The sequence below is a fragment of the Anarhichas minor genome, unplaced genomic scaffold (assembly GCF_050575085.1).
Source record: "Anarhichas minor isolate MPS153535 unplaced genomic scaffold, ASM5057508v1 ptg000058l, whole genome shotgun sequence".
Lineage (NCBI taxonomy): Eukaryota > Metazoa > Chordata > Actinopteri > Perciformes > Anarhichadidae > Anarhichas > Anarhichas minor.
Window position 1 is genome coordinate 12,674,725 of NW_027466504.1, and position 71,628 is coordinate 12,746,352.

The following is a 71,628-nucleotide window of genomic DNA, read 5'->3' on the forward strand; positions in this document are numbered from 1 at the left end:
TGTCTGACATCGTGTATGACATTTAACTGTGATGCGTCTGCCAGAGTGCTGGTGTGTGGGGAATGCGTCTGTCAGCTTTCGTTTCAGCGGAGACAGTCGCTTGTTCGTATATTGGTTGTAAGTGACAGACAACAGAGATCTGAGGTTTTTATGGGTTTCGATTCACTTGGGGGGGCTTGGGAATACATTCCATCACAATGACACTTTTATTGTAACTGTTCAATCCATCACTTTTTAGCAAGTATTTGAACTATCCATTACTTTTAGATAAGTTCTCTTCCTGCTTGCTAAATGGTTTTCATAAACCCTCAATTGCAACATGTATTGTTCAGGTGTTAAAGCTGACTCAGTACGTGAAAAATATTTGCTAATGAAATATTCTATTTTGTCCAATAAGTGGAGCCGCTCTACAGTCTTTACAAGTTACCATCTGGGGAATCACTGTACTAGACTATAATGTAGTCAATACTGTTAGTTGAGACTGAGGTTGTGTTTTCTTTAAACATTTTCCATGTTTGATTTTTCTTGCATTCAGCCACAATGACTCAATGATGCTGCTCAGTCTGTTATCCATCCGACAGGATCAGGCACACGAGCAACAAAGTCATCCAGCTCACGGTCACCTACGTGCTCGTGTGTTTGTGTAGTGAAGTGTGAGATTATGAGATTATTGGCTCGGAGAACAGGCCCGCTCGAGCCAAGAGAAGTTATGGGATGAACGGGAAGGGAAACCAGAGACGTGGAGGGGGAAAAGGAAATGAAACAAAATCACATCAAGCTGCAGAAAAAGGTCGAGGTAATATCAACAGGGAGGGGAGATTAAATTGACGGAGTGAAGAAAGATTAAAAAGCGAGAAAAGAGTTGGAAAAAGAAGCAGAGGCCGCCGGGCAAAGCGTCTGCAGTCGAGTCAGACTGTTTACATGCAGCTCGTGTCGGGTGTGAGCACGTGCACGGACGTACACGCGCGCTCTTCCTGCCTCCCATGGGTCTCCAGTGTCCCTGCGCTCCAGGTGGGCTCTGCATTTTTAATCGATACTGTCTGTAGTGATTAACACCAGTCTTCACTCTGCAGCAGAAGGAAAAAAACAGACGGAAGGGGCGAGAGAGGGAGACAGAAAGAGAGATGGAAATCTGTCATACACGAGGCGGGGTGTATGAGTGAGCGTGTGTGTGTGTGTGTGTGTGTGTGTGTTTGTTTGGCAGTAATGACCCTCCGCCTCTGGGCTCCTACTGAGTATGTTTATCTCCCACGGCAGCACCGAGCAAAAATGGACGATGCATCACTGCCACACACACACACACACACACACACAGACAGACACACACACACACCTTGTGCATTTTCTCTCTTTCCTCTCCTTCGCTCTAATTGCCTCCCTCTTGCATTCTCCCTTTCATAAACACACTCACACACACACACACACACACACACACACAGTCCCTCGCTCCATTCCATATTACTTACTCAAGTCTCACGTTATGTAAAGGCCCTTTCTTCCTATTTCCCTCCTCTCTCATTTTCCCCTCCCACTTGTGTTGCAATATGCCTATTAATGATGCAGTTAGAGCACCACTGCCAACTTCCTGCCTCTGACAGAGAGAGAGAGAGAGAGAGAGAGAGCGAGAGAGAGAGAGAGAGAGAGCGAGAGAGAGAGAGAGAGAGGAGTATAGTTGTGGTGTGCATGCCCTGCTTTGTACCACTCCCTCTAATCTCTCCACCCCTCTGTCCGTGTTGTTTTCCTCAGAGTTAGCCCATGCGAGCAGCGTGTGGACTGAGTGCAGCTGTTTCGTTCAGAGCAGAGCCCAACATGTGAGAAGATGTCTGTTGGAGGTTGTGCTTGTCCCGGTGAGTGCCTATACTCTCTTTCTCTTTCTGCCTGTCTTGGTTCTCTTTCCTCCACTGTCTCTGTGCTCAGTGGTGCTGTCAGAAAGATGACTTGTGTAAAAGTGCTGCAAAGCAGCCTAAGGGCCCAGCGGCAAGCTGTGTGAGTGCGTGTGTCGGTGAAGCCGTGCTACACTCTCAACACATGTCCTAAAACAAGGTTGTAGACTGAGGCTACCACACTTTGGGATTGAGTTGCTCAGCAGACCCTCTCAGTCACGCTAGCTTGCTGCGCAGCAGATCAATGGCTCTTTGAGTTTTGTCACATACAGACACACTGAGATATCAATAAGTGCTCCGCTTGCTTTTCACTCCTCTTCTCGGCTTTATCTGGCCACTATAGGTCTGCTCCTCCATTATTTGGGTTCTTATATGTCTCGAGGAGTTGGTGGAAATCCCTGCTTACTGTCACAATAACTCTTATATTTGTCCCACGGGGCACAACTGAATGAGGCAAAGGTACTTTACTCACTGCAAAATGGTTTAAAGCTTGTCTCTCTTGATGAATTCAAACCATTAATGAGGGTACTTAAGTAGATTTAGTTAAGAGTTGAATTTGAGTTAAGCTGCTGTTGGGATATTAGGCAGCTCTTTGTCATTGTGACTTTGCATTCCTGCAAAATGCTGTTGTTATGCTTGGCTTGGCTTTTTTTAAATTAAACATTCTTGAGTTTTAAATAAAGGTAACGGATTACTGCTAATGTCATGGTGTCTGCGTACAGTGTCAGAGCAATAGGAAGGAAATTTAGTACTTTCTGCACACGTCAGTCTTTGGCAAGCAAAATGTAGTGGCAATATTTTTATCAAGTAGATCTTATAATCCATTCTCTCCCATAAACCGTTTGACTTTGGAGCAACTTCTCTTCCACGGTACCCCCGGTGAGAGCAGGCAGGCTGCAGAGACGTTGCCCTGTGCACAGTGCCAGGGGACGGGCTGTGTGCAGCACAAGGGAGAAAGTAACACATAGAAATTGAATCGTAGCATCTGCTCAAGGGGATCTCAGAGAGGGCAGATTGAATTAGGGTGTCAGTATCATTTTAATGGGGCTGCTCTGATTCATTGGTAGTCGCCTATCAGATGGAATAATATTAGAGGGGCCTTCTGCTTGATGTTCTCCTCTCAGATCTTTTCTCTACTAGCTCGCTTCCTTGCCCTCTCCTGCCGTTTTCCAGGATATCTGCTCCTTCGCTCCCTCTGTTGACAGACCTAACTCTGGAGCAGAAACTTTTAATGATATCCACATGTTTTTTCGAAGGATGTAAGGAGAAAGAGGCGGAACCAGAGAGATCTGCCATGTGCATGTTGCGCACCAACACTCACAGGTTTACACATGCAGGCGCGTGTGCACGTGTACAGCATGCACGTACACACTCGCGCACATACGTACACCTTCACGAGGAGCCTGCTAGGACAAGTTTAGACTGGCTGATCTGGCAGATAACCACGAGGCAACATTGATCAACACTGGTTTGCAGTTTCTCTCTCTCTCTCTTGCGCTGCCGTTGCGCAGCAAATCATTATATTTGAAGACTGGTTTGTTTACATTCTTGTACGATGGTGGACGGAAGATCCTCCCCATTCTTTGTGTGTGTGAATTTGCATCGTGAAAAACGAATCCTCTCTCATTCTACAGTGCTGTCTCTTTTCATCTGGGCCCGTTCATCTTTGTTTTGTTCTTGGGTCAGAGCATTATAGAAGAGAGGAATCTGAACGGAGCGTATGTGCCATGTGGCAGACTGTGAGCCCATAATAAAGAACAGACTTCTCATGTCTGTCTAGCTCATTGACAACCCTGTGACACCCTGCTGTTGTTGTGACTTTGCTGTGAATCAGCCTTTTTAAGGCTTTGTTCCCCGCATGAAGGAGATCCGTCCTAACACAGGGGAGCCAATCACATCCTTTGTGCAGACTAAATGGTAAAAATAGATACCCCCCCCTCCCTCCCCTCCATTCTCACATGCAATCAAGCATGCGCTCCCCTCTGCTCACTACTCTCACCATCTCTCACCCATCTCACTTTAACCCCTCCCTCCCGTTTCTGCCTTCCTCATCTCCCCCCCCCCCCCCTTCCTCCCCCTCTCACTCTCTGTCACTCCCTCGTCCCTTCTTCACTGCCTTTTGCAGTAACCGTGCTGTTACCTCATGCAGAAAGTCACATGGCTTCTGATTGGCGAAAAGTGACTTAAAGCAGAACCAAGATGGCAGCCAAACAGCCAGGGCTTTTTTGATTACCGTTACACAACAACACGGCTGCCTCAGCTTTATCTCACTCATTTTTTTCTCCTTCCTCAATTCTCCATTTCTTCTCTTCTCCTCGTCCCCTCCTCCCTCCACCCTAGTGAGTCTCTCAGATCTTGTTTGCTAGATCAAAATGGCTGTGTGTGCAGAGGCAGAGAGAAAGAAGGAATGCGTGGGAGACAGAACAGAGATGCTGGGGAGTCAGAGAGATGGGGGGGGGGGGGGGGGGGGACGTGCTGTAGTGATGTCACATCTGCTGCGGGGCCGACAGGATGGCAGAGGAAAGCTGGCATGTGCCACAGCCGGGAGGAGGGGGAGACGACAAAATGTGTGGGATGGAAAAAATGATTTTCTATCAAAGCACACCTTTATTTGTGGGAGATGTGCAAGCCGCAGAGTCTTTACAACATGAAAGCAGGCTCGCTACTGACTGAAGATAGACTGAAACAGAGCTGTGCTGAAAACAGAAGGTGTGAGGACAGCCGCAGTTATTTGAGAGCTTTGTGCTGTATTTCTGTGCCAATCGTGTGTGTGCAAGTGGGACTGTTAGTGTAAATTTAGCATGCAAACATGTTTCTGTTAATGAGTGTATCATGAATTTGCCAGCCTGTTTGAGCTGGTTGGTGTCGAAGATGGAGTGTTCAAACAGACTTGATTTGATAAACGTGTATGCAAATCGAGGCAAATGTTGACATATAGCTGCTGCCATTTAACAGAATCTATGTTGTGCTTTGGACTGTAAATTGTTTCCCTAAAGTTAAAAAAAAGCAGCGCTTCAAGACTTGAATTGATGATGTCAGAAAATGGAGGTGGGTTTGGTGGAGTTTGTCCATTTACTTGGAATTAGCGACTGACTAAGTGTCCAAATTCCAATAAAAGTAGGTGCTGTGTCACAGCTGTTTCATTATTCACTATATGTGGAGCGGCTCCAAGATTAGTTTCCAAATAACATCATCGCTGTCGCACCGTTGTTCAGTTTAAGAACATTAAAACTGAGCGCTATTATAAGAATACAAGTGATTTATATTTCATGGTGGATTTACATTTTTGTGTAACACATTACAGAAGTGCATAACAAGAGTAGCCATATAAATGACCAAACCTCCAGTTTAAACTGCACAATCCTCTATATATTGGCTAATTCTGCCTGGATTCAGATCAGTGACCTCTCTCATTGCGAGCGTCCACAGCACCGATCCTTCTTTATCTTGAACACACGCTGTTTAACTTCCTGCTGTCAGGCCACAGCCTGCATAGTTCTGTCTGCTGCCGTGTTGCTATCACTACCAGTCAGGTGTCGCAGAACGGTTTCCCTGACAGGTTTGTGCTCCCACTGTGGCGGCTAGAAAAGCAGCGACAGGAGTGTGAACATGCTGTTCACCAGCGCTCTCTACAGATTTCCTCGCGAATAAGTGACTCTCTCTGTCACACGTTTGTGTACAGACACAATACGTTGGAGGGCTTCGGAAAAAAGCTTTACGGCATGTTTACACGTGTATGGCCTGTGTGGAGTCGACTTGTTTACAGCTCGCCTCAGTTTATTTATCACGGTCAGTTTTTTTAAAGTGCAATAGCTGTCTGACTGGAAGGATGCTTGAGTAATGAACCAAATGATTAAAAATTCATTTGACATTTTTCTGTATTAGAGACCACATTATTATTTTCCATTACAATGCATGGAAAGCATTTCAGTGGTAATGTTATGTAGTCCGCCTCTGCATAAAATAGTACGTGTAAAGTGTTCTTCGGAGCTATAGGGATCTATAAATAAAAGAGGTCGTGTGTAGTACAAGAACAGTTTTTCAGTTACGAAATTAAAATGTAGTTCTTGTGTACTTCCATTTAATGTTATCACTAAATGTGACTCTTACTGAATACACATGAAATCCAATTCTCAGGACTGAAACACTCCCACAGTAATGTATGCAGTATTCCATAACGTTGCTGTGTGATCCACACTTCCTTACAAGCCATTTACATGTGTTTCTTTTGTTATTGTAATGATGATAATGCAGACTACCGAATTCAGATGCCATTAATATAAGCACTATTGTGCTTATTAAGGTTATTGGTTGATATCATCATGGAATAGGCAGATAAAGATCTTAAAGATAAAAATGAGAGATTTTATAGATTATGTTAGCTGTGAATAGTGTACAGTAAAGTTCATTGTATTGTGTTGTATTCTATTTATTGTATTCAATAATTGAAGTGTGAGGATGTTTGCAGCATATACCAGCAGAGGGAGATGCTGTTCTGTCACATCTGTTCTTTGTGTCCGTCCATCAACACTGACTGAGGAACCATTGTTTTCAACAAAAGCTTATACATCTAGTCCTACCTTACAACAAAAGGCTTTAGTCTTTCTTTTATGTTTTATTCCCCTATAGCTGTCCAATAATTTATTTTCTGTCATAACTACACAGCCAAACTCTCTAGATTGGACCATAGTTACTTTAACGAAATTCTGAGTTGCATTGTTTTCCAACATTTAACCGATGATGTAGCCCACAGATATTTTTGTGTCGTTCTCCTCCAATCTGAATAGTGAGCACGAGCTGCAGATGATGCTGTATATCTGCACTCTAAGCCTGATGGGGGCTTTATGCAGTAAGAGTGACTGGTCTGGGTCAGATGTGTTTACTCTCTCAATGAAATGCACTGCTTCACTTATATAATTCTACAAACTGACTGGCAGCTCAAGTGAAAGCCTCAACAAATTGAGCTTTAAATGCACTTTCAGACCACAAAAGGTTTTCCGGGCTTCAAATATATTGCTTGTAAACATTAGAGTGGTTATTGATTAAAAGTGAGGCTGCAGATTATACCCTTACATAATCTGAGGCTCAGGATGGAGGACATCAGCCAAGTCAATCATTTTTCATAAGCCTTTACGAAGTTGGCTTGAATTAAACAGCCTGTTTAGGTAAATAGTCTTTGTGGCAGATTTGCTGAACAGTGTGAATAAAATGTCTGAATCACACTCGTGTTCTTTTCATTTTGGGGTTGTTACAGTCAGGACAGACTGACCAGTGCTTCCAGCAGCCCTGGCAAAAATCATGTCTCTCTCCCTTCATTCCTCATGACTGCTTATTATGACTGAACTGAATGTTAATGCCCCCACCGTAGAAAGGTTTTATAAATGCACACGGTTCTCATACTGCAGAGCTTCACAGGAGTTTCTGTTATATGTGCTTGAATGCAGGAGTTTCCAAAATTCAAAAAGTGAAATATAATTTTTCATTGTACTGACATCTATTGTTTGTATTCAACGATCAACCTTTATACTGTATTATTCCTCATGAAATGTGCTGAGATATACTGAGGGTCTACCTGTAGGTCCCAGCCTTTCTGTTAAGTATATATTTAATACAATCTGGCAAAATCCTTAAAAGGGCTTCAGTCTTAATACCTCCAGCTTAATTATACGCTATGACTTTTTTAAAGACAATTTATCATTTGTCATAATTATGAGAGCACAGGGATAGTTTGTATCTAAGGGCATCATGTCTGTCTTGTAACAATGAAGAAATACTGTAAACTTAACCTCTTAAGTACCACTGATCCACACGTTTCTCACTCTTTATAAACCCATGCAGTGTAGCCAAATGTTTTCTACTAAATGTAAATTCTAGTTAACGCCCCGAAGTTTCCAAAAGTACCTAATATGTCAGGGTGGAAATGTATATACAATAATGCACATATCAAGAATGCATGAACCCTGTTGACACTTTGTAAACACCACAAAGCTTCCATGAGGAGTCAGAACAAGCTGATACAAAACGATCCTGTCAGACTATGGAATAAGATTATTCTGTCAATCTGTAATAGCATGTTTAAGATGCAAAATACTGCTTACGGCTTATAACCGTTCCTCCTAATGGGTGCCACTTGTACCACTATAGGGGCCACTGATGCACGCATGGGTCCCGGACAAGACAGATTGGGGTCCCTGGCTGTCATGGAGGCAGGCCTGTGTTTATCTCGGTGTGTTTGATGGGATGGGCGGGGGCGCGTGCAGGAGGCGGGGCCTTTTTTTCTTTTTTTTTTTTCTCCGTGTCTCGGCTGGCAGGAACAAAGGGTCCTCCTGTAGTAGTAACGTTAGTAGTAAATAGGTAGCATCGTCCACTAAACAAATGACATTTAAAAACAATTAGTTGGGGATTGCAAATTGTCAGGAACCAGTGCAACGAGCTGGAGTGTTTCACTTCCCGTCTCTCGTGTTGTTGTGGTGCAGGACTAACGTTACATTATCGACGGTCGGCGCTGGAGCTTTCGCCGTCCAGCCGCTCCGGCTAGCAGCGAAGCTAGCTGGCGAGAAACACACCGAGCGGAGGTGTTGAGCAACACCGTGTTTCGGTGGACCTTTCTCTGCAGGTAACTCAAACAAAGGTAACTCAAAGGTAGCCACGCTACCTTTGACAGCTCCGCTGGTTCACAGTAAACACGCACGGGGAATCATAAGTGGGTGGCGGTAGTTCAGCAACTAGCTTACGTTAACGTTAGCTACGTTAATAGCTTAGCAATGGCATCTGTCCTCTGTAGACGTTGAATGAACGCGGCCCTGTGCTCCAATTTACGCCTGGTCCAGTGTGTTAAAGTGAACACAGGCTTATTTTTTTAAATGTCGACTGTGCTATAGACTGAGCTAGCGTTATACCAGTCATCAGTGGAAGAATGTTGACAGTCTTGGCTCATTTGTTTCGGATGTTTTATTGGCTGTGGGCCAGCTTCTGGATGCTCTTCTATTGTTTGAGAGGACTGAACTGCACCTGAAAGTCTCATTATTTCAACGTCACCATTGTTGGAGTGCTTCTGCATCATGGTGACTCATCTTAATTGTGTCCTTTCAAAGGATGCTTACTTGCTGGAGTCATCCATCTCTAACGGTATTTGTCATGTGTACCTGAACATGTCTTTCATCAAAAATACTTATTCAAAAGATGGTCTGGCCTGTAAAATGACTCATACATAATGCATCTGATGTCTTGTGGATATGTTTCACGCTGTTGACGGTACATGGTTTTACAGGGTGTGTGTTGGTGATTATTCAAGGGCGAGAATAAACTGTGTGTCAGCATTTTGTGCAGAATGTGTGTTTCTGAACGTGGAGACATTACATAATGGAGAAAACAAGACTTCTACTCGGATTTCTTACAGGGATTTGTGTTTGGCACAATATGCATCACCATGAGATTGGATGAAGACTTCAGCATATGTGGGTTGAATGCTGTCTGGGGCTACTTGTGTTTGGGGGAGGGGGGGTCTATAGGTCAGACGTAATGCATATAGAGAAGTATTGTTGGGTGCCCCTGAGCAGGTTCACCCACATAGCAATCGGGAGGAGAAGATGACCTGCCAGGGTTGTACTGAAGCAAGGGAGTAAACGAAGGAGGAGTTGTGGTTGTTGGAGGAGCGGTGAATGGGGACGGACAGATCACAGTTCACACTGTCAATACTTGACCCCAAGGCCTGCCTTTCTCTCTCCATTTGTATATCTTGACTTTAACCATCACCATTTGTAGAGTAGTCTGTCTGGCCTTATCAAACATTCAGCCGTTATGTTTGATCCTGCATTAGTGTGGCTCAGTGTTCATTTGGCACAATCACCATGTTGTATGCCTAGCTGACGGTGGCCGATGGCTGTGCATCAATCGTAACGGTGTAAAAGAAACACATTAACATAATGCTGACTTCAGGTGCCTGTTGGGAATACCAGATTTACAAGCAGGACACGCTCAAACCACATTATAAAGGGACTCAACGTTTCCTTATCTGTTATCTGAAGCTGTAGGGTGGGTGTTATGGGCAAGCCCCGGTCAAATTTCATGGGGTTGTTTTTCTCAACATCCCAGCCCGCTACGGTTTGGCTGCTTGGGTATGCAGCCTTTTTTTAATCAGGCCTAATTAAATGCAACGTAAAGTCTCCCTGAGTAGAGATACCGCAAAGATTTGTTTCTAAGAGAACTGAACTGTTTGAGCCTGAACGCTTTATCTGGACAGACGAGGGTTAACAACAGCCGGGCAATGCATGGGGGGATGGGTAGAAGAGGCAACTAGGGGGGACACACACACACACACACACAGACACACACACACACACAGCAGAGGCGCATGGTTAGGATCACATGGGGCTGAATGCAGAGAAGAGGGCTCCCTATAATGGTACAAAACACAAAGAACATGTCAGACGATCTCCTCTGCGTGTAGTTCCCCAGTTCACTGATTGTTTTCTCAGATTTCTGTCGGCTAATAAATATTTCAGTTTTTTCTTTCCGTCATGATTTGTTTTCTTGTCCATTTACCAGATTGAAGATGGATTAGATAATGAAAGCAGCAGGAAATTGTTTTGGCAGTGTGCTTTTTTTTAAATCTCAGCAGAATCATTCAGCATTAGATTACTTGGATGATGCTGTGATTTGAATGAGCTAAATCTAAATCTCCTCTAAATCTCTGCACTTTTTCCCCCCCTCCGTCTCTGCTCGTGTGCAGGCTGTTCGTCAAAGTCATTCAAGCTGTACTCTCCTAAGGAGCCCCCCAACGGCGGCAGCTTCCCCCCCTTCCACCCAGGCGCTATGCTGGACAGAGATGTGGGGTAGGTTTCTCTATAGATAATGATGTGTATTGATGTTTTATGGCTTGTACTCGCCGTTCAAAAGTTTTTAGTCACCTGTTATATTAATGTTTCTTCTTTCTTGTGATAATGGGGGGGGTGTACTGTTGAAATCATTTCTCCCCCAAATACCCGTAGATTTTTAATTATTTCTCAGTCCAGATTGCAGTTGTGACCGCGGGATCACTATTGAACCGGTGCTTGCATTTTAGTTCTGAATATTTTTGGGCAGCTGTTTTTCTTTTGGCTCAGTGGTTCTGTTGAAGCTGTTTAAACTGTAATTTGTTAATAATTGTTAAAAATTGTATAGTATTACAGCTCGTTGTGGGCATTGTTATGCACTTGACACTGAACCCGGAACTTGTTTCCCTTTAAATCTGCACACGTTTGATGCTGAGCTTCCGGTTTACCAGTGACTGACTGGTGATTTCTTCTGTTCTTATTCAATGTGGCGGTCTTATAAAGTAAATAAGAGAAGCAGCAACAATCAGCTTAATTAAAAGTGACAAACAAAGATGGATGCCATACTGACGCGCAGTGCAGCCATAACATTTTAGAGTACGTATTAAATGTTATGTTGTTGAATATTTCAAACCCATATTTCTATATCTCCGTATTCTATTGTAATGTGGATTTTTATCGTTAGCCCTGAATCCAGTAATTGGCTCGAACAGTTCTGAGATCAAAGTGTAGAACTAAAGACGCACATCCTTTGTGTTGCTTATGTTTGTTAGAAAATTATTGCTGATGTTTGTTCTTTTTGTTGTTCCTAGGCCGACACCCATGTACCCCCCATCATACATGGAGCCTGGAATGGGGTGAGTACACTGCCGCTTGCATAGTGAACACACAGTTGTGGTTTGTCTCAGCTCAGAAGTCATTTATAAAGCCTTGTGCTCTGTTCATTTTAGAACACACTGTTATTAACTTAAGTGTGAAACTGCTCGTGGCTCATGGTATTTGTGTGGGAAAGCCACCGAGTGTTGAGTCCCCCTGTTTTCTGTTTCAGGAGACCCACACCGTACGGGAACCAAACAGATTACCGGATATACGAGCTGAACAAAAGGCTACAGAATTGGACAGAGGTGAGAGTCACTTCATCACTCACATAGAGAGTAATAAGACATCAACACCAAACTGTTGCTGTGCAAAAACACAGCATCTGAGTTTCATTTTCAAGTTGGTTGCGATTACAATCTCTAGTGCAACATCGTGCAGCTCCTGTGAACTACTTGCTGTTTTCAGATTTTCCCTCCCAGCTGCTGTCAACGCTCGGGGATTTTGTGTGAAATTAAGCCCCGAGAACGCACCGACTTCATTTACATTCAGGCTCTAATAAGATTATCTGATCAACCTGGCCAAAACATAATTAGAGTGCCGACTGTTTATATGCTCGAGAGCGCGACTGAGCACTTGTAACAAGCCACGCTTTATATGTGGCTGTCGGTCTGCACTCACTATTACAAATGTATCCACACTAACCCCTGTGCATTGTGGGGGATTTTAACCACAAAGCCAAGTTTTATGTCCAACACAACACCCGACGTCTGAATGGCAGCATGCCTCGTTCAGAAAGTCCACCGTCAGTGTTGTTTTGACTTCTTCACTGCACAACAAAACATTTAAGCGCTTCTGCAGTGATGATCGTGGCCACCATGAAGCATGCACATCTGTTTAAAACAAATCCATTGTCTTACATTGACCAGAGGAAGTAGTGTTGATTAGTTAAATAAACAGTACATTTGAGGAAACGAGAGTTTCTGCTTCTTGTGTTTGAGCGGTTTTGCAATAATCCATTGTTTTACATCGACCAGAGGAAGAAGAGTTGAATGTTTATCGAAATATTACTTTTTGAGGAAACAAGAACTTCTGCTTCTTGTTAAGAATCATTCTTTGTTTTCTCATATTATCTATTATATAACTTCATCTCTTCATAGCAAACAAACTGTATTGCACTTGAATGCTGTTTTATTTTATTGTGATTATATGATGGAGTGATTCGCCTCGTGTATAACTTTACCAAAGTTAGGTTTTTAGATTTGAAGCGGTTCTTTCTCTGCTTTCAGGACTGTGACAATCTCTGGTGGGATGCCTTCACCACAGAGTTCTTTGAGGATGACGCCATGCTCACCATCACCTTCTGTCTGGAGGATGGACCCAAACGATACAGTAAGAAGGATTAAATAAGAAAATGCCACTGTTTGTTTGTATTTTCAGGTTCTAATTATAAATGTAAAGGCCGTGTAACTGTTTATATTTTAGTAATGTCCAATAATGACTATCTTCAAAATGTCCAGATGTTTTATATCTTCTACCTGGTATATGTGGGTGATTCAAATTTCATTTAATTTTGATGTATTGATTACATTTATTGACAAACTTCTATTTTTGTGTGCAGCCATCGGCAGGACTTTGATCCCACGATACTTTCGAAGTATTTTTGAGGGCGGCGCCACCGAGCTGTTCTATGTTTTGAAGCACCCGAAGGAGTCCTTCCACAGTAACTTTGTGTCTCTGGACTGCGACCAATGCACCATGGTCACCCAAAACGGCAAACCCATGTTCACACAGGTACCGGATGCAACACGTGCAGCCGTCCCTCTCGTTCCTGTTGCTGCTGCCGTGACCTGTAACTTTTCTCTCTCGCGGTTCAGGTTTGCGTGGAGGGCCGCCTGTACCTGGAGTTCATGTTTGATGACATGATGAGGATCAAGACGTGGCACTTCAGCATCAGACAACACAGAGAGGTCCTACCAAGGAGCATTCTGGCTATGCATGTGAGTTCCAAACCCAAATAACCCCCCCCCCGCTCAAATGCACATACTGTACGTGCACTTTATTCATGTTATCCTTTCAACATAATCACACAGGATCCGCAAATGCTCGATCAGCTGGCTAAAAATATCACCAGATGTGGGCTGTCCAACTCCACACTCAACTACCTCCGTGTAAGCACGTTTCCCTGTGATCATGTTGTTCTCTTTTTGATCGGTCAGTAAATTAACCTCAACTGCAGCAACCTGTTAACGCTCTTTCTGTCTGTTTGGTTCCTCTCGTTATCCTCCGTAAAGCTATGCGTGATATTGGAGCCCATGCAAGAGTTGATGTCGAGGCATAAGACCTACAGCTTGAGCCCCAGAGACTGCCTGAAGACTTGCCTCTTCCAAAAGTGGCAAAGAATGGTAGCACCTCCAGGTAACGCACACACACCTTTTTGAAATTGCCTGTGGCGTTTATGGCGGTGTTGCCCGTACGTTCATTAAGCCGCGGAGCACAAACGAATCCGGTTGCAATTGAAAGAAAACAGATTGACATTCACTTGAATATGTGATTATGAAACATATCTTCCACCTGTTGTCTACGTAGCCGAGCCAGCCAGACAAGCTCCAAACAAGCGGCGGAAACGGAAGGTGTCCGGTGGAAGCACCGTGAGCACCGGCGCAGGCAGCAATAACAACAGTAACAGCAAAAAGAAGAGTCCAGCCAACAGCTTCTCTCTCTCCAACCAGGTACCTGTAAGCATTACATCTACTTAACCTCTCTCTGCACCGTGGAGGATAAGACATGGGGTGAAGGGGTTGGAAATACAGCCACGGGGGTTAGGAAGTTATTTGTGGGTGTAGGGGGGGGGGTAGGTGTAGCAGCAGGATAGAGATAGCAGAGGGATGCCTCTGGAAGGGGGGGATGAGTAGATTTAGTTAGTAGACTCCTGATGTGAACCAGTGATGGGCAGTCCCTTGTCCTCTGGGGCCACAGGTTTATGGGTTAAACTATTTCGGGGCCATGGGGGGGGGGGGGTAGGGTTGGGTTACCTTGCTCTGATTTCCAGTGGGGACAGTTAGGGTTTCTCTCTAAGTCTGCTGTATCATCTTGGTTTTAGAGTTAGTCTCTCAGAGCACACGATTCACACAGCCCTGCTGTCTTTGCTGACTTGGTTGCTTGGTTGAGTGAACGAGACCCGAGGTGGAATGAAACAGCCCCCCCCCCCCCTCCCCCTCCCTTCCTCCCTCCCTCCCTCCCTCCCCCTTGATGCAGCACTCAAGGTTCAGGGACGCCCACTGCTGGCCAGTAGGGAGGGCCCTTGACCCTGGTTCTTGGAACGGGGGAAGGGAGTCAGGGCCACAACGGACACAACTGTCAGGGTAGATGCCCTGACAACACCTTGTCCTGTTGGGATTGGTTCAGGAGTAAAAGGACACTAATACCTCAGGTTTTAATACTCTCTTTGTCCCTGAAACGCATCTTGAAGTATCAATTATCATGCATATCATAAAGAAAAGAAGCTGAAATTGAACCAAGTTAAATCGCTAGACCGTAGGCAAGAAAACACTCCACTTACAACTCGTCCGTGCAGCCAGTCATTCCGCGCAACCCCCTGTATTATGGGGATAATATGTACCGGCCCTTGCTGTCCCCTTTAGGACGTGATGATGGTGGGAGAGCCCACTCTGATGGGAGGGGAGTTTGGTGACGAGGACGAGCGTCTGATCACACGGCTGGAGAACACGCAGTTCGATGGGGCGAATGGCCTGGAGGATGAGGACAGTTTCAACAGCTCGCCTGCACTTGGGGCACACTCGCCCTGGAACAACAAGGCCCCCTCCAGTCAGGAGAGCAAGAATGACAACTCCCAGTCGTCCCAGTAGAGCGCTGAGGTCTCAGCCGGCCCCCCCTTTTTGTCAATGCTTAAACCCTACTGGGATCCACCTGAGCCAACACACTAGCGAGAGGAGTCAGTGAGGGTGGCCTCGAGCACTTGTGTTTGATTACTTTCTGTTTGTTTTGTTCCGTCATGTTCATTTTATGACGAAAGGAGAGCGGTTAGGAGAAGGGACGGTAGCTGATGGACTGATGAAGCTCTTAACTGTCACATGAAGGACAGAGTCAGCAGAGTCGCTCCCTCACATAGTTGCACATGACCAGTGGTGCTCAGCCTTGGCCCTTGTCTGCTCGGCTCCAGTCAGTCCTCTTAGAGGAGCGGTGAGACTGGCGGGGGTGTGTGTGTGTGCATGTGTCTTTACCCCCCTCCCCCCCCCCCCCCCATCAAAGCTCACCACAGGGTTTGAGCCAAAGTTGGCATGTCCTGTTGTCCAGTGGGTTCTTGTTCCAACCTCGGGTCTCTCAGGCATGCGTTCTCCTTGACGACGCACCACGTTGTTTCTGTTGTGCTCATGTCACAGGGAAGAAATGCTGAGCTTTTATTTAACTTATTTTTTTGCAGGCTGCAGAAAACTGTGTGCACTCTTTAGTATCAAAATTCAACGTTCGGTTTTTAAAAACTCAATTATTTGTTTTTGTAGGACCTGGTTGGAACAAAAACCTGTACAGTGCCGGAGCTTGAGGACCGGAGTTGAGAACCACTACGCTAAATCTTAAACACACACACACACACGCATACACACAAACACTGACGCATACATGCACACACACACACACACACTCACCTACACCTGCAGCATAAAACATTGAGGTACTGGAGAGAGGTGGTACGCAGCATATCTGGACCAGAGCACCAGATGCTACAGAAGTGTGTTTTCATTTTCTATGTTTTCGACTTGTTTTGAATTGTTTTTATTTTTGTAAACTATTTCTAAAAAATAAACAGACAAGCAAGCAAACAAAAACACCCCAGAATATTCTTTGCACTGTTTTCCACGATTAACTCCAATCTATTTTTCTTATGAATTGACGGTGTATTTTGTTTTTCCTATTATTGCTAATGTAAGAGCTGTAAAACATCTGAAACCTGCAGTATATTAATGTATACGTATCGCTGTTAGATCATTCTTCTTGTGACGGTAATAACTTCCATGTAAGTCTACGCTTAATATAATGTCGTCCATCCGTGTCAGCCGTCGGCAGGTCCATCCGCTTCAGTGCTAGAAAACCAGTTGGGGAGAACAGGGCTGGTGTGTTTTTAACGTCCTCCATCTTGTTTGATGCGAGTACAAAGCAGCACGCTGTAAACTCTTCTCCCCGCTAGTTCTCCATCCTGGATCTGTTGACTTGTCATTGCAGACCTGTTTTGCTTTGTCTTGAAATCTCTTATCTGGGGGACCTCTCTTCAGAGAACATAACAGAAAACGTCTCAAATTTGCTACTCAAAAATATTTTAAAAACAAGTTTTGACAGGATTGTAAAATAGGAAGAAAAAAAACAACTTTTGTATTAACTTAAGTTTCCCAGAAATGTTTGTAATCGCAATTAAGAAAGCTGCAGACCAAGGAGCTACATGTAAAGATTCTTCAGATATTGATTACACTGCGCTGTTTGTTTTTATGACCAATCATTTTGTTGGCTTTACTCATATTTGTGTCTGTGCTTGTATATTTTTAGGTAGTCATTTCTGTAAAAGGCATTCTATGTATTCCTCCCTAGAATTATGAGAAACTCAATCTAATGTAAAGAGATTAAAATCCTCTTCTTTTTTCTTTTTTTTTTACGTGATTTTTAATGGTACAATCACTGATAAAAAGAATTTTGCCCTCATTTTAGCAAACTGTATTTATTTTTCTATGTATTGACATTCTGTTTAGGTCCAACCCACCTGTACTATACTCATGATATATGTAGAAGTTTGTTGGGCTGCTGAGTCATTTAACGCTAATACCGGCCATTCCATCACACGTGTGTGTTTTTTTTGTGTGGCTCCCAGTTCTGGCCGGTTCAACTTGTCAGATGAACTGAAAATCAATAAATAACCACATTTAGAGAAAGTGTTGACCTCTAAGTTAGCCTTATTTTTCTGTTATGTCGCTCGATTTTAAGGTGAGTGGTCCTGATAAAGAGCTTGGAGTCCATAGATGCTGGGATTGTTCCACAGTGGAGCAGTCCTCACTGAAACTTGATCAGATTTACCTAAACCCTCTGATGTTTTGTTGGATTTTTTTTTTTTTTTCCAGATACATTTCAAATCTGTAACCAATGAGTGAAAAAAATGCAAAAGTAAATTTTTCTTTCATGAAAATATGTTGACCATTGACATGACACCTTATCCTGAGGAGGGGACCCTCTGAGCTTGACCTCTTCCTGTTTACTCATCACCCAGCTCTTGGATAGGAATTTCCAAACTCACCCAGCAGGGGTCTCCCAGAGCACCAGGACAGACGGAGCTGTCAGAAATCCTCCACCATTATATTTGACAGAAATGCTGTTTGTAAATCTACACTGAGCTGCAGGCTATTGTTTCTAAGCCCTTACTTATCGTCTCTTGCGGCCCTATAGTGTATCTACTCAGCAGGCCGACGCAGAATCAATCTGGGGGGAACTTTTCAACACCCTGTGTTTCCTAAGTTGACATCATTTAGGGAATAGGGGTTTGTGAAATGTGAGACAAAGCTGAAATGGCAATTCACCAATAGCTGGCTCCTGTAGCACCTCACCATAGGGGTGATTTTATATCTATATTTTTTGCCAGGTTTCTGTCATTGATAATTCATGTATGGTATCAATAAAGATGAATTTTCACTGAAAAACTTGGTTGTTATTGGACTTAGCTCTGCATCTGTGAATGTGATGTCAACGTGTTTTTATCATGCTGCACTGCTAACAGGATAATCGCACAAAAAGACTAAAAACACTGACATGTTCTTCGGTAATCACAGGAACCATTCACTCAAATACAGTGGTGCGCTGTGTATTTTATACCTGGGCCTTCAGTGCTGCCCTACTACAGTTCAACCACCTCCCAATAACCTCATGACGCCACAGCTATTATTGTTTTCATGTAAAAACCGCATATTCACATAACACTGCAACATTTGACAGGTGAAATAAAATGTTACATGCAGCTCGACACCTATACACTAACTGCAGAGTGTCAGGAAAGACAAGTCGGATAAAGAAAAGATAAGGGTTTATTGTGAACAAAGGATATGCGATGTTAAAGTCTTCAGAGTCTTTGGCGCTTGGACTCTACAAGGAGATTTGTAACGGAGGGGCGTCTGCCCGGAGCAGCAGCAAGATAAATCCTCCCGTGGAGTCCAGACATGAGTTGATGAAGATGATGAATCTGCAAAGATTGGGGCGGAGATGGGGAGGTGGAGGGTTGCGTAACAGCAGCATGAATGTAGTGACGGTAGAGAGACAATCCTATTTAAAAGAGACAGCAGCAAGACTTGGCTAACCAAGTGATTGTGTCGCTCTCATCATCTAGACAGCTGATATGATTGACAGCCCCGAACAATGACAGCAGGGAAACAATGAGCATGCATGAGGGGTGATTGGCAGATGTATGAGAAATAAACTACGGGCTTCGGCATGCAAGAGTATAGTCTTCCTGACTGAACTTACGCCAGAGCTTCATAAAGAATGCAGGTCTATCACTATGATGCAGCATGACGGGATGCTTCGTCATTAACGGACAATGCATAAAGTCAAAATCAATGTAATTAACACAATGACAAGAACAAACTCACAAGAACATATACTTATATCACAACAAAGCAGGTAGAATAACATAAAACCAAAATAACATGATTCAACAGGCCTCTGCACATTCCAGCAAAACTGCGGTGCTAAAACACACATTCCACCACACATTCAAGGGCACCATTCAAATGTTATTCACATCAGAGGGAACAATGTTAACCAGATCATGAAAACCACACAATGGAGAAATCGCTACTGCCGATGTAAAAAAATACAAAAGCAGTTCACTTACCAAAGCTGCTGTTTAAATGCGTTTGGTAGATTGGTAGATTTTGGGATTGTCACCGGCAAACATGCCAAAACGCTAAAAATGTAATGCCACGTAAAAACGTCTTACATATCTTTAAACTTTAACTCTTACTACTACAAAGTACTGCTAGCCAGTTTCACAACAGTCACGCTCGCCCACTGACCAATCAAGCCGCACGTTAATGCTGACGTACTTGTAGGCCAGCTAGCAGGCTCTGGCACGTCAAAGAATACGCCCAACATCTCAAACATAAAATCTGATTGGTTGAAGACCATGACAATCAACAATATCGTCCCCATTTAATTTAACTGCAAAGGGTTTCACTTGTGATGCTGAAGGCCTCCGGGCAGTTCTTTTTACTTAGAGACAGCATAGGGGCGAAATCTGATTGGATATGACGCAACTGGGGAAGACAGTAGCTATGCAATGAGATAAAAAGCTAATGGGAAAAATATTTAGAATACATGTAGTGTATTTTTGAAAGATAATTAAATTATAACATAGCGATAGCTTTGGGATACTGTCAGTGTCTAGGCCAGCAGAGAAGGCCTTGAAGGCCCTGACGGCACACCACTGCTTAAATAGGCTTCGGTAAATCTGACCTCAGTGGATTCTTAAAATCACCAGCTCTTGCAAAGAAAACATGGTCCAAAAAGTTTTTCTTGTCATGCAAATGGACATGTGAGCTGTACCCAGTACAGTTGTGTTTACTAAACTGTCTTATTGCGACAGTTTGAATTGGAATGTGAGCAAAGAGACTGCAGCCTTAGTTTCTGATTTAATAAACATCACATTTTCAAGGATGCAACTCACAGTGTGGCCTGTTTGTCTGTTCTTGGCCGGGCAGAAATAATGAAGAAGCAGCCATGATGGCTGGCAAGAAAAGAGGAATGACGGAAACCGTGATAACGGCCATGTATGTAATAGATATCTGATAACTAATCCCTTTTCTCTGCCAAGCTGGTGAATCAAACAAGCACCTCGGACGTCCTGTACAACAAGACCAACCGGAGACAGAAGGGCAGAGTGTTGACGGGAAGTGTTGACACTCAAGATAATTTTTGTATTAAAATGTTTGATCCAACAAAAGCTAAAGTTGTGTCTGGTATTTGCACATGTAAGCTAATTCTGGAAGTCGGGATCTGTGCTAAAAATAATCTCAACTTGAGTTACACTCTCTGAGAACTTTTAACCACAACAGACGATTTATGTTGTGATTTTGTACCAATTCAGCCGGTAAGTAATTATAAAAAAGTATGTCAGTCAGAGACTTCAATCCCTGGCAACGGTGTTTCTATAAATCATAACTATGTTCACAGGTGGGAAGCCAGTGAGGGATGACGTTCTTATCACAACAACAACAGACCAACCAGTAGGAGTCAGGTGGTGTTGTTGTTGTTTCAGGAGCACAGAATCAATTAGGTCAATCACTGAGTGGCCGTGATAGTCTTCTTCACATGCCAAAGCCACTTGGTGAGAGCTCTCTTGGTAGCAGATTAAGGGATCAGCCTGTAATTGATGACTTTGGGTGGAGGTGAACCTGGGATGAGTGCTCTACAAGTGACTGTGCACATGGTAAGCAAAACAGGACACGAGGACAGACAGGTACCTCATTTGCATCAGTAGAATTGGGAAGCTAGATATACAATCGTGTTCCCTTTCTTGTGAATGTGTTTCCTCTCACCGGTGTAACAGACGTGCTACAAAGAGCAGGTGGTGTCGTGATGCCGAGCAGATTGTGGACACAAGTTGACAAACAAGATTCCGTGAACAGCGATTCAAAGAACGAGAAGAGTTGTCACAGTTTCGTCTCTCCCTCATCAAAGTGGTGCCTCAGTTATTGGTGAGTAAATAGCACCGTCTCCATCTTGTCCTGGTGTGGTTCTTCTTTTCCTGAAAGTAGCTTAATACTAGGAATAGTTCAGTCTGTAGAGCAATAGTTTAGTTCTAGTCTAGAGTTATACTGTATATCCTGACAATAGTGATAACATGGGGAAAACCCTCAGTTCTTTCAATAATGTCAGCTGAAATATTTTTGAGGATTTCTTGGTAACATTTAGATCATAAACTCTCAAAACTCCCTTCCCCAAGTGTATCCATCCCAGCTATGTTGCCCTGCATATTTGGGCTGTGTTGTTGCTTGTTTTGGAAACCACACCATTGCAGATATGGGCTTCGAGGTAGTTGGAGAGACTGGGTGACCGAAAAAAAAATCACCTTTTTATATAGCAAGAACATATTCATAACTGTGCAATTGTTACTAGCACATCAGGCTTGGCAACTCTGTAATTTCCTCCTGATACTCTCAATAATCCAGGAAGCAAAGTGGCAAAAATAGCATTTGTTGGAAAGTAACCCGACCAATTATTGGCTTCTTTCCCACCGCTCTCCCTCTTCTTTCCCACGTCCCTCCCTCCCTCCCTGGGTGTCTCTCTTTAAGACCCTCCCTTCTCTCCCTCCCTCACTTCTTAGTGCCTGTGTTCTCCAGGCGAGCACACAGTCAGCTTCAACTTCACAGCGAGAGCAGAGCATATCAGGTTTCTAGAGGACCAGCAGAGTCCCACGCCCCCTACGGAATTACTGGAGATCAGAGCAGCGTGACCTTTTATGTCTGACCAAGGAAGGTGAGTTGACTGAGAGAAAACAGCCAAATGATCACTCTGCTCTCCTGTGTCTACATTTTGTTTTCCTCTAGGTTTCTGTCCCTTCCTTCTCTGCTCTCTTTTGGCTGTGACCTCACTCTGTTACCCTCTCACTCACACCCTTACCTCGACAAGTGCCTTGACCAAGAGGAACTCCTCAGACACTTTGTTTATAGAGATGCTGTATGTACAGCAAACATCCTCAGACTGCTGTGTGTAGGTTAAAGAGGGCGATCACGTTTTTAAAAAAACAAGTAGACTCTTTTCTCTGATTAACCATAAGAGGAAGTAGATGCTTTTCAGTGGCTTTAGGGCTTTACCCTTGTTAAGTTATTTGCGTAAGAGCTACACCTATTAAAAAACATAGTTAATGATTGCTCAAATACTGTGCGGGAGTTTCCCCTTGATCTGATAATGTTTACTCTCAACTGCTCTGACAAAGAGTCATGGGTTTGAATAAACAGAGGTGGTGCAGGTATCTGAAGCAGATGCAGCTTTTTGTGTGTTTACACCAACAGCACAGCGCTGACACCACAACCGTACGTGTTGTAATAATCCCTCATTTGTCCCAGGACTTTTCCTGTAACTTTTAAATGTCAGCATTTCATCCTGTTCTCAATGACAAACTCCAAAGTCTCTGGTTAACTACAGAAGTAAGAAATAGAAGCTTAAAGGTCACTTCTTTTCTCAGAAACAAAATAGGCGTTGGCTTAACATTTATATTTCCCATTTATAAAATGCCATTATAACATTTCTTCTGCAAAACAGCAGCAGCAGTTTGTTTTGCTGCACTGCGACCTCTTTCTCTATGACTCGGTCTGTGGGTTTCTTCTGCAATCTCTATAGTTCTCCTTCCTTGTATGAGTGTGTCATTTGTATTCAGCCTTTTTGTCTTTGTTTCCAGACGCATCAAGACAGATCTTGTGCCATGAGGAGATCACTCTGTTTGTCCAGCCAAGTCTTTCACCACCTGTAGGCATGGGATTTTGTGAGAGCGCGGGGGGTTGGAGGTGGCAGGGCAGCGGCGGAGCGCTCAGGGCCGTGGTGGGAGTGTTGCTGCTGCGGCTCAGCCTGGCCCAGTCCGTCCCTCCACAGACTGTCTGTCCCGCAGCTGCGTCCCCACAGAGCCTCACCGAGCCCCAATACCAGCACACAGCGGAGGAGGACGCCAGTGTGGGCTTCATGGAAGCTCTGGTCCAGTCCTTCCTCCACACAGTCCAGCCTAACCCTTTTCCTAAAGGTCAGTGTCATCAGTATTAGTCACTAATCAAACACTGTGTCTCCTGATGTTCTGTTGCCTGTAGGACCCTGTCTACTTTGCTTTGTCCATGGCTTTAGCTCACAGAGCAACCAGGTGCCACAGTACATTGAAATCCTTTCACACTCACAGTTTCCCTACAAAGGTGACTCATCAGTTTGAACGTCCTCTAAAGCCAATAAGGCCAGTACAGAACGATGACAGGATTGGTTAATCAGTCAGTTAATGGAACTTCTTGTATTTTCTTTGGTCAATCTTTAAATAGTGCCTTCTCCCCGAAAGCACATGGTCAAACAGAGGGCTTGATATTAAGTTAATATTAAAAGTAAAGCATTTTAAAGTCAAATAAAAGCTATAAAAGGAGAAATGCAAAGCAATGAGGAAAAATGTAAATTTCGAAGGCCATTTATGCCACACTGCTTTCAAAGGTGATACAGACAGATGGTGAGAACTGTATAAATACCTTGTGTGAAGAGCACCTGAACAACACCTCATCTCAGTTACCTGCGCCTGTGTTTTGTGAATAATATCCAGTGCCATAAAGGCTTTGTATTGTGTTTGTGTAAAAAAACTCTCTCTTGAAATTGTCCCGGTTTCCTAGTAACCACAAGATGGAGGTGTCAGATTTCCACTTTTACAATGCTAGAGATTAAAATGTTTGTACGGAGCACAGGACATATTATACCCATGGAATAGCGGTTAGCTATCCCTGGCCTCTGTGTTTTCTGTTGTTCAAAAGCTTTTTGTTCTCTTGGATTTCTTTTTAGATCTAATCCTGAAAATAGTCCAGGACTTTAATGTGCAGTTAAATCAAGAAATCATCAAAGAAGTAAGTGAATGTACATTTATTCACATATTACTTCTTTATGTGTGTGTGTGTGTGGGGGGGGGGGGGGGGCACACCCTCCTCAGAGCCCCTCCAGCTGGTAATCTGAGAATCTTCAATGTTAAAGCAGCCTTATGTGTATTTATCCGAGTCGACTCGAGTTACTGAGACTCTTTCATCCTCTCTGATTGTGGACAGTTTTACATTACTGTCACCACAGTAATGTAAAACTGCCAGCTGATGTCTCTCAGCGTTTGACGTCACAACAGACCACAGAGACTCTTGCTGCTGTTCTGCCATCTTGTGACACGTATGTGTCTGTGTGTGTGTGTGTGTGTGTGTGTGTGTTTGGTGTTCAGGCCCTGGTGTATGAAGTGGGGTTCCTGGTGTGTGCAGCCATTGGCGTCCTGTACATCGTTCTTATGCCCATAGTTGGTGTCTTCTTGGCATGCTGTCGCTGCTGTGGCAACTGTGGTGGGAAGATGTACCAGAAACAGACGTCCTCCGTTCACTGTCGCAGAAGAACTCTCTACTGGACTGCATTCGTCACCACAGTCATTCTCCTGTGAGTGTATGTGTGTGTGTGTGTGTGTGCTCTCATCTGTGTTTTTGGACAGCATAATGATGTGTTATCTGAAATTAGAATTCACATAAAGACAGCTTGAATGTGCATACCTCACTGCCTGTGTGTTTCTCACACAAATTGAAATGTGTGTGTGTGTGTGTGTGTGTGTGCATATTTCCAGGGCTGGGAACATATGCATGTTCAAAAGTAACGAAGCCGTCAAAGTGAGTGTGGACCAGAGTCAAGTGGAGCTCAACAAAACTATAGACAACATCCAGTCCTTCCTCACTGCTGTGCCTCAGGTAAGAGGAAACCTCTTGATGATTCAAGAGCATGAGTATGGAAATATACAAGAGTCAAAGATCTGGGACCTCAATGTCGCAGCATTATCAGATTAGTCGCATTATGTCCTACACACCTGCCATCAAAGTGCTGTGAGTCGACCGCTTTTGTGTGAAAAGCAAACAGACCCCCAAATTCTCCAGTCAGACTGGTTAAAGACCAGCTCTGCGCTCTGCAGTGTCAATACACTTATCTCAAGATACAAGAGAGTGTGGGGGAAGGCAGGGTAGGGTTCTGTTTGTTGTTCTTTATTTGCAAAAGCTGCTATATACATTTAGCTTGTGTAACCCACATCCTATGTGCACACTTTGAAATCGTTTGTTTTTCCTCTGCTTATCTCCAGCAGGTCGACCATGTGGTGAATGAGAGCTACAGAACCGTACAGGAGGTGACCAGAAACCTAGACGGTAAGAACAGGGAACTAGTGATGTATAGATGGAGGAACAGCTGCGATACAATGTCTGTTCTCAACCTTGATTAACACCTCGCACCTTGTTTGTAACAAATCAGCCATTGGACCTCAGTTGGGAAGAGAGATCCAGGAGCGATTCAGAGGAACCCTGGTCCCAGCGCTGCACTCGATTAGACTGCTGGAGCAAGGTACAGTGTGCCTGCATGCTCTGTCTTGTTGCAGTCTGAGCGTGTCAATGCGTGTGTGCATATTTGACAGGAGATCAGTAATCACAGAGGCGGGGTCCTGCTCATGAGTACATTGTCTATTTCCCTTCTTACCCTTATATATATATATATATATCTTTTTTTTATAATTCTTCAGTTGAAGTAGAATACACTTCCAGGATGGAATTGTCACAGGGTGTGGTAGAGAACTCAAACGCAGACCAGGCAGAGTAGCGTGAAGCAGGTGTTTATTAAACACAAATATGAATCGTTACCTTAACACAACAGGGAGCACAAGACAAGAGACGAGGGGGAAAATCCAGCAGGAACGAGACAAGGCAGGCAGACGGGGAAACCGGGAACAGGACCGGGAAACCGGGAACAGGACCGGGAAACCGGGATCTGGCAGTGAGTGACTGAGAGGCAGGGCTTTAAATAGTGGCTAGAACAGATGAGGAGAGCTTGATTAGTGATCAGGGGCAGGTGAAGGGAGTTCGACTGGTGCTGAGGGAGTGGCTGACAGGTAGAGTCAGGAGCTACAGAAAGACACACACAGAACACAGAAGGCAAAGCCTGATCGTGACTGGAATAGTTTTTTTTTTCTAAACATGCTTCCTTGCAACAGACAGCTGCAAATTAATTAATTTAAGAAAACTGTTAATCCATTGGGTTTTGTTATTGAGTGCGTAGGTTTGTTTTTTTATGGCTGCAGTAATTCTACCTTTTCCAAGATGACAAATTAAGTGCTGATGCATCATTTACCGATGTCATCAACTCACTAAAAGCAGCTGGAATTATATCTCCCTCAATAACCAATCTCCGTTCCCTTTTAGTGCCCACTTTTTGCTCAGAACTTCCATTAATTTCAGCTTTTTGAATTACTTCTGATCTCAAAGCTAGCATCGAAAAAAGTCATAAAATCTTAAAATCATTGTTACTTTTGAATCATGTGCATAAACCGACTGTGTGTTTTTCATTTGTGTGAGCAGAGACTGTAGACATCAGTCTTCAAATGAACCGTCTGAACTCATCTTTGGCCCAGTTGCAGTCCAGCATGGACGGCCTCCAGGCCAACTTCACCGCTGTTAACAATCAAATCAATAACACTTTATCCAACCCAAACTGCACTGGCTGTAACAACCTGCAGCCTGAGCTACAGAAACTAACACTGGACACCTCCATCACTGTAAGTCCTGATTCTGTGTAACCTTGCGTAGCAAGGGACATTTCTGTGTTTTCTTTTTGAATGGAGTCATGTCAGCTCAGGTGTTTTGAGCAAAAGAGGAGTTGGGTGTGACTGCTCAGATTGCAAACTTCCTGAAGCACAGACTAAGAATCAGCGCCTTTAATGGGTTTGACAAGACATTATCCTTATTTTTATTTCATAATTAATTGTTTATTGATTTATGCAGTCAAACTCTGACGCAGGCGGAGACACTGTGAAACATGATAATAGCTCTTCATTTTTGGCTTTGTCTAAACAGCTGATTTGTCCTCTGAGTCCTCCCATCTGTTCTTCTCTATTCCTCCTACACTCCTCTAACTCTGACACATGCAGACTCTCCTCTGTTCTCGTCTTTTCTCCGTTCCTCTCCACTCGTCTAATTTCATCTCTTCACGTCTTCTCTCCTGTCTTTTACCCTCTTCTCCTCACCTCTTGTCACCTCTCCTCTTTTCTAGTCCCCCCCTCGTCTCACCCCCTCTTGTCTTCTTTCTTGTCTTTACCTTTCCTCTCGTCTCATCTTCTCTCCTGTCCTTTACTCTCTTCTCCTCTTTTCTCGTCTCCTCTTGTCTCCTCTCATCTCCTCTCCTCTCGTCTCGTTTTGTCTCATCTCCTCATCAGTATTAAAGGGAATGTACAGAATAATATATAATCTCCATCATGACAACAAGACAAAAGAAGGGATACCCATCTATAGTCTTTGGTATCAAGCCATTTTATTGTGGCCCAGTGGCTCGTTATTATTTATCTAGGAAAATGTATATAGACTTGTTTTGCTGAAGACTGCTGCCCTCGTCTGTTAGCTCGAAGTATAACATGTCACTACATGTGACGGCTGGTCACAATGGTTTGTGTCTCGGGTTGTTCTCCACAGTTTCCCAGCTTGAACCAATTCCAGTCTGCAGTTGATGAAATCAACAAAAGTGATCTCAAATCCAAAATCAAGGAGGTCAGTGACTTCTGATAAACAAATATATTGTACTTCAATCTTGATAATGTAATGCCTGCCTTATTGACACATCTGGAAAAGTGCATAGACAGAGGGAAGAGTGTTGACAACTTTTAATCAAAGATAACGTAATAATTGTTTAGCTACACACAACAGACTTACTGTCTGACGACAACAATGCTACTTTTTCAAAGAAAAGAGCTTGACAGGAAGACACAATTCAACTTCAACACTATATTTATTATGATATTATGAAAATTAATTCACTGTCTTTCAGGCGGAGGACTATTTCGACAGCATCCCCCAGAGGGTGACCAATGACACCAAGGATGTAGTTCAAAGTGAGTGAGGACATTAACTGTCACAGACTTTAGGCCTCTTTCAAAAATATTAGTGTCTTAATTAACTTATTTAGTTGTAAGATAAGATCAATAAAAAAATAAAAAACATATATCTATATATATATATATATAATTGTTTCTGTGTGTTTCTGTGTTTTTTAGGCAGCAAGCAGCAGTTCGGTAACATAACAACACAGATCTCTCAGGTTACCAATGACATCCCTTTATCTGCTCTGACCAATGTGTTGGAGACTCTGACCCAGCTGCAGAGAGATATCGACAGAGTCACACCAGAGTTCAAGAGAGCCGAGCATATTAGGTAAAAAACCTGGATGCGCTAACACATGAGATCAATGCAAGAAAAAGCCAAAAATCACATACACGCTCACACCATGTGTGTAAACCTCTTCAGATGGGGAGTGTGTGTGGCCATCTGCTGCGTGGTCCTCCTGGTGGTGGTGTGTAACTTCCTGGGTCTGGTGCTGGGCCCTCTGGGTCTGACACCCAAAGCAAACCCCACGGAGCGCTCCGGCACGGCGGATTGTGGAGGCACCTTCCTCATGATGTGAGTGCTGGGTTGTAATGTCGGATTGATTTTAGCAACATATGAGAAGAGGGGAAACACCAAACTGTTTCACCTCCTTACCGCTTGTTTGACCTCTGACCTTGATGTGGTTGCAGGGGTGCAGTTTTCAGCTTCCTCTTCTCATGGCTGTTCATGATTGCTGTGCTGCTGCTGTTCCTGCTGGGCGGAAACGTTTACACTCTGCTCTGTCGGCCCTGGACCGACGGACAACTGTTAAAGGTAGCAATAAAAAAACAAACACACACACCAATACCTGCCGGTATCTGGAATACAAAGCAGCTACAGACGCCTCGTGTTAATATTAATGCCTCCTCTCTCCACAGCTCATTGATACTCCAGGTTTAATTCCAGGGTTGGATATAGGTCCAACTTTGGGATTGAAAACCGACATCAGTATCTCTGATATCTATAGGTATGTGATGCCAATTCACCTCTCACACAGGAACAAGCATATACTCGTGTGCATGCATACACACAGGCTTGTCTCCATGTAGTTTAGTTTGATTTGCTCTGTTGTGACATCCATTACACACCTTCATCTCAGAAAAAAATATGTGTTTTTTTCTACTAGGTTTTTGCATTTTTTTCTTCTTTATGGGTCTAAAGTTAGTAGGATTCATTAAGCACTGTAAATTAATAAGTTTGACTTGATGTTACTGTTTACAGAGACTGTGAGAAAGACCAGCCTCTGTGGACAACACTCCACCTGTATGAGCTCATAAACCTCAAAGACCTGCTCGATGTAACTAAAGTGAGTTTCCTAACAGTCCTTTTCAATTGCTCAAAATACATAATGTTCCAATACAATAACTTTATTCAACGCATGTTGAAATGTGTCGGTCACACACACAGTACACAGAGGAGATCCGACAGCGCTTTGAGAATACAAACATCGCTCTGTCCACCATCGCTCTCCTGAGCCCTGAAGTTATAAACCAGCTCAGGCGCTTCTCCAACAATACCGCAAATATTAACTCCACTGCTGTCACGCAGCAGGTAGGCGTTATTCATCCTCATTACATGCGTCCACGCGTGACTTGACGTTGTCATCGAGTGTCCCTTGCTTGTCTCTTTCAGATGAACATCATTTCCAGCATCAATCTGAACACAACAGCAGATAGACTTGATGAGCTCGCCGCCTTTCAAGTGAGTCACATTGACATAATACATGTCATCTGTTATCATTTTAACCTAAAAACACGTCACATGATTCCTCACTGAATGCCATTTATTTCTGCCGCTTGTGTTTGTTTAAATAAACAACCATTTGCTTATTTCTAGAGAAACAATGATACTCGTGAAGAGCTCCAGGATGAGGCCAGGAACTTGAGGCAGATCCAGACCGATATAGAAACAATCATCATTCCGCAACTTGTGAGTAGCCTGCCCCATCTCGGCTGCCATCTCACCTAATGTCCTTATTCTGGTTTTCCCATGTTGGTCATCCATCTGAATTTAAACTTCTCCTCCTCTTGCCCTCAGAATAACCTGAACTCAACCATCAAGAGCCTTGAATCCACTGCAAAAGAAATCAATGTGAGTGCACTGACTAACACCTGAAACTGCCAAGAATAAAAGTAGAGTCTGCTCTCTTTCTTCCTGCGGCTCACTCTCTCTCTCTCCACTCCGGCTCTCCTAGGGAACAGTGGAGGAGGTGCTGAGCAATGTGGGAGCAGCACAAGACTTCCTCAACACAAATACGACACAGATCGTCAAGGCCGTGAGTAGAGCCACGAAGTCACATGAGTTAGAAGAAAGAGTGCTCCATGTGGTCTGTTATTGCCCGTGGTCAGTCAGTCATTTAGCCAGAGGGGGGGTGAGGAGGAGGTGTGCTGCTTGCAGTTGAAACAATGTGCTCATTTTTTTTTTTTTTTTAGCAGAAGTTAGCCAAACAGCTGCACATACTGCAGTAGTCGGTGACTATTTTAAGCTGCGGTTCATGCACATCTGATGCTCTTGTGAGTGTTTACGTCACCACTACTGTGCACATGGGATTGACCCAAAATAAAGTAAACTGTGTGTTGGTGTTCATGGTAATGAAGGAACATGTCACCCAGTGCAACGGTGTTGCTCATTGACGTGTTATAATAGTTTTTGGACAACAATGGAGCTCTATTACACAAAGGTAACTGTGTCAGAACCTTTCTGCACAGACAACACTTGTTAGTTAGATTAAGTAATTGTTGGTGGTTTTGGTCTTTTTGTGGAATTTGTTGACAGTAATAGAAATTTAGAATATCTCCAACCTTATCCTTTCATGTTTGATGCATTATGTAAAATGGCCTCTGTGCATGAAATGTGCCATATGAATAACCTAATTGCCTTGCCTTGCCTAATCATACCGCCATTGCAGTTATTTACGGGTCACTTCAGAGGATTTACCCAGAATTCCACATGCTGAGAACGAGTTGGCCAGACGTTCCACTGAATCCTCATGACCTCCCACATGAAGCAAGGAGAAAATGTGTGGAATTTACTCTTTCTCTCTCTCATAATCCTAGGAGAGCAGGAAGTTTCTCGACTGTCAGCTGGGTTACTTCATTAATTATGCTGACTGGGCCAATTTTACAGTAAGTTTTGTTCAGATTTTTACAATTTGAACACGCATACAAAGGATGTGTCCGATGGTTGTAGGTTTGTACTGTTGCTGATCTGTGTACTCTCCCTCAGATCACACAGCAGGTGGGCCGCTGTGGGCCGGTGGCGAGAGCTGTGGACTCTGTTGAGATTATCCTCTGCTCATACATAGTGGAGTCTCTGGTGAGGGTCAGATGTTGTTTGCTCCACTTACAGCTGTACATGGTGAAATGTTTGTGTTTGTCAAAATCCCTCTCTTTTTTTTTTTTTTTACCAGTCCTCATTGTACCCATGCTCTGTCTTTTTAGAACGCGTTCTGGTTCAGTCTGGGCTGGTGCATGATCTTCTTCATCCCCAGCATCATCCTTTCTATCAAACTAGCCAAGTACTACAGACGAATGAAATCTTCTGATGTTTACGAGTAAGTAGCACAAACTGAAAATTACAAACATCTTCTGGTTTTTATTTACTAGAATCCCATGACTGATTCATTTGACTGCTCTTATTGTCTCTATTTCCAGTGACCAGTTAAATATGAGTCCCATCCCGAGGGCCCAGATGAAACTCTCCTGAGAGGACGGCCTATATGTGGGTTACAGCTTTAAATGACCGTGGCATCGCTTGACTAAATAGAGACACATGGCGCACTCCTGCACAGATGTGGCACATTGTCACTCGGGTGAAAAGTTGCAAACAAAAGAAAAAAAAAGTCTGTTTTTAACCACTATTTTTTTACCAGAAGCAAAGCGACTGCAGTAGTCATACATACTGTACATGCCAATCTTTGAATTAACCTCAGGGTGACAGGGTATAAGGGAATCGGTAGGGAATTTTTCATAATTTTAAATAAACATCTCAGACTTATTATATGACATTAATGTTTTGTACATATTTAGTACATGGACTGAGCTGCTGCTGGATTCTGAGAACATAGGCTGTATATTTCAAACTGTAAAGCATATTTTTGTGAGTTCATCACAGTTACACATTTATATACAGTGATGTTTGTGTGCAGTGCTCTCGGAGAATGCAGCAGTGTGTTACTGTGCCAACAGGCTTTTTATATTGTCCCAGCCTCTTTCTCTTCCAGTGGGAAACACTTTTTAATTAAATTGATCATCACATTTGCACTAATATTGGAAATCTAAGCACATATTTTTGTATGAATCATGAAATTAATACACTTTTTGTGTGACTGGTAGAACTGATATATACGGCTGCAAATATGTTTTTGTACATATTGATTTTTGTACTTTGTACTGCTTTGTCCTCAGTTGTAGATTGTGTTTTATATTTCTGTTACTCAGCACTTTAGTCAATGTGATTCAGGTGTTGTGAAAACCACTGTAAGTAAATTACCACTGATCAACAAACGAGTCTGCTGTCCATTTTTCTACCTTTTAACCGTAACATGAGTGGAATCCCAGCGATCAATCAGTCTGTTTTCCACACAAACCATGAAAGCGCTTTTCACAGTGCACATTTGTAGCCCAGCATAACCCTTTGGATCGAACAAGCTGGTTGTTTTGCATTAATGATGAATTCAACCCTTCTGTCATGGTCTTTGGTTTTGTAAGGTCTGTTGACTGTTTTATTTTGAAGTTTCCTGCCTCATGTGTCCTGTGCCAGGTTTTACTTCCTTGCCTTTGTGTGTTCTTGCCTTTTTTTGATAGTGTCACCTGTTTCTTTTCAGCCCTGTAGTCACCCGACCTCCTGCTCACCTGATCCCACTTCCGCATTTGCAAGTCCCTAATTATAACTCCTCTGTCCCTTTGTTCTTTGTCTGTTCATCCTTCCACACGGAGTTTTGTTTGCCTGTTACCTGCGTGCTATTGGAGATTCCGATTTGTAAGTTATTTCTTGATTGAATCATTTACTGCTCACATCTGCCTGCCCGGTCTGCTTTTGGGTCCTGCCCCCGATGCCTGCTCTCCAATCAACGGGATGAACCAACATGGACTCAGCGGACATTCTTTTTGAGGAAGAACTTGTGAGTGTATGGCGAGTGGAGCAGAGCCCCTGGTTGAAGTTATGGTGATGCCATAACTGTTGGCCTACACCCGTTCCTGTGTCGGGGGTCTGAGCCGACATCTCCAAGTTCCTATGTTGGGGGTCTGGCTGACACCTGCTCCATGTGTCCTATAGGGGCCCGGCTGACACTTGCTCACAGCTGGGCCGCAGCATCCTCCTGTTCCTGTTCAGCCCTCCACTGGTCTTACCGACAGCCGTGTTCCAGTGGGCTTTTGCCAGTCAGCTGCCCTTGTTGATGACCTGGCTGACTTCCAGTTGCCAAAGTCCATTCCTGACCTCCTGCAACCCGGTCCAGAAGTCTGTCCCCTGCTGGTGCCAGATTTCCTGGTGGCAGCCAATTATCCTGATATGAAGTCTCGTCGCCAGCCTCCAGAGGGGTTCCAGTCCTCCAGTGTGGCTCCGCCCGTCTGGACCGGAGAGGTTCTGCCTGTTGTTCCGGCACACAGGCTGCCAGCTTATTATCTCTAGCTCTGCCCCTGTCCAGTCCCCAGGCAACTTACCACGTTCATTACACACATCAGCCTGGTCTGCGTTTGTGTCCTTCCCATGTCGCTGGCTCTGCTAGCGTGACACCTTCAGCCAATCAACGTACGAATGAAATCACAGCATTTGGATCAAAGGCTGTGATTTCATTTGTATGCTCAAGTACAAATGTAATAGGCCAATGATCCTTCGGCTCATTTATAGTCCAGTCACTGGAGAACAAAAATAGGACTATAATGTACAAGAAGTATCACCACCCTCAAAGCTACCGTGTTGCTTTTCTGCAACGTGTGAAAAATAAATTGACTCTAGCCCGAGAGCTCCATTAATATAAATTATTAAAATATTAGTTGTGCAGTTATCCTTTCATTGCTTGCAGCTCTGTAGCATATCGTCAAGTGTTCAGAGACAAGCAGAAGACAGAGGAACAGGTAGAGCCAGCCAGCATCTGTTCAGCTTCATTAGTGTCTACAGAATGCATCTATAATTAGAACAAGTGAATCAACGACATTACAGCGCCAGCGTGACTCACACCCTTGTAATATGAGACCCAGAGAAACTCAACCTGAAGAGAGACATGTGTGACACAAAGTGAAAGCAAAAGAACACAGAGGGAGGAAAATAGAGGGATTAGCTGAGGGATGTTAGGTATCAGGTTATGACTGTTTCTGCAGCCCTCTGCCCTTTTGGGAGGACTGAGCCTCTTATTACCCTGTGCATCCTCCATGGAGATACATGAGTCACTACCCTCCACACTTATAGCACTGCCGTGATCATATCCCTTCACATATTCCATGTGGAACCTGCCTATTTGCTGCGAGAACCAGCAACCACACACATGCACTCTGTATCCTACCTCAGCCTTTGTTGTTTTCAGTTAGTTAGTTAGAAGCTTAATGGGTAACGCCTGCACATTCCTTTTAGGCCCTGACCATGGAAACATGTTAGTTTCATTCCACACACGAGACTGCAGCTGTAAGTGGATTTGTCCATAGCAGGGATATGGTGAAACTCAGACATGGGGGCAGTGGATCATGTGAATGAATGATTGTGTGTACAAGACATGGCTAAGCTTTTAAATCAACAGTGTTTCTGGTTAGACTGAATACGCTGTAAACAAACAGTAAGAGTATATTGGCCTTGACACGTTAGTCGTTTCAGATATAATAGCATGTGATCTGTTAACTAGACCTGTTGATCTGCAGAATCGTGAATGGAATATGCTGATTGAGCTGAACAAACTAAACTAAAGCAAACTGTGGGAGCAGGGACGTGGCAGGTAGGTGAGAATGTAGTTTGAGAGATGCGTGTATTGTTAATTGGCTGTCTGTTCAGTCCCAACAACACTGAATACAAGCTTCATATTTATTGCAGAACAAGCAACTTAATATGAAAAACTCCGGACAGAAAACATACGTTTTATGTACAGTTTAATAGCATACAGCATCAGTTCATAAATACTTCAATACATTTTCTTTTCTTCTCAAATAGCACTTAAGGGAGAGCGTCACCAAAAGTAAACAAAGTAAGAATGTAGGCGTGACATTTTGTTCCTGGAAGAATTCTTATTAACAGAAATAAGTTGTGTGGCAAAGAAACATTCAACATGTGAGCAGTCAGGCCTGTTTGGTGCAGTCGGTTCCCAGAGACTCTCAGGTGAGCTGGTACACAGCGAAACCCACCGCACTGAACTGCAGTCAGTCCTACAGATTCAAATGCACAAAGCTCGGAATGACACCATTAGTACAGCCAAGACCAGAGTAAGACATCAGCAGGTTTCACATTGAAATTAAAATGTCATAAAAAAAGCTTTTGACTGTAGAGGCTAAGAGTTGCGATCCTCTGATCTAACTCCAGTTCTTTCTCCAGAACATGAGAGATGCTGAGGAGACCCAGCAGGAATGTGACACTGTGCTGTAAATGAATCGCAGCGCTGTGAAAGGCACTTTGAACCGATTGTGCTGCAGCTTTTTCGGAGTCTGATTGTCATTCAACATTTCAGAGATGTCCCAAGAGGGTCTCACCCATGCAGGGCAAAGAGTTTTAGTAGTCCTCAAAAGATTGGGACACAATAAATAACATTTTGTTTGTTTCTTTTGATTAAAACAAGATATAATAGACTGCACAACCATTAACAAGGCATCAAATACTATAGGCACTTAAATATACTTTTGTTTAGAGCACTAAATGGGAAAACATTCCTTTGAACAGATGCATGGTACAAACAATACTGACTGGGGTGATGTAAAAGTGCAATCCGTTCCAGAGCATGGAGACAACTAACAGGACCAAGAAGACCAGACAGAGGACCCAACGCCTCTAATAGCATTACCCTCACCGGGTCCATGAAGGAAGACGTGCGTGACCTTATGCAAGCAGCAGGGCGCGTTAGTCACAGCGTACCAAACCCGCACTCCAATCCTAACACAATTGCCTCCAAAATTGAATTTAAAGTCAAACTGTGAGTCGCTTTGACTGGGTATCACGTCTGGAATGTCCTGTGAGTCGGGCTGCGAGGGAGCACAGAGGACAAGATGGAGTCGAGAGAGACAAAATGAAAGCACGAGGCTGGAAAAGGCCGAGCGGTTTGTGTTTGGTTTACAGAGGCTACATCGAAACCAGGTTAATGTTTGAGCACTTATGATATGTTAAGTACAAACCTAGAAGTCAATAGAGGAACCTTGGACCCCCCTACCCTCCTCCTCCTCCTCTCCTAAACCATTCCACACTTAAAACAAACATTCACACACAAAGGCCAGCCTGTCTCAGTGGATTACCTGCTGCATGAACAACTGAAAGGCAGCTTTGCTCGGCTACAATTAGCAGACACAAGTTACTTTAAACGAAAAATAACACGGTGCACACTCATTCGACAAATCCCCAAAAAATGGGAGTTAGTGGCTTTGTTTTAGACTGAGCAGAAGAACACAATATATTATAATTTATTGATGGTGTTTTGATAAAGACTAAGCTTATTCAATGTAAGGCTATGCAATATAGCATTCTCATCCACGTGCAGTTCAGGCTTAAGAGATAAATAACATTGCAGACACAGTATATATATATATATGCACATTAAGACTTAAAATGAGTAGTCATTTCACAGTTTTTAGTAGTCACACTTTTTAAAAACACCATCAAACGTCACAATTAACTGCATTACCTGTAACATATTGTTATTATTCTGTTTTTAATTTGATTGTCAACACACACTGCTTCAAAGTTTGGTCGGATTATGTGCGGATTGTTTTACGAGACAGGTTTTTCTTTTTCACGCCGAGTGTTCGTGTCTGTGGGAATCAGACCGGGTGAGCAGGCAGTGCCACCCTGGCTCTTGGGACAGTTGTGTGCGTGGACGACTGCTGTTCGGGTGTTTCTGCGAGAGGAGCCGGGGCCATGCCGACGCCGAGAGGCGAGCCGGTGCTGGTGTCTGAGACAGACCTGGGCTGCTCCGCGGGCTGGCGAGGAGGCGCAGGAGGAGGGAACGATGGGGACTGGAGGATGTCTACATAGCGCTGGCTCGGCTTGGTCTCCCGCTGAAGGACTTTTCTCAGCAGAGGCTTCAACAGCCCGATGGTCAACTGGCTGCTGTGGGAGTCTGCAAAGGGAGCCGGGGACGTGGAGGTTTCAGTGGACATGGAGGAGGAGGAGGAGGGAGAGGGGGTGTTAGGGGAGGGGAGGTTTTTCAGCACCAAGTTGAGAATGGTGGTCACAGTAAATTCCTCTGGGCACAGCGCCCACAGCAGCTCCAAATAGGGGTCCAGGTCTCTGTGCTGAATCACCTCGCACAGCAGAGTGTTGAAGATCTCCTTGTTGAGCAGCGGACTCTGCTTGCAGAACTTCTGGGCCACCTGGGTGACCCGCTCCCACTGCTGCTTGGCCATGAGGATCCTCAACGCCTGCAGGATGGCATTAGGCCGCCCGCTGACCAGCAGCAGCTCCACCTCGAAGTCCTGCCGTCTGTCTCTGTCCGGGGCCAGGCTGGACAAGACGCACAGGGCTCGTTTGTAGAGCGGCGCGTTGTTCTCCCTGCCCTCCCCTCCTCTCCCGACGGAGAAGCCCCAGGAGGAGGAGGAGGAGGAGGAAGAGGCCAGGCTGAGGCCCAGGCCGGCTGAGCCCTGCTGCTGCTGGGCGAGCTCAAGGAACCGGGGCAACCAGCTGGGCTGGAAGTGGAAGGCCGAGTGGCAGAGGAGCTCGAACACAGGCAGGGCAGCTGGGGGAGTGGGGCTTGTAGGTTTGGCTTTACAGTTGGCACCGTGATCACCTTTGAGGCTGTGGTTGTGTTTTGGCCCGCCGTTTGCGACAGGGAGGCCGCTCGGGGTGCCGGGTGTCGCAGCGGGACTGAGGACAGTTTTCCACACGTCCGGGGGAGCCCTGCTGGACAGAGAGCCGTCCCCGTCGCAGTGGAGCTGGAGGGCGGCCTGCGCTGCTCTCCACAACTGACCGGGGAAGCTGCTGAAGATGGAGTTGAGGTAAAGCAGAGCCTCTTTATCCAGCTCCGAGGCCGAGAGCAGCCTGGCTACTTCTTTCTCAACCAGACTCTCGCACACCGCCACCACCTCTTTGCTATTCCCCCTCACTAAACTCCCCTTCACCTCCTCCAGAGAGACCAGAGCCCTGAGCTCGGACTCCAGAGAGCCCGTGAGCTTGTCTTGTCCTGCCGTACATCCACTTCCCCCGTTCTGGGGCGGCTCTGCTCCTTTCTGCCTCGGCCCCGCGTTGAGGTAGTTCCTGAGGATGGACGCTAAAGAGATGGGCGCCTGGAACCGACCTCCTTTCTTCAGCGCGTCCACGGTGAGCTGGGTGCTGCTCAGGCTCCTCTGCTGGTAGTATCTACAGGCCTCCTCGAAGACGGCCTCTACCAGGAGGGCTCCTGGATGGATACTCTCCACTGCACCGAGACCGGGCGGCTTCAGCGCAGAGTCGCAATCTCTGGAGTCCGTCTCCCTGTTCACAACCGCAAAAAGGCCGGTTTCTGAGAGCAGGTGAGGCGCACGCCTGTCAGCCCGATTCACATACAACAACCCCTCTTTCTGCAGCGTCAACGTTTCCAGCTCTCTGCCACAGTTCACGTCTATCAGGTGCAGGTCTCGCCCCATCAGCACCGCTACGATGTCCTGGTACATGCAGAGGCTGGTGAGAGCGCCACGTGTCGCCAAGCAGCCGTCTGCCAGTTTGTACACCTGCCGCAGCATCCCGTCGTCCTGCAGAAGACACACCCACCCCGTGCTGAGCAGCAGCAGCAGGCCTCCACAGGCCGTGGGGGAGAAGTCGTAGATCTCAGGTGGTTCAAGAGTCGATAAATATCCCAAACAGTCCGTCACCATCCTCTTTAGGTCAGACTCTTGGGTTGAAAGCCTTTTTAGGGGGGCGCTTTTACACGTGGTGCTGACTGTGAAGGAGTCGTGATGAGGGGACCAGGAGAGAAAACACTTGGAGGTGCTCGTCAGAGGCTTCACCTCCACATCAGGAAGGAGGTGTACAAATTCACCCGAGCTGACCACGGTGAATTTAGGATTGTTGTGGAGGGCGATTTTCACTCCCCCCAGGCTGACGGACCCCTCCTCCACCTCGAAGTGACGTCTGCAAACACAGTACCTCAACTTGTTCCTCGGGGAGCTGAGGGCAGGGGTGCTTTCTGAGGGCGGCCTCTCCTCACACCAGATGATGAGGTTGGAGCAGGCACAGACGGACACCACTCTCGCACTGGGGCTGTTGCACAAATTGGACGTTTGCAGGAGATGCCAGCCAGCTTTGCACTCCTGGAATCTCCAAAACTCGGCTTTTCCATTCTCATAAACCACCGCCACGGCTGCCGCGTCTCTGCTGCTGTTCTGATAGTCCAAATACAAAACATCCACGATGGTGGGCACGGTGCGTGTCGACCGCAAATCCAGCTTCTTCTGGTTCTGGGCAAGATGGGGTCTTTCATACTTGTCCAAAGTCACGAGACCGACCTGAGGCTCGCGGAGGATGACATGAACATGACGTCCGTCTGGGCTCAGGCGAACGTTTGACAGGCTGTTTGTGAGCTCGTTACTCGTCACTTTAAGGATCTCAGTCAGCTCTTTACCGCCAGTATAGTCCCCGAAATCTGACAGTTGCTTCAACACCAACCGCGCCATAACTCCCCCGTAATGTAGCTTGTAAAAGAAGCACTAGCTTGTGCGGCACATAAATCTCACCACGGGCTCCGGAGAGACGAACCGAGAGGCATCCCGTTATAGGTTCCTACGAGAGGCTTCATCTCCTTGTTAACGTCCGTGCGGAAGGATACATCCTCCGACAGCCTTCCACCCGGGTAACCCCATGTCGGTAGACCACAACAGTGCTGAACTGTTAGCTGACAGTCACCGCTGAAAAAAGTTTTAAGAGCAACTCGAGAAAGGCACTTTACTCATTCCGATGCTATGCTAGCAGCACTCCCCTTGACATCACGGGATTGGTAATTTCCGGATACCGACGACGATTTGCACAAAAGGAGAACAAAGATCGTTTAGTGGCGGAAAGATGAGCAACTGCCGCTGCACACTAGTCTTCAGTCAGCTCGTTCGCCCGTCTCGTGAGGCGGGTTTTAGTCAAAGTTACACATCACAACATCTTTGCGTTGGAAATACAAATTGTACTTTAGAATCAGAATCAGAACCGTTTATTGCCAAGTACGTTACACATACAAGGAATTTGACTTGGTGAATGGTGCATAACAATAAACAATGAACACAGTGCAATAATCAAGACATAATTAAAGAATAGAAATAGTGTCTCTCTCTCTCTCTCTCTCTCTCTCTCTCTCTCTCTGACAAATGAGTAATAAAACACATGTTCTACTGTTTATCTCATGCTGGATTAATAATAATATAATATAATATAATAATAGCCTATAGTTGTATAGGCTATTATTAGCAATTTTGTTTCAGCAGTAGTAAAACATGTTGGTGCATAATTAAGTGTTTTAGGTTTAGCACCTTAGAAAGCAGAAAAAAATCACAGTAACAATATTTCTACATTTTTGCTTTTTATTTTAATGTATAACTTTATGGTGTATTTTTCTCTGATTGTTGTGATTCTGCAGCATGCCTAACAACAGTTTTCATTGCCATCTGCAGTTCTGGAGATGTCTTGTCCATCCAGAATTGTGCACATCTTTTGCACCAGTCCATGATAGTGGGCTGCACATTCCCGCTTCACGAGGCTTGACAGGAACATTTTGACATGTTTACATCAGTAGGAATGCAGTACATCAACACTGAACTATAGGGGCAGCATCGTGTCTCACGGCATCCAATCTACCGGGAAATCAAAAGCAGAAGAAGAAGAAGAAGACGCAAAATACCCACGAAGAAGAATCCTGTCAAGCCTCGTGAAGCAGGAATTTGCAGCCCATGTGACGTCACAAAGGCTCAGAACAGAACGGTCAATTGTTTGCGTTGTTTTGAGCCTTTGTGACGTCACGCGATTGCCTGTGATCCTGTGATCTCTTCAATATAAATTGACTACCCTACAGCCAGAATAGTTGTGTTACACTCACAGAGCAGACGTGAAATCTTTACTGCATTGAAGATTAGAATTAAACAATGAATAGACTTGAAATATCCCCACTGGAACGACGTAATCTCCCAGAATTTAAAATGTATTTTGCTTTATGTGTTCTGATTCATGTGCTGATTCGTGTGCCGATTTATGTGCTGATTTATGTGCTGATGTGTGTACTGATTTATGTGCTCTGTGTTTTTGACGGCACACAGAGCTTTTCAGACACTAGCTCAGTACATGAGGACTCACTTTCTGAACCTGGGCCAGGTGCAATAGCACAGGAAGAACTAAAGAAAAGGTCAGTTCAGGTATTCGTGGAGGCGCTGGTTTCGCGGATTTTAAAAAAAACAAATCAGAGTTGGGCCACCCAGCACTTTGCAGAACCCATCACTTTACGTCCGTTTGAGGCCATCATTATGCATCTGTTTGAAAGAACGTGGATCGAAGTCCAGGATGTCGATTTTGATATCAAAAGATTAAAAAACCTTGACAAGGCCATTTTCAAGAAACTGTGTAAGAAGTTTGGCGGTTCAAAAAAGGTGCGGTTGTCCATGGAATTAGAGGAACGAGAACTTGGGAACTACATTGCCTCCTGTGTCAAATATCACCTGACACGACCCAAAACGTTCGACACTATCTGCAATTTCTTCAGATGTGGAAAGGAGGTTCGGGAAACAACCTCCATGGATAGACCAGGCACATCACAGACAGAGGGGATGGACAGATGTGCTGTCAGCCCTCTCAGGGGAAGAAATGAGAACCAGGCGGAGTCCAGTCCGGACGACACACAGAGCTTTTCAGAGGTTCATGAAGTCTTAATCCATAAAGAGGTTGCAGCCTCATGTGTCAACTCTGCCCTCTCCTTTATCGCTCCAAGTGAAGAGCCTGTAATTAATCCGGGCATCACTCCCCCTGAACTAAAGAACGAAGGTTCTGATTCAACTAGCTCAGTACATGAGGACGCACTTTCTGAACCTGGGCCAGGTGCAATAGCACAGGAAGAACTAAGGAAAAGGTCAGTTCAGGTATTCGTGGAGGCGCTGGTTTCGCGGATTTAAAAAAAATCAAATCAGAGTTGGGCCACCCAGCACTTTGCAGAACCCATCACTTTGCTTCCGTTTGAGGCCATCATTATGTATCTGTTTGAAAGAACGTGGATCGAAGTCCAGGATGTCAAATTTGATATCAAAAGATTAAAAAAACTGGACAAGGCTATTTTCAAGAAACTGTGTAAGAAGTTTGGCGGTTCAAAAAAGGTGCGGTTGTCCATGGAATTAGAGGAACGAGAACTTAGGAACTATATTGCCTCCTGTGTCAAATATCACCTGACACGACCCAATAGGTGGAGTTATTGTGTTGTTGTGTTCGATATTGTGATGTATTTACTTGCTGAGGAATATGACAAATTGGTATCATGGATCCGATAACTTCTACTGTGATAGTATGGATGGATAAAGATATACGTCGCATGCCATTTTCATTTGCCTGCAGTATTGTCACCATAAACTCTTTCATTTTGGTCTCTGTTATTCCAGCTACTGTATCTTCACTTGTGTGGTGGACATGAACTAAATGGTGTACTTCAACTTCTTCTGCTGCCTCGTGGTGGCTGGTGGCCATGTTCGTCATCTACGGCCACATCTTCCTCACCGTCCGCCGCCAGCTCCGACGCATCGCTGTAGCCAGGGGGACCGCAAAGGACCCAAGAGCTACGGGAAGCGGGAGCACCGGGACAGATGACATTGGAAGTTCTTTTGCTGGGGGAACCACGGGAGGGCTTCCAGACAAGCCAGAGATGAGGTGGGGAAATGTGAGGGTGAAGTGAGGGCTGGGGAAGAAGTAGAGTCCGGCATTGGGTCTCTAATTGAAACCGAGTCCTCATGGGCGACACCTGCGTTGGGTTGGTCCCAGCTCGTTCATGCAGCTCATTGCATGAACTGGCCCTCGCAGCAAACCCTGCTTCCCATCATGTGCTTCACCATATCACTGTGTAATCTCTCTGGCCTTCCTTCCTTATCCACTCTCACTCTTAGATGCTTCTCCAAATGTTGGAGTTGCTGGGTTGCAGAGTGGAGATTGGTTGGAGGGCTGGGGGGGAGGATGCACTTTTAATCTGGAATATGAAATCTGTGAAATTTAAAATGTGTATGCAGTTTGTTGGTGTTCCTGGTGGGAACACTATTTTTATGGAGGGGGGTGTGACGACCCCTCCCTTCCACCAGGGGTCTGTGTCTGTTTCCTCTCATGTTGTCTTCCAGGATGTTAATCGGCCACTGATGGGCGACACCTGAGTTGGGTTGGTCCCAGCTATAAAGGCTGCCCCTCTTCTGTGGCTGGTGCCTCTCTGTGCATCTCCTCGCTGTCTCCTGTGCGGGGGACCTGGCTGTTTGTTTGTTAGTTAGTTAGTTTGTTAGTTTAGTTTAGTCTAGGTCTAGGTCTGTTAGTTTGTACTTTAAATAAATGTCTATTTATTACTTTTTACTCGTCTTGTCTCCCTCATGTTGCGGCCTTTTGAGCCGGATCGTGACAGGTCGCATATGGATGCTTGGTCAGGACCCTTTGGTGTCACTTTGTAACGCATTGGGTACCCCTTGGCGCCACTTAGGTTTAGGCTAAAAACTATTTGGCTAGCTCTAGGAAAACACAATGGTTCGGGTTAAACCTACCTACATAAACCAACATTCTCACTCTTGGTTTGATTTGTATTCAATAACATTATTGTTACCTGTTCAACTCCACCCCTATTTTGGAGCAAAACTGCCTAAAATGACATACCCAAATTAAAATGGCTGTAGCTTCTGAACCACTCTGACTATATGCATCAAAAATGTCAGAAAACCTGTAGGCCATACAGAAACAGAGCAGTGGCCATTTGGAGAAATTTGAAGAAGATTGGACAAAGTATGACCATTCTACAGTGTTTCTTCCAAGAAGAGATCCAGGCGGAGCTCTAAAAGGATATTTGGAGACCCAAATGGACACATGGTAACCAAATGATATTCTGACACATTAAAGGTGTTTCTCCCTTTATATTTTGATATTATAATATTTTCCTTTTATTTTTAGCCTTTGCAAATTGCAAAAACTATGTACTGTATATATCGTCGAAGACGTGGTGTGTGAGTAGCGGACTTGCTGTGCGTAATGGCTGCGACCGAGCGCACAATCGAGTATGCGGGTAGCTCAGTTTCGCAAGGTTATACGTTGGTTGACGGCTTATAGAAGTTGGAAATAAGGTTTGTACTATAAGGACTAGCGTTTTCTGAAGCCACTAGCTCCATGGTAACATCCGCTAGCACATTGTCGGGTCTGTAATGTCTTTTTCCGTCGACATGCTGCAAGATCCGACTTGCAGCGGTTATGGCGAATTTGGACAGTGTGTGTTTGGGCTCCTTTTGTGAAAAATCCATAAGAAATTAAAGAAAATCGATGATTTCTTTGCAAAGATGAGGATTTTGGGCATGCTGGGATACCAAACACAGCCATGTGTTGTGACGTAATTGCGCAAGCAAGCCGTAGGAAGGGGAGGGGATCGAGGACGCCCGCGTCCTCGCGGAGTTGAACAGGCAAAACCCTTGTCAAATAAATGAGATGATACAATGTGATGATGACAAAGACATTTATTTATCATGTGTATGTAAACCTGCATACACAACAAGAAGCCCAACAGGCTTTCCCACGAGCGTTGGATGTTTCGTCGCCAGGTGTCGCTTTAGTTTCGAAGGCTTCAGTGCTTCGTTTGATAGCATTAGCTCACATTCCACACACTGAGCCCTCGGCTCTGCCTCGTTGCCTCCGTTCACAGCCAGACTTAAGAAAGTCAGGATTGTACTTGCGCACACATTTAGACTTTTGGGGGGTATGGCACCACTGTTGTCTTCATTTTGTTCTTTTTAAAAACTTATCCATAACTTTCGCTACAGGCTAGCGGCTAGCTGAGTGTCTTCTTCTGCTTATTGGAGCTTGTTAAACAACTGACTGACGCATTACCGCCACCAGGTGGTGGGAAGCTATATTGTAACTGAGCGTCTCATGGAGAACAGTAATATCTCTGGTGTCTTCAATTGATAACCTATGCGGTCCCGCGGCCCACAGCTGCAAAACTGAAAGTTTTTTGCGGCCCTCTAGGTGGCGCTCGCGGCCCAATAGTGGGCCGCGGCCCCATGGTTAAGAATCACTGCTCTAGAGAGTTGTCATAATGTATGTAATGTAATGCTATAGTATACGGTATTGATCAAGCACTGACAACCGCTGCATTAAAAACTAATTCTTTATTGCTAATCCTAAACTACATTCTACGTATTGTATGACCACATTTCCAGTTCCACTTTTTAAATAGCACATGACATAATTAAACCATTGATGGGTTTATCACTTCTTACATTGTATGGTTTATCTGTAGCCACTACTTCACTGGAGCCCCTGTAGATGGTGCTGTGTAGCACATGAGTTAGTTAATAATAGCTGATAGGTAACATACTGTGTGGACCATATGGACTGACCTGCACTCAGCCAATCCATTTAAAGTGTTTCATGAAAAAAGACACAAGTTGAACACATCAGTACCCAGTCAAAAGTTGAATTATACTCAACAACTGGCAATTCAATAATCACACTCACTTTTGGCCAAGGAGGTAGTAGCATGTGTTAGCTTCAGAAACTAGAACAGATTTGAATCACTTGCATTGTATTCATTATGATGCACAACAAATAGTTACCTGATTACAAGGCTACATCATACAACAAAAACAGCAGCAATGTAAGAAAAAAAAAAAAAAGAGGCAAAGTAATTAGTTGTAGCCAAAACAACTCACAGTGAAGTTTATTGTGTACATGTTGGTGAACATTCACTGATACAAAACTGAGGTTGTACCCTCTGTGGAACAGTAGCTATGTTACAGAAATACAAAATAAAAACACTCAAATTCTGTCCGGTTGCATTTAAGTATACACATACACTCATATTTTACATCTCACAACATCCATAGTACACAAAATGAAAAACAAAATTATTCCCGTGTAAGATGTATGCACAGATTAAGGTTATAAAACAACTAGGCCTACTCTTTGGAGGTGAAAGAGTCTCAGGAGCACACATCAGAGGCTCCAGGCGGGGCACTAGCGGTGTCCATATTTGGCAGACCAGTCTGTTCGCCCGTGGATGGACTGGACCGGTGGGCGAGGCAGCAGACCGGGGGTGCTCTTGTTGCTCGATGGCATGTTGGTAGAGGTGTTCATCGGACTCCGGCCTGACTGCCATGTTGCATAATCTAAAAATAGCATCAAAACAGGTAAGACAGCTGAATATTACAGAAAGCTCTGAGCTCTGAAATCCATCCTCACTTGATGCTGTGGATTCCACCGGAGGACCCTGGTGCCTTCTGTGACCAGCTGAACCGATGTCTTTCTTGTAAAACGATGGCATGTATCCCCCTGGGATTGTATTGGTACCTGACATTTAAAACAAACAATAACCGATGCAGTCATTTGAATGGTAGCGATAACAACGAGCTGCAAAAAAAGATTGCAGTGAAGTTCAGTGCGAGATGTCCCGGGGGAGATTACCGTGAGCGCCTCTGCTCGGCAGAGTCCCTCCAAATGGAATACTGCTGTTGCTCCAAAGATGGCTTCCGGAGAAGTCTTTACTGGCATTGATGGCCACGTTCTTCTTTGTGCTAATGCCTGAGGGAGACGGTAACAGATTATCAGATGCATTTATCAAGGAAGATGATGCTAATGAGCTAATTTGAATCGAACAGGTTAGGCATGAAAGCACCTGCAGACACAGATGATATCGATTTATTTTATTAAGGACTCAGTCCTACTAACTTTACTCAATGGAAGTATTCAAATATATATATTACCAGGTAAATATCTCGACTGCCTGAAGTAATGTTGTTTGGCAGACGCGGTTCTCGGTGGCTCCTGGTAGGCTGAACTCTTGTTCAGGTTTAAAGGTGCTTCTTCCTTTCCATTGGGTCGACTGTAATCCAGAACATTTCCATATCTGAAAGACAGCGTGCATTCAATGACACGATAGGTAGTAATGGTGATGTATGGACGTTAGCTGAGGCTACAGATCTGGTATTCGTGGCCTCACCTGCTGAGTGTGTCCTCCCCCGGCCTCGACTTATCTGTGGAGAAGTTGCTTTTTCCAAGAATACTTATGGATGTCAGATCCGTTTCTTCGTAGTCGTCCCAGTCGTCACCCTTAAGGTGTCCCGTGCCGTGGCCCCAGCGCCGCCGCCCCCCTTTAGGCTTCAACTGATAGCTCAGTAGGTTTGCTTTTTCTGTCTCCTGTCTTGTTTGCTAAAAGAACAACATCAACCATACATGTAAGGAATATGTTCCACCATTCCACGTTTGAAAAAACAAGTTATTTTAATATATTTGTCTAGATATTCTGGCCCCTTTGATATGCACTCTAAATTTGAAGTATTACCGTAAATACTTAGTGAAGCAAAATAATGTAGATTAGATGTTTACATCAATAAGCCAATATCAGAAGTGTGTAGGAGGCCAGGTTTACACACATAACAATATATCATGTTTCCAGACTGACCTTGCTCTGGAGACTCTTGTCAACAAGGTAAGGAAGATGGCTCTGTGCTGTTCCTCCGGTCTGTTCCTGCTTCAGGATGTGCTTCGGTTGTTGCTCTCGCACCAGCTCTGTGTGCCGTTGGTACGCTGCCGCCTGCGCAGCTGCAAACACAGGGGAGGGCTGGATCTGCTGGAGAGGCCTGGGGGGGAGCAGTGTTGGTTGGGAGTTGGAGGATGGGAGGGAGGCACAGGCTTAAGCAGCAGGGGTTGTTGTTGTTGCTGCTGCTGCTGCTGCGTCTGTAAAGGAGCTTGCAGCGGCACAAGGCTCGGCTGAGGTCTGCCCTGCTCCAGGATCTGTTGAGGAGTGCCCAAAGCCTGGCCCACGTGGAAGTACGAGTACCTGAGAGCCTGAAAAGATATCAAGATTTGAACAAAACAACATCAGCTTTCATTCTGTATGTTCAGCTATGAGGAGGAAGTGCAGGTCAGACACTACCTGGGCTGAAGCTGGTCTCTTCTTGGGATCCCACTGGAGCAGGTCTGTCATCAGATGAATGGCTTCAGGACTGGCATTTGGGATCAGCATCTTCAGATTACTGGGAACACACTGAGGCCAACGGAAGTTCATGGCACTAGCCAGATGGTATCCCTCTGGCCAATCATTCTATAGGGGGGAAGACACACACATTTACGGAACATCATATTTAACAAGTAGTGTGTGTTTTATTCACTGTGACAGTAGTACCTCTGTCTGTGGAAAAAAAACATGTTCAGTGGCAAAAAGGTTGTCATAAACTAAGTTTTCAGTCCGTTCAATCTGTGGTGTGCTTTTGTTTGAAGTCATTACCTTGCTTTGAATAGTCAATGATCTGTCAATACATTGATTCAGGTGTTGACCCCCATTGAAAAACAGTGGAAAACTGAGGGAATACTGAGAAAAGTCAGATTAAACATTGGGTCACAGCTATGGCAGTGTTTAGGTGTTGAAGCGTATATATGCTGAACAAGATACTGAACTGCTTTCGGATCTTATATATTTCTAAAATGCACATCTAAGATGATGTGCAGTAATGATGGCACTATTTGGCTGACAACAGCCTCAATAGGTGAGTTCAAAACCATATCTTGATCAGCACACATTAGGAACTGTGCTGTCCTTGTCTGATTTGACAGCATATTTAAATGATGTTGTTAAAGCTAAATCATACACACTGTATGAAAACCAGGTTTATCTCCAGGCAAGAATTCATTTTAACTGAATGAAACTGAGGAACTGTTCCTGTACGTATACTTCTTTCATTTTGGCAAGAGGCTGTGAAAACAGTGTGTGAATGTCTAAACAGCTGGACTGATATCAACCTGACAATCTGACTCAGAAGTAAGAGCCATCCTGCTTCACACCACATCTGTGGTGTGAAGCAGCATTTGACAAGTGATGCTGGTGAGGCTTAGATGAGTCTGTGACGGACAGCCGGTGGGCTTTGCAGGGGCCATCTAACTTACCACAGAGGTAATAAAAACTGTTTTGTCTTTGAAGGAAAAAAACATTCAATAAAATGGGAGTAAAATTGAATTTCTGCTTGCTGTGAAGTGCAAACCACGGCAAAAGTGCTGACAGAGCTAACAGCGTTTACCTGAGGGGGAACAGGAGGCTCAACAAAGCACATGCAAGCTCGGATAACAACACACACAGAGTGACTTTATTCTCTGCTCAGGTAGACATTACTCATATTTACATAGCAAATAGTTGTTTGCTGCTATATTAATGTTCTGAATCCTGGAAATTGCACATTTAACTAAATTGAAACAAACAAACGTTCCTGGTTTGATTACGTCTTCTTAACTGCACTTTCAGAGATTGAATTCCTTGTTTTAGAAATCCTGTTCTCCACAGAGATCTTTATACACGCCCACCAATGAAGATTGAATGAGGCGACCGATGTAAAGTAAAGGACATGTTGCTTGTATTTAATGATTTTAAATGAATTAGCAGACAAGCTTGTGATACCAATAACATAATCAAATAATGGGGAAAGTTCAACTGTCTCCATCTCACTGCCTCACAAACATCCAAAGCGCAGAACTTTTGTTTGCACATCTCGGTCGCATGTTTGTCTTTTAAACCTTAACGAATGGAAAAGGATACAACTTCTTCCATATTTTCTCTTAAATTTAGAGCAATACTTGGATCATTTTGCTGGTGTCAGGTTTGTAAGTTTAATTTCACTTCATCGCCAGGAGGTGGCAGTATTGATTTTCACTCACTGCACGTGGGTGACTACAAAGGAAAATGAGTTGAAATATCTACATAAGTGCTCACAGGGGTAGAGTTAAATATGGATAATGTTGTTCTTCATCATTTCTTCTTTTCTCTGTGACGCTGAGAGCACAGATGCATTGAGTAGTAGTCCAAAGCATCACAGACAACACTCACTGTGGTTGTCAATGAATATCACATGGCTGTATATCACAAGGCGTCTAAACTAAACTTGTCCATTACATCTCATGACTTTCTTTGTTCCTGTTTTACCTCACTGATTCTCTCCAGTTAAATATACATCCGGCTGTGGGGGTCCACTGAGAACTGAAGGGCCTTGAGTAGTTTTCGAGGGATGTGAAAACCTACATTTTCCCAGTCTAATGAGTCAAAGTAATTATTTTCTGGTTGTAAAAGTAGCATCTTTAGCCCCTTTTCATCAGGTTCACATGTTCTTTATTCTATTACTGGCTGAAAGTAGGTCATTGCCTTGGGAACAAGCTAGGAAACGTGTGAAATGTGTTTTTTTTTACTTGCTAGTTCTTTTAAACTCTGTCTGACCCAACTAGCTGAACAATAACATGAATGAGATTGCTGAAGGTTGCTCTGTTAAAGCTGGTGCCTTTCTTGCTTTCAGCTCTCGTATATTTATGTATGGACTGTCTTGTGCCAGAAAGCACTTAAAGGGGTGCATGTCGCCCATTCATATTGGTGTGTGTGTCCATGTATTTATGTCCTATTATGTCTCTGTGTCACAGCTGATAAAGTATATGGAGGCAGTATGTTATTCAAACAGTATATTCAAGCCCAGCCGCCTCCAGACAGGCTTGCCTTGGACAGAAAACACCCTCTATTAGAGGGTGTGTTTAGTCTGATGTGCCTGTGTACAGGAAGATAAAATGCTTGTCTGGAGACTCGAGGGGGATGGAGGCAGGGGAGATTTCCTTTTTGAGTTATGTGGTGTAGAAAAGAAAACCAATTTCTGCAAATGTTGCTGCTCAGGGTAAAGAAGATGGGTAGGCTGTCAGCTTTGCATCCCCTCAGGAAAGAATGATGTTAATTTGAGCACAACTTATGAGAAAGAAATGTTTGCGTGTGTGAGAAAAGAAAGATATTAGTCAGTCTGTTTGGGGTTTGAGTGAGATGCCACTTCACTGTATGAAAGTTGCTGCTGCCTGTCAGCCTCCTGTCTCCAGTGAGAGCAGGCAGACATTACTGTCAGTGTGCTCTCACTTTTGTAAAGCTGTCATGTGTGCAGCCGCTTGCTCACCGTATCTCCCTTTGCTTCTGTAAGTCAATTCACTGGAGCATTTTGTTTTGAGCTTCAAGGGTCTTTCATTGACTCTCCTCTGTGCTGACATATAGCATAGCATTGTGGGAGGTGAAGTCATCTATCTTTCCCCCCCCCCTCTCACACATATCTTTTATATATACATCAAAGAAAAGCAAGACCTGAAGTGGAGGAATGGAGGAAAGATGGAGACGAATAAGAACTTTGCCCATTATTGCTGACATCTTAAATTCATTTGAATGATTTCACCACAGCACAGCCCATCAAAACTCGACAATAACATCTTTATATTAAGTTCTAATTTCTTTGAGCGGCATAGATTTCAAATGTAATGCAGTTAAATTGTCAGATTTTCAGTGTGTTTGTGCAAGACAGAAAACAGAAAGCAAAAGACAGAGGAGTATTCGCCAATAAACTCAGATGAAATGAAGCAAACAATCTGAAAATGTAATAACCACACTGCTCTTCAGAAATGATTTTCTCTCCAGGGCTTCATTCCCGACACTGATGGAGTCCTTTAAACTGTAACTAATTTTCAGTGAGATTATATTCGAACACCCGAGCACATCCTGTATATCAGCAGCGTCTCTGGAATATTGACTGCTAAATGATTTTTGTATACGAGCACAAAGAGTGTCAATTCATGTTAGACTGTTGGTCGTTCAGAGAGGAGAGACGATGCGAAGAGAGGGAAGCTTAGCGGTTCATTAGGAAGACAAACAAACTTGTAGATAAATGAGAGTTATGACTGACTCTTTGGCCAAGATGGCTGAGCTATAACAAGCTGGGTGAGATGTAAAACAGTCATTTTTGGAATTTGGTTTGTTATTTTGGCGTAATGAAGAAAGTTGATGGGACAGAGAGAAAAGTTGTAATGAGGATGTCCCAATATTAGTGAAATCCTTGAAATGAAACTTCTGATGTTCCTCAAAATGAGAGGTCAAACATCTGCAGCGCTGTCACTATAACAGATACCCTGCCTCATGGGCTGAATAGAAAACATGCCATTTACAATAGGCTGCCCCTCTGCATTCAGCACTGGCTCTTATCTCAATGATCCATACCCCGACTCTGAGCATAAATAGCATTAGCTCTCACATCACACTATTAATCGGATTCATGGCCCCTGGCTCATTGCCGGATGTGCTGATGTTTTGTGAGCCCTTTGCTTCTTTCCTATCTCTGCATCTCTCATTCTGTCCTGTCCTCATAAAGACACACACACACGCACACACACACACGCACACACACACGCACACACACACGCACACACACACACACACACGCTTGGCCACTGAAGTGTAGTATCATTAGTGACCACAGATTGGCAGTATCTGCATTGGCTTTGATGCTACAGTAGCCGAGGTTGATCATGTGAGGATAAGAGGTCATGCCATCACTGTTCTTACACAATGAACTGTTAACCGTATCCCGAGGGTTTAGAGTAGAGCATATATATATATATACATATATATATACATATATACAGTATATATATATACTCTGCCAATAAATCCTCCCTCCTTCTGAGATTGTGACAAGGGAGCTTTCCAGCCAATATCCCAAGTCCATCTCCTTTGTGTTTTACGGCGATGGAAACAGGTGTGAGTCACTGTGCTTTCTGTAGCTGTGAGTGTACGAAATCTCGCTGGAGCGAAAGATCAAAGGACAGGATTCAGCCATAGCTTCCTCCTTGATTTCCTATTCATTTCACCTCACTGCCTCTTCATTAATCAGCCTTGAAATGAATCAAGGGTTCCCTCCTCCACCTCTGGTATTTATGCTCTCTCTTTCTCTTTCAGCCTCAGCCTTCTGCTTGTCTCTCCTTCTGCTTCCATCTCTCTGTCCCAGGATCAGATATAATTGCTGTTGAGATAAACTCTCCGATGCAATTTCTCCTTTTTTGTCTCTGAAAACATCCGCCTCGCCTCAGCAACACGGAACAGTCAACCCGGTATCAGTGTAGCCTTTGATCACGCAGAGCATCCTCTCCACAGCATTGGCCTAATTTAACTGGTTCTGCAACCACAAAACCTTGATGCTGTCACTTAAAAGTCCTCCACCTTGGCAGCAGCATTCTGAGGTGAATTTGACAGAATCTCGGCATCATCAGACCCTTTAAACTCAAGTGCTTTGTGTGCATGTGTAGAGCATGTTGCTGGTGGTTTCCTCTTAAGCTTGTCCCACTTGCATGAAAAGAGAAGCAGTGAAACCTTGAGGTGCGTTTTGAGGACTTCAGACAATGAGCTGTGAAATCCTAACGTCTTGCCCCGTCATCATAACTCAGTGGCATTTGAAACGTCTTTGTGTGCTTTCAGCTACTGCCTGTAATCTTTAATAGGTGGTAACGTTGTCTCTGATAGGAATGCATGAACAACAATGTCTGTTTCTTACACACAGACATGCACGTCCTCCTTTCTTTTTCCCTTCCTCTCTCCTGCTGCTGCTCTCTTTAACTGAACGGTATATTCAGCTGTAAGACGTCTGCATATGGCAGCGTTTTCTGCCTGATCCACCAAGCAAACATCATACTGGAGACGGCTGAATATAAATGCCAGCTTCCGACAGATCAGACTGAACATGAAAATGAAGCGGGTGGTTATCTGGTAAACACGCCAAGCTTTCTGTTATGAGTAAAACTTTTAGAAGGAAGGACTCCTGTTTCATAAAACTTGGGTCTTATTTTCATAGTTTTCACCCATTCTTCTTATCAGTAATAATAACATTGTACTCACTATGTTATTTGCTAAGATCTAAGAATGAGATGGACATTATAAACCTCCATCAGTCTTGAGCTGATTTGAATCTTCTAACATAATACCAGGGAACGTTAGCTGGGCGGCCCCACCCAAGTAAAGTGGGAAACATTGGTACTTTAACAAGGAGGCAAAAAGCCCCCGCCCTGCTGAAGTGTCCTTGAGCATTACCGGCTTCAAGCGTGCTGTCCTGTGAAGGTTAAAAAATCTAATTTCTCCTTTGAGCATTTATCACAACATTTATAACAACAATTATCCTCATGCATCCCTCTGACAATGCATGAAGGCATCCTAAAAAGGTAATTACACTTCGGCCATCTGTGAGTGACAGCCCCCCCCGATCAGCAGGGGTGGGAAAATCCGGAGAAGAGGCAGGGGGTCGCTTCCAGTCCAGTTGCTTATCATCATGCTAGAAGGATTTTTGTTGTCATTCTGGCAACTTCGTCTGACCGGCCAAACATCTGGTGTCTGGCTTCCTCTTGGAATTTGGCTCAGAGAGAGGCATTCGCTTGGCCAACGTGGGCTCAAGGAATAGCTGCAGTGGAGCTGGTGCTGTTTACTTTTGTTGGGCTCATATTCATCCCTCAGACCTCATAAGACGACAGACAAAAAAGACAAATAAAAGTTCCTTTTTTGGGTGAAATTTGACATTCACGTTTCACGACAGAATATCTGTGCTGTAAATGCGAGTCCTCCTGTGGGTTTGTGTGTACTGTATGTGAGGTGGGTGGCATGACAGCACTTCTTATTAGACTCAGGGAACGATTTCAAAATTAACGACAAGACTGGAATGCTGATGAAATATATTTACTGGCTGTGCTGGTTGCACATGGGAAGCATGTGTGCTATCAAAACTGACCCTTCTCAAATGACCTGTTAAGCATTCATATCATGTTTTCAATAGAATGCTCTCCTTTGAGCTGCCATTTAAGGTTTTTTTAGATGTTAAAATGAAGCTGAATGCACCAGTGCAGGAGCTTCGCATTTAAGGGAGTGAAAATAGAAATTGTTGTCATGCTGTAGCTCTAAAAAAAAAAAAAAAATACAATTTCAAGGCTCATTTGGACACACTTAACATACACTCACCTTTAGCGTCAGTACTGCGATTACTCCAATACAAAACCATGAAATACTCAAATCCATATTACACGAAGATAAATCAGTATTTCCCAGTGATAGGAGACCTGCCATCTTGCATTATCCTCCCTGCAGGCCTGTGCATGCCTGTCCCATTTATATTTGACCTTAGCTCTCCCACGCGTGGATGCTGGAGGGAATACGAATACCTGTGGCTACACCTTGCACATTACAGCCTCATTGAGTCACTCGCTGTGTGGCTGCATCCCACGAGGAAATGGCATTGACACTATTGGCCTTTGCTTGATAAATTAGGTCCCCGGGTAGGTACCCAACATTACACTGCACATTCATTATGAGCTAACCACAGGCCATACGGCAGGGGAAGTTCTATATCGCTATGCATTCACTTGGCATTATCAGAAACATTGAGAGCCACGAACTTCCCTCCAGCGTTTGAAAAAAAGCTTTTCACCTGTCAACAAAACCCAACGACGCCAATATTCATATTCACATCACATGGCTGTGTACAGTCTGTGTAGTTTTTTTTGTCATTAAACACTGCAAAATCTAGAGAATTTGGGAGTAAAGAGGAATGACTTCAGACATGTGATGACTAGCAAGCAGCCGGCAAACCTCCTAATTGGCAGGAGGTGGAGCCCAGGGGACACGAGATTGGGAGAGAGTTTCGCTTGGGGTGTAATGATTTCCTGTGGGCAGCAGAGGAGCCAGGAGCAGGCCCGAGCAGGTAGAGGTCGAAGGAGGAGGTAAGAACGATCAGAGGATGAGGAAAGCAGCTATCTTGAGACTCATTTGTGTAGCAGTTCACTCTGAGAGAAAGGGAAGCCACAGACTCTTGGACCTGGATCAATGTCTGACTTCTTCCCCCTGCTGTCTGTCTCAGTGTTTCTCTGCTGCTCTACTTATTTTTTTTGACTTTTAACCTGAAGAGCTTTAGTCAGGAAGAGACTATGTGAGTGACCCTCTGTCTATCCAGGAGTCCTTCTTGCATTCTTGATGTTCTGTTCGTTATTTCATTCTTTCTCTTTTCCAGAGTGCATAATTCAAACTGTACCTCCCTGGTGTAGGGCTGAGCATCGTACATCATTACTCTTTTGGTTTAAGTCAGTAGACTTCAACAGGGATTCTTCAGTGTTGACCAAGTTAGCTTCAAGACTTTTAAATAAACGTTTTAATACGTAGGTGGTTCCAGGGTCTGGCTTACTGGGACACTTGATGGAGCGCTCACAAAATTTGTTTTACCTTTACTTTTCCTGCAGTGACGAGTCAGAATGTCTGCTTGAGGGAAGTTTTATATGAAAAATGTATGGAGGAAAACCAGCAGAATTATTTACTAAATAGATTAATTAATTTAATCTTATTCCCAGCTATAAATAACAATGATACCAAACTATACTTATTTAATTTAACTAATTAATACATATTTAATTAAATAAAGGCCCATACATAACAATACATTTACATTTGTTATAATACCAGTTAAGTAAAACATTTACAATACTTCATAAAAAGATAATCAAAGTTTTCAGCCTGGTTCGTGTGAGTCGCCACACTCATATATTTGTCTTTCTCCAAATAGTAACCCTACTTTATTCCCTTTACCTCTTGTTTTCTCCTCCTCCTCCTTTCGGTCTCCCCACGCTGCTTTTGTCATGCCCATTAGTCCTCGGCATACAATCGATACCTAAGACCTACAGCTCTGCCTACAGAAAGGATGTGAAGTAAACGAGGAAGGGCAGGAGAAAATGAAAGTGTAAGACACGGTAAAGACTTGTGGTGGTTTCTCTTAATGTAGCCGTTGTTTATGAAGCCCTCTTTTTCTCTTAACTGTCTATCACTGTCACTACTGCTATTGATCAGATTTAAGCTTCAAGATAAGAGAACAGGGTGCACTAAATGCCCAACTTTTAAACCATCAGTTGTGTATTGCAAAACCTCTCTCCCATCTGTCTGACTTTCAATGGATTAGCGCATCGTATCAAAACTTTTACTTTTAAAAACAACAACGTAATACAACTACTGATGCCTCTGGACATCTGTTTCGAGTATTTCAACATCATACACCCTCCTCTGACCCAGCTGGGGCTGATCAGACCCCAGCTTGTGTCCAGATGGCTTGCTACTTATGACTCCATGGCTCTCCTTGCTTTTAAAAAGAGGAATATTGACCCAGTGGGACTCAGCAACAGTGCAGGATTAGATTTATAGTTATGGTTTTAAGAGGGAGGAGAGCAGGTGTCTGAGGTGTGAATTAGACTGTATATCAGGGAAAGCAGCAGATACTGATGCTGCAGGGCCTGATGAATGGATAATGATGCCTCTGTTCCAAAGAGCTCTTGGCATATGGCAAAAAAACAGCATACACACATGGAGGGCCAGCAGACAGAGAGGTGTGTGCACACGGATACACACACAAACACGTACACAATTTCTGTTTCGTGCCAAGAAGCTACAGACAGGAGGAACTCAGAGTGAATACAAAGCATGTGGTTTTGATGAAAAACTTTAGTTTGGGCACCTGGGAAATTACAGTTTCCCTCAAATTAAACCATTTAAAGCCTTAACATACAACTTTCATTAAAGGGTTTCTTTGCAGAGGGATATTAAAACCTTTATTCATGTGCACTGCAATAGTGTAAAAATAAACATACTATGCCATTCCAAAAGCAAGTAAATATTCATTAATTCACCTTCTCTACTCTTCACGAAGACAAATCTCTTAAATATATCAGTATTCTACAACATTTCAAATAAATGACGGTAGCTGCAGAGCTAAGAGATAATCAAGATGAGCGAGCTAGCTAGTTCTTATACATGTAAACAAAATGAACAGGTGAATCAGCTGTTAGCTATTATGCTCTGAGCTGCTGGAACAGTCTACCTGAGGATCTGAGGGCTGCTAGTGTTAAAATCTTTAAAACGTAAATGCTGTTTTACTACTACTACTACTTATTATAGCTTTCAATTCAGTTTTTTATTACACAATATCATTTTATTGTCTCGTGTGCATTAGTCTTAAATTGTTCAATTATAATATATTTTTTACTTTTATTCAAAAAATGTTCTCTTTGTTTTCACTGTCCACACTTGTCAGTCATATGTGAAGCACTTTGAACTGCACCAACCTGTATAAAAGGTGCTTTATAAATAAAGTTTGATTGACTGATTGACTGTTCATTGTCCAATTTCTTGACATCGCTGTCTGTAATTAGAGGACCATGTTCCAAATTGTCCATCATAGCCATGTTTTTCCTCACATGCTACACTTCCTGGTTTAATGCCACTTTCATGTCATAGTGTTCGGACTGTAATGAGCAAATGTGTGGGAAAAGATGTCCAAGTCAGTTGTAATTTCCAGTTGGAGATATCAGGGATTTCTGCTATGATATTTCCCTCTCGGCAAAAAGAATAGGAAGTGTAAAAAAAACAGCAACATACTGTAGCTGCAATGCTGCCATTGCTGGCAGTTACATCTAAATCAAATCAAATTTTGAAGCGAACAGAATTAGAAGCTACAGACTGGTTTCACTTGTTAGCTGCTACAAAAACACAACACAACAAAAGTAGCCAACTAGGGTGAGTCTATCTGGTGTGACAAGGCTACCAATGGGCACCAGTGCGTGAACTCTCCTAATTGACTAAATATGTAAAATAGTTCTGCGCCCATTAAAAAGATGTCAAACAGAACTTATCTCAAGCTACGGTCACTTAACATAAACTAACTGACCTAACGAAGACAAACTCTGACCCAACAAACTTCTTCTTAATTTGTTTCTCTAAACATCTCTGGGTTCTGTTATTCGCTCGCATGACTTCTCCTACCATTGTTATGCCGATGACACCCAGCTGGTCTTGTCATTTCCCCCCGGGGACACTCAAGTGGAGGCACGCATCGCTGCGTGCTTGGCTGACATCTCGAAGTGGATGACGACACACCACCTCAAGCTCAACCTGGACAAAACCGAGCTACTGTTCCTCCCGGGGAAGGGTTGCCCGCACCGAGACCTGTCCATCACCATTGATGATACCGTGGTGACGCCAACTCGGACTGCGAGAAACCTGGGTGTGACCCTGGATGACCAACTGTCGTTCTCAGCAAACATTGCATCGGTTACACGCTCCTGCAGATTCCTGCTCTACAACATCAGGAGGATTCGCCCCTTCCTCACTGATGAGACGGCGCAGGTGCTAATCCAGGCTCTTGTCATCTCCCGCCTGGACTACTGCAACTCACTACTTGCCGGAGCCCCGGCGCTGGCCACCAGACCTCTGGAGCTTGTCCAGAAAGCTGCAGCTCGCCTGGTGTTCAATTGCCCCAAGTTCTCCCACACAACTTGCCTTCTCCGTTCTCTACACTGGCTACCTGTAAGAGCCCGCATCCAGTTTAAGACTCTGGTGCTAGCCTACAGGGCAGTGAAAGGAACAGCTCCTTCCTATCTCCAGGCCATGGTCAAGCCCTACACCCCGGCCCGACCACTTCGCTCTGCTACCTCGGGGCGACTGGTTGCCCCGTCGCTCAGAGGTCCCTGCGGCCGATCGACCCGGTCGCGGCTGTTTTCTGTCCTGGCCCCACAGTGGTGGAATGAACTCCCCACTGACGTCAGGACGGCAGAGTCGCTGCCCATCTTTCGGCGCAGGCTGAAAACTCACCTCTTCAAGAAGGCCTACCCTTCCGCTTAGCACTTACCTAGCATCTACTGTATTCATACTAGCTTATTGCACTTATTGTTTTTATATTAGCTTGTGGCACTTATTGCATTCCTTTGTTTCTGCACTGTACGTTGGCTCTGGTTTATGCTCTTAGATGCTTGTTTGAGGTAGGGACATGCACTTATTACTTCTGGTGACTAGTTGTTCTCTTGAAAACCGATGTTGAATACACTTATTGTAAGTCGCTTTGGATAAAAGCGTCTGCTAAATGACTGTAATGTAAATGTAATGTAATGTTTGGCGACTGGCAAATAGCTTTCGGATGCATTACTGCACCCACTGAACCTAACAAACTGAACACACAGGGGAACATATATAAATGGCTGATCAGTCCATATTTAAAACAGAAGGGATAACACATACACAAACACTATCACATGCATTACAAATAAAACAAAACGGGACAAATCTATCAGTAAAATTATTTTTCCATTAACCAAAACAAAATAACCAACAAACTAATATGGTCCAAAGAAATAAACACAATCTCTATATAAATCCAAACCCCCTAATGCTGTGGACACTTCCTGTATTTAAGAGCTCTGCTACCTGACACAATGTTCCTGCAGCAGCAGCAAACAGCAGCAACACTGGCAACTTAAAGCAAACAAATCTAAAGACAAAGTAAAGTGTGACTTTACGGAAGTTAACTACAAATAGACAAACCGTCAACAACACCATGAGAATGATATGACGTATAAAGCAAAAGCTATGTGCCATAATTTAGCTGTCTGCCGATGTATTTGCAGTGTGCACATACTAAGATGTGTGCAGGTGGGTTACCCACAGATAAATCAGCCGTGTGCTGTCGGCTAAATAAAGCAAATTATCAGGAAAACTTAAATGGTCTCAAAATGTATCTATAACGCTAATGTTGGCTGTTCTATTCCGTGAGACGTCATAACTGGTCGGTTATGAGGTCTGATATTTAACACAGTCAACAGTATTATTGACAAATCACTTAAATGATACAGTGATTAGAATGAGACATCGATTACTGTTAATATACTTGCCAATATTTTCCCTGTGCAGGAAATGTAAAAGTCTCAAACACCACTTTGCTCTCTCCTCTCCATTGAGGATGGAGGAAATAGTCCTCTCCTGTTTTGACCTCCTCTACACTCCATCACTTTCCGAATCTCCATCGAGCTGCAACTATGACTCAGCCAGTGTGTTAGATAACTGAAAGATGGCTAGAGAGACGACACGCAGCAGTGCGTGGCTTCTAAAAACAGCCCGGTTATTTCATCAACCTGAGACTTTAATCTTTAATCGAACAGACGCATTCATCATATTGGCATAAATCATACACCTCTCCGTATAAAGGTCTTCACTTAATAGAAATTGGTTGTATTGTTTTTTTTTTATGATGCAATTATTAAGCAGAGAGCCTCCGTGTTCATGTTGCACTTGATTTGGTTGTACGATGATAAAGTCTTTCCAATAATGCAACAAATAGGGCCGTAATAAATAATGTCACTTTCTCTGGTGATTGATGATGTTTATATCCAAGAAGGGATGACAGCAACAGATGCTGTGATTAAGCAGAGGTAGTCACACACACACACACATGCAGTTACAAACACAGTGCATACACACACAGATATGCTTGCACACAAAGATTAAAAACTGTAAACAATGACGTGATGTTTTCTCCACATATGCGGCAGATGCTCATATCTAACATGATACTGTGTGTACGATCTCATGATAAAAAACAAAACAAAAGCAATTTGCCATGTTTACATGCACAGCGATATTAGCATCTTCACGCAGCAGTCTCAATAATTAATTATCTATTTTTTTAGTTTTACTTGCTTATTCCTATTCACAGTAATTGGAAACAATACACATGGGAGGAGTTAACCTCCTTCACAGACAGACACATAAGTCAGTGGCTTGTTTAAATTATTACAGCTAATGCAACCTCTTAATTGCAATAATTACTCAAAGCTTGGAGTTGTTAATGCTCGCAGTTTAAATCTATTATTGTACTACACATGCACCTATTGTGCTGGGAAATTGCTCTGGAGTGACAAAAAAAAGAGAAAAAAATTCTTGCTCTAAATGATGAATGAAATAAGTAGCAACCCGTTGAACAACTGAAGTGTGCAAGATTGTATGCAAATGTGGAACACTACTCAAACTTTCAGACAAAGCAGAACTTTCTCATTTGCACTAAATGATAGAGAAACGAATTCAATCATTCTCGCGGTCACGGTGCAGCCAATAATGTGATTATATTTTATACATGCGTTTCCATTGCATATTCAAACACTTGAGCTTATTAAGGTGAGGCGTTTCACAGTGATTGACAGTCCTCCTTAGTTCAAAGCATGTTACTCATGTTACAGCGTGGTATACACTGATATGACTTAGAAGCAGACACACTATCACGGTGTCCTGCCTGCAATTCTTTTAGAGCATTTCATGATTCAGCAATCTATAGCTGTGCTGTGGAGATAATGTGGCGGCTTTTGAGGGGATTTACACAAGTGGGTGTGGCTGTTTCCCCCCAACGCTGTCGTTTTCATTGTTGTGCGCTAGGAAATGTTTGACTGCGAGCTGCCAATGATGCCATTGGCAGAGTGTGATAAACATGGGCTGTTGTCTAATACCTTGGCATTAGCTGTAGAGACTAGGACGAGAGGATTTGATGGCCCACTAAGCGAATATCTGGGGAGATAAGTTATTGGCCAGACTGGTTTCAAATGCTGTGTGACTAATTGAAGAGGGGGGTTTTCCAGAACTCACTCAGTCCATGTTTGTTCCTCTGTGATCACCAGCCAACTGAATTTTACTTCTTCACTTTACAATGAAGAGAAAATGTTTGATTTTGGTGAAATTGCTTTTGTGGCCGACCAGGCCGAGGAGTCATTTTAATGGACATGTTATCTTTTCGCAAGTTTCCTTGTTTGACATCAACATAACATTGGCAACATGAGACTTACATTTGCTGTCATCTCCATGCTTCTAATTATAGCGTCGTAGCAACACCAGCAGTTCTTTCCATGGTAATCGTATTTTGCAGCGGGAATGAGGCCGAATATTTGTGGAAGCATGTCGTTGCTTTTGAAGTATTTATGGGAGCCTTTCCATCGAGCTGATGACACTTGATAACATCCACACATTCAATTATGTAAACAACCACTGTGAAAGCAGGAATTCATGTTGGGTATTGGTTTTATCCCTTAGAGATCAGTTAAAGGAGTGACGATCCATCACAGTATTATGCAAGTATTAGTACCTAGATGATCAAAACATACGTTGACAAGCGGTGTTTTTGTAGGATTATATTTAGTGGCGAGAGTCTGAATCAGCTGAGAGCTTTATAATGCAAAAATAATCTAGGGGGACGTCATTAGGATAAATTGGCGTGTGTGGGGGTGTTTTGAAGTGGTAGAAAATGTAGAGATGAGAGAACAAGTTAAATTAAAGTCTTGTTAATTTATAAAGCACTTTTAACTTTGCAGGTTCACCCAAAGTGCTTTACAGAGATCAAACACATCATAATTTTAGATGTGAGACAAGATGATCAAAGTGTGTGTTTGAGTTTGTATAATGTGTGTGTGTGTGTGTGTGTGTGTGTGTGTGTGTGTGTTTTCAGCATAGAGAATCAGTGGTTAAAATTCATCCAATGGTTTTTTTGTTGAGTAGTTTTTCAGCAGGTTTAGGTGCACTGACTGTAAAGCTTGTTATATCTGTGTCGAGGTGAAAGAGAATGTTGTGTTTCTGGACAATACTGACAGAGAGAACATCACATCTAAACAAGACACACAGAGGTAGTTTTAGACTCTAAACATGACTTCACGGTTTAGTTATAATCGTTAAGACTTCAGTGCTGGTTGAATTGGAGACACCTGTTGCTGTTGGTGGTTGGGCTTTAATAAAGGTCCTAGCGAGTCTTCAGTTCAAAATAACATGTTTGTTAACCACTGGTTAAAATATGGCAAAAGAGGAGCAACTCATGCTGTTTACAGCACACCCAAACAAACCATGGGCTCACGATTACTAAAAAGCACAGTTACAGAATAAATACACATGAAATAGTTATTACGGAACAAATACAAGCCATGAACAACAATGAGAATGGGGTTTGAAATAATTCACCACGTTAACGACGATGAGGCTGAATCCTTTGACCAAGTCTTACTGGCTAGATGAAACATGTCATGAAATGCTTTATTCAAAGCTTTTATAAAGGATAATGAGAGCCGGTGTGAAGCTTTGTTCCACCTTAGTCCTCATGTACAGTATGACCTCTTACACTTAACTGGACATTTCACAGTCAACCAAGGTAATTATTTCTAAGGACTGAGGGTTTGAGCCAATTAGGAGAGTTTTTGGCAACGTTTAGAGTGTTTTGGCCAATTAATGAATTTTGCTCCATGCTTTTTCTGTCCTCATATTTTTGTGTTGTGCACTTCCCTTTTCAGGGAGCTGGAAACTGACTTCATGGAATAGGAATGACTTGCTGCCTGCATCTTTCTGTCTGTCTGTCTGTCTCTCTCTCCAGGCTGTGAGAAGTTTCATGTACAGGCTTTCGACATGCTCAACCAAGCATTAACACTTCACTGTACATGCCACTTATACTCCCGCCCACCCAACAAACACACACACATGCATGCACACACTCAAAATACTGACTTTTCCATCCAACTGACAAGCTGTCTGCTGCACTTCATCCCTAAAAACACCTGTCAAATTTACCCAAACTCCCTCTCTCTCTCTCTTCCTGTCGCTCTCTCCAGCTCGCGCATGTACACACACACACACACACACACACACACACACACACACACACACACACACACACACACAAAACAATCATACGTAGCTGCACAGACACAGCTTCCCACTTTAATGGTGGCAGGATGCTGGGATTCAGTGAGCTAGGGGAACTCTCCCCTAATTATCCCTGAGGATACCAAGATACGTGTGTGTGTCTGCATGTGTGTGAGTGTGACTGTGACCATGTGCATGCTTATGGATGACTTTCTGCCTCTCACTCGGAGATCATTAGTGAACCACTCAGTTGTAACAGATCCCTGTGGAGAGAGGCAGAGGCAGAAAAGAGAGGAAAGTGAGAGGTAAAAGAGAGAATGAGCTTTTGTTGTGTAAAAAAAATTAATATAGACAACTATTCTTTTCTGACTGAGCTGGATTCATTAGAAGACAGTAAACCAGTTGAGGAGAACCAACATGCTATCGAGTCGTGAGATCAACAACAGCTCTCGTCTATCACCCTGTATAGACAGTTTGTCCAGCGTTGTAAGAAAACCTGAGGCATTCTATGGTATCTAAATCTGCAGCCTTTTCCCACACAGCTGAAGAGTAATCCTGCGACTGAGTGGAGCAGTACATGTGTCTATCTGCCTGTCACAGTGCTTTGATAAGAGGCTGATGCTAGGAAAAGCCTGGGGAGATGCTACATTAATAGTGCCTCTGATTGGCAATGCATGAGATGGAGGGTCCTCTGTTGTGTTTCTAATGTGGAGTGGAGGCAGGTGCTATTAAAAGAAAAATGATTTATAGATATCTGCTGTATACAAAAATAAACGTTACATACAAATGATACATCTGCATCCACATTCTTTATGCACTAAGTCAAACCTATAACATGGACACAAAAAAGGAAATCCTATTTACTCAAAGAATAATTCCGGTGCAACGTATGAACAAACTACTTGATTGGTTCGTGAAAATGCTGCTTCATAATGTATCACATAAAGGCAGCACAACACAGGTGTTACTAATGATAATGACGGTTCCTCGATACATGTTGTGACAATAGCCTCTGCTTGCTCAACCATTGCTCTCTCTCTCTGTCTGGAAATCAACCACGATCGATGTTATTGATTACACCTGTGCTCATTCTGATAGGACTTTTGTGGTTTTGGCCATCGATCTTATCTGTAATAATAACACCAGATATAAACTGCTTCGCTAGGAACACTTAAATGGACAAAAAGGACCAGGAACCCGATGATGAAGTCAGATGATCCTACAGGCTGCAAAACCAACCGCAAGGTGAGCCAAGCATATTTGGAATAACACTATAACCTAAACTTTTTTGCTGTAGTTGTGTGCACAGGGTTGTAGTACAAGTAATCTTTAATTTCACTGCACTTTTCAAAAGCAGATTTCATAAAGCACTCTGCAGTTGAAAGTCTTAAAGCTGACTGAGTGTTAAAGCATCTCTCTAATTTAAATCATTAGCCGCTAACGGACAGGTGTGTGCGTTTGTGTGTTTGTGTGTGCCTGTGAGCACAAGTGTGCAAATGTGCTTTGTTTTTAATGTTTCAACGTGGGCTTATGTAAAACATGCATTCATTTGAATGTGTAGGAGGCAAATGACTCTCTCAAAGCTGAAAATAAGTGGACTGACAGATTTTGTAAATCCTGTATGTCTTGTTCTGGGAACATCACGCATCTCCACAGCTAAGAGGTCAAAGTGAAACTGGTAGTCTCTGCTGTAGAGGTCTCTCTGTACCTCCATGACGCCCTGTTTGCCTTGTGTTAAGGCCCATTCTCACCAGCCTCGGAGGAACTGTTCGAAGTGTGGGAGATAAAGGAATGATCGTTATTACTTCAGTGATAGTGCAGCTGTACACAGATAATGTCCCCATGCATTGCACTGTGCAATGATGCACAAGGGTAATACGCATGTGACTGCAAACACACAAACAATACAAATACCCTCTTTCTTTTTCGTATTATCCCACACTCTTCCTCTCATGCAAGTTTCAGTTAAGACTCTCCAAAGCTCAGTTAAGACTTATTAAGGGACATCTTTCTTCTTTGCTTGACACCAGTGACTTGAATCAGATCCAATGCATTCGGGAACCTGCCTTAGAATAATGAGCACCCAGGTCCTGGCTTATCATCACATCTGTTCCCACATGACATTATAGCCACACTGTGGTTCAGGCTCGTTTTATTATGATCAAGGGCCAAAGGGTCTCGCAAATGATGCAAATGAAGAACACACTTAACCAGATGGAGACATTATTAGGAATGACAGGTACAGTGTTTCGTAATGTTCGGACATTGTGGGGCACCCGGCTTGGTAGAAATTACATTAGTGTCATCGTTTCACCTCGAAAGCTTGTATACTGTCCAAGGGTTTTTGCAGAAGGAGCTTTTAGAGCAGCCATTAATTAGTGTCATCCCGAGTCAGTGTAGGAGGTTCTCAGGCAGTCCTTGGCTTGTCTCCCGAAAAAAAGGATAACCACACACAAACACAAAAACGGTTGTGCTGTACACCATGCTGAACCATGCAAGCTTAATAGCTAGTGTTTTATATTGCTGGCATACTTAATTAAATAACAACCAAATTAAAATGTCTCCTCACAGTCCCAACATTTGATTTTATTTATATCTAACGCATTCATGTCAAACATTTCCCTCACTTCTCTTTCTCTCTTTCCCGAGAAAAATGTGGCACCAAGCATCGTCCATCTTGCTTTGGTGGGAAAAGAGGAAGGAGACAAAAGGTGCACCAGCAAACTTTTGTTGCTGAAGAGTTTCTCCCTCATAATGTGACAGGTGAGTTGTAACACCTGGCCTTGGTTGGCCTCTGTCCATGGTGCTGAAATCAGGCTGCCCTATAATGCTTTATTGCTTTCATTTGGGGGAAAAGCCCTCACACTAACCCACAGTATAAATGTGTATTCATTTGGTGGGACTACAGCCGTTGTAGAGAATCACTGTCAATTATTTTCAATTATTTTCAAAAATATTGAGCAAGTGGAAAGCTGGTAGGCAAAATTGACAATGTTTTTGCTATTCTACAGGACTACGCAGGCTATCAAATTGCCTGCATGCTCGAGCAAACAAGAGAAAGACAACATGCATATTAAATACGACCAAATGTCAGGGAAGTTTATGCAAAGTATGAATACTCTAGACAACTGTAAATCAAGATTTGCCTTTTATTAGAGGACTTTGAATTATTGAACTCTCTTCGTGATATATTGTCTCTTTGCTGCTTTAGGTTTATATTACTACACTGGAGGTGGGTTTCCTTCACTCTAGGGCTGTGATTAAAATGAGAGGGAACTCCAGTAGTAACCTTGGAAAATAATTGGGTTGTTTTTCAGTGCATGACAAAGAAAGTGAATTGTAATAATCTACTTCAACTCACAATTTACTGCCATTTTAACTCACTTCGCAGATAAATCGCAATACACATTCACACGAATACACACTCAAACGCACACAGAGCAAAGAGGACCACATCTTCCAGTAGAAATATTAGCAAAGAGAGAAATAGTGGGCTTTCACACTATCCTTAGGACTGAAAGGATTTATATCTTCATAAAAGCTTAATGTTTTTTCAGACAAATCCATCCATTCAGCTTCAGTGAGGTGACAAAAGGAAACCGGTTGTTCAGTTGGCTGCAGACAGGTCCTGCAGGTTGTTTAGCATGCTGCCCCTAGCTTTCTTACTGCTCCACAAACCATGTTGTGTTTGTCTCTCAGGCTGAAGCCTATGCCCCTCAGTTGGCTGCAGTGGACTGGGTGGGGGTGAAGCTGCCACTGTGGAGAGCTGGGCGAGCTCCTGGCTGCTATTAGAGAGTTCAATGTTCCAGCGAGCAGGCATGGGAAATGTACACAGAATAATGCATGAAGGAGCTTCTCAGCCGCAGGTTAAAGTGCTGGAGAATGTGGCACAGTGAGAGTATTTGTGAATGTCTGCGTAGGTTTGGGTGATAATAAATGCACTGAGACTAGATTTTAAATGGCAAAGACTTTTTATTTTTAAATTAGAGTGGGTAGTCCAGCGTGGACTTGCTCTGTATTTTCTCTTTCAATTTCAGTGAGCCTCGTAGATAACACTGCTCTCCATTTAGATGGATTCAAAGATTCAGGGTGAAATTGAAAGAACGTCTGTGTCTCTCTGTGTGCATTATTTCATTTGTTTAAATTCTATCCATTTCAATTGGATTGATGTATTTTCTTTGATTTGTATAATTGTGTCTAGGAACGATTTTATAAACAAAGTTAAACACATCAGTAGGTGGAGAATGTGTAGACATCTGCATAGCTGGGTTTCATATCCATCCTCTGCATCCTGGTTCACACCATCCTCCTCTCAGTGTGATCAGCAGCATCCCCCAGTGCTCTCTATTATCCCTTAATCAGATCCATTAATAAAATGTTTGTGGTAATCATGAACGTAATTTGCTGAAATCAAATCCCTGTGGATGTTACATGTTCCGTGATAAACACTATTGGGAGGAAACTATGAGATTGTAGTTTTATTCACTGAGAATAAATCCACAGATTTCGAGAACTGGAAGATGACACACACACACACACACACACACACACACACACACACACACACACACACACACACACACACACACACATACATTCACAGATACATAAAGAGTAAGAGGAGAACAGTTGGAGAACCTCAGTACAGAGAGGCACCGTGTGGCACTGTGTTAATGAGTTTGATGAAGCAATAAAAATAAATTACTAGAAAATGATATGCAAATAGACGCTTTTAGAATTCAGTCCACGAGTCCCAGTGTTTTCATTGGAGGAAATTAAAGACATTTCTGCTATCTCCAGTACTGATTGTCATCTTTCTGCCAACCAAATAACAACATATATGTGAAACAAAATGAAAGTAAGAAAAGAGAGAAAAAAATCACAATATACATAAATACACTTAGTTAGTATACACATACACACACATACACATTTAATGCAAAAAACAAGGAGAACAAGGAGGAAAAAATATATATATACATATATTTACATATGCATATAAACACAACTCATTGCCTTTTTAAGGATTATTTTTCGACACACACAACCACATAAGAAACCCTTCCAAGCATATAGCGGAACGTTTTCCCACCGACTTAATGTTTCTTCAACATGGAATTCGATCCCCACCCAGCTCGTAAAGCTCCTCCCTGTGACATTAAGCCTGTTTGCAGGATTCACAGCTAAACAACAACCTTCTAATGTGCTTGAGGTGCCTATTCGCTGAGCGTTTTATCTTACCGCTAAAAATACTTCTTCCCTGCTTTCTCAAAACACCAGGAGAAAGAAAAGTTCCTATGAGTCAGAAGGAGTCTAAGAAACTGTTCACAGGGAAGCTTTAACAGTTTTTTTAGGAAAAGCAGAAGCAGCTCTAACCTCTTTAGAAATGTCTGTTAGTAATGTGTGTTTTTAACTGCCTGGGATAAAAGGCTATTATTGCAGTAATTACCATCACCACTTAATCTTTAAAGGAGATACAACAAGCAGACAACACTGAGGGAAATATGGTCACTTCTACCATCAGCATTTTAATGTAATCATTTTAAGTGATCTCATAATTGCTGGAGAGTTACAGGCATCGTAAAGGATTAAGACATTTATTGCTCAGCAAGTGTGAATAGCATTTAATATGTCAGAGTAAAGAATGGTTTTATCCTCACCCAACCTCCCTCCACCTCTTCTGGGAAATCTTTTCCCCTATACTTCATTGGTCGAAGAATTGCTTTTAGAAAGGCTTTTAAAATCATAAGTGAAAAGCACATTACTTTTAGAGTTTGTCCCTAAATTGGCCAATTAGGACCACCTTTTAGCTTCAGATGGCTTTGTGAATATGGTTCATGATTATTTCATGTGCTCTTATTTGGAGCACATGAATTATGCAAAAGGTGCCATAAGTATGAGAGTTTGGCACCGTGAGAGACCCTTTTGTAGATGTGTGGGTTCATGTGAGTTTGTGTGACGAGTGTCCCAACTCACTGAAAGGAGTGAGGGAGATAAGTGAAGGAACAGATTTAAAACCATCCTCAGTGAAAGGAATATTCTTATAGAAATAAGACAGGGAGGAGGATTTAAACCGCAGAGCTCTGAGCCTTGTGGGTAAGTTGCAAAGTCACAAAAACAAACAAGTGCACAAAAGGCCATTCACGTGTTAGTGGAAGCAATAGACGTGTGTGTGATAAATAATGTACCAGCTCGCCCCTCTTTCCTCTTTTGTGTTTCAGAGATTAGGCAAAGTTCCAGAGAGTGCAGTCACGAACCCACACTGTATTCTGTGGTGCACACGCATGAGCGGAGAAGGCATTACACACACACACACACACACACACACACACACACACACACACACACACACACACACACACACACACACACACACACACACCTATCTCACTTAACAAATGCATATTTAATATCTGCAATGGGTTTAGTTGCTTGCAGAACTTTTAATCAGTTGTACCACTGGTGTAACAGAGTGTGGTTCACTTTAAACGTTCTATACTGTATATATATAATGGATTTACTGTAGATAAAATAAATAACCACAAAAAATGTACTCACATACAATAACAATACAACAAAACTCAAATGAATATCAGTTAGGAATTCATACAACAATTGGGACACAAGCAAATATCAATGCATTTTTCCAAGTATAACCGATTTGTATATTAGATCAATAACCATATGGCATCATTCGCTCTCACTCAGCCAGTGTAGTCTGTTGTTACAGCCATGACGCTGAAGTCTATTGTCACATGGCCCCTCGACAGGGCCTCTTCTGTCCAGCTGGCGGTGAAGCTTAG

The 71,628-nt window shown here is 43.5% G+C and overlaps 3 protein-coding genes and 1 pseudogene across 5 annotated transcripts; 2 read left to right on the plus strand and 2 right to left on the minus strand.

The window, feature by feature from the left end:
- The first annotated feature begins 1,661 nt into the window (after positions 1-1,661).
- On the plus strand, positions 1,662-17,224 carry ldb1a (LIM domain binding 1a). 3 transcript variants are annotated; one of them, XM_076076949.1, is made up of 11 exons: positions 1,662-1,847; positions 10,615-10,717; positions 11,509-11,553; positions 11,745-11,820; positions 12,802-12,904; positions 13,134-13,306; positions 13,390-13,512; positions 13,606-13,683; positions 13,807-13,930; positions 14,102-14,250; positions 15,157-16,025. In XM_076076949.1, the coding sequence occupies exons 1-11, from the start codon at positions 1,820-1,822 to the stop codon at positions 15,379-15,381; spliced, it is 1,227 nt and encodes a 408-aa protein (XP_075933064.1). In that variant the 5' UTR covers positions 1,662-1,819; the 3' UTR covers positions 15,382-16,025. The 3 variants fall into 3 exon arrangements, with proteins under 3 accessions (XP_075933064.1, XP_075933065.1, XP_075933066.1); XM_076076950.1 differs by lacking the exon at positions 15,157-16,025 and adding an exon at positions 16,036-17,224 and having other exon boundaries at positions 1,665-1,847; XM_076076951.1 differs by lacking the exon at positions 15,157-16,025 and adding an exon at positions 16,036-17,224 and having other exon boundaries at positions 1,667-1,847; positions 14,102-14,244.
- A 5,744-nt stretch (positions 17,225-22,968) lies between these two features.
- On the plus strand, positions 22,969-32,708 carry prom2 (prominin 2). The gene is made up of 23 exons (XM_076076958.1): positions 22,969-23,297; positions 24,083-24,144; positions 24,501-24,706; positions 24,888-25,008; positions 25,392-25,455; positions 25,559-25,648; positions 26,656-26,852; positions 27,763-27,837; positions 28,115-28,178; positions 28,341-28,497; positions 28,591-28,743; positions 28,860-28,983; positions 29,088-29,176; positions 29,431-29,515; positions 29,617-29,760; positions 29,842-29,910; positions 30,046-30,138; positions 30,247-30,300; positions 30,404-30,484; positions 31,266-31,334; positions 31,435-31,524; positions 31,650-31,762; positions 31,863-32,708. Exons 1-23 carry the CDS (start codon positions 23,036-23,038, stop codon positions 31,912-31,914), a joined length of 2,514 nt encoding a protein of 837 aa, XP_075933073.1. The 5' UTR covers positions 22,969-23,035; the 3' UTR covers positions 31,915-32,708.
- Positions 32,709-35,268: 2,560 nt separating this feature from the next.
- On the minus strand, positions 35,269-40,283 carry hps6 (HPS6 biogenesis of lysosomal organelles complex 2 subunit 3). The gene has a single exon (XM_076076945.1). The coding sequence runs from the start codon at positions 39,978-39,980 to the stop codon at positions 37,155-37,157; it is 2,826 nt and encodes a 941-aa protein (XP_075933060.1). The 5' UTR covers positions 39,981-40,283; the 3' UTR covers positions 35,269-37,154.
- Positions 40,284-45,771: 5,488 nt separating this feature from the next.
- Positions 45,772-56,414, minus strand: LOC142933196 (serine/threonine-protein kinase ICK-like; annotated as a pseudogene).
- Between the last annotated feature and the right edge of the window lie 15,214 nt (positions 56,415-71,628).

What these genes read in the sequence shown, in the direction of transcription:
- prom2 (XM_076076958.1), top strand. Translation starts at nt 23,036, where the DNA reads ATGGGATTTTGTGAGAGCGCGGGGGGTTGGAGGTGGCAGGGCAGCGGC. An exon ending in CCGACGGACAACTGTTAAAG is followed by an intron (nt 28,984 to 29,087) that starts GTAGCAATAAAA and finishes CTCTCTCCACAG; the next exon opens with CTCATTGATACTCCAGGTTT. An exon ending in ATGAGCTCGCCGCCTTTCAA is followed by an intron (nt 29,911 to 30,045) that starts GTGAGTCACATT and finishes GCTTATTTCTAG; the next exon opens with AGAAACAATGATACTCGTGA.
- ldb1a (XM_076076949.1), top strand. Translation starts at nt 1,820, where the DNA reads ATGTCTGTTGGAGGTTGTGCTTGTCCCG. An exon ending in GCAAACCCATGTTCACACAG is followed by an intron (nt 13,307 to 13,389) that starts GTACCGGATGCA and finishes CTCGCGGTTCAG; the next exon opens with GTTTGCGTGGAGGGCCGCCT. An exon ending in AAGAATGGTAGCACCTCCAG is followed by an intron (nt 13,931 to 14,101) that starts GTAACGCACACA and finishes TTGTCTACGTAG; the next exon opens with CCGAGCCAGCCAGACAAGCT.
- hps6 (XM_076076945.1), bottom strand. Translation starts at nt 39,980, where the DNA reads ATGGCGCGGTTGGTGTTGAAGCAACTGTCAGATTTCGGGGACTATACT.